This window comes from Corvus hawaiiensis, chromosome 3 (assembly GCF_020740725.1).
Source record: "Corvus hawaiiensis isolate bCorHaw1 chromosome 3, bCorHaw1.pri.cur, whole genome shotgun sequence".
NCBI lineage: Eukaryota > Metazoa > Chordata > Aves > Passeriformes > Corvidae > Corvus > Corvus hawaiiensis.
In genome coordinates, this window is record NC_063215.1 from 44051525 (window position 1) to 44123613 (window position 72089).

At 35.1% G+C, this 72089-nt stretch overlaps 1 protein-coding gene across 1 annotated transcript; it reads right to left on the bottom strand.

Moving 5' to 3' along the window:
- Positions 1-11615: 11615 nt before the first annotated feature.
- On the bottom strand, positions 11616-30506 carry LOC125322337. The gene is given in 5 exon segments (XM_048295975.1): positions 11616-11824; positions 11827-11910; positions 11913-12188; positions 12191-12233; positions 30342-30506. Coding segments are annotated over 5 exon segments (777 nt in total).
- Positions 30507-72089: the final 41583 nt, after the last annotated feature.

Genomic DNA, 72089 nt, shown 5'->3' on the forward strand with positions numbered 1-72089 from the left:
AGAAGGAGTTTAGAACACAATGGTGTCCTTCCTGAACCTCATGACTTGGTAGAAGGCTCTCCCTGGCAGTTTTGTCTGACTGTCCTTTATGCAGTAGGTGATCAAGTGTACCTTGCCATCAAATCTTGTTAATGCATTTCCTATTTTCCAAACTTTGTTAAATCACTGCTTTTTATCAATAGAAATATTGCTACTTCTCTCTTAAAAGTGTCACTCCATTTGCGATGTGACATATCTGTAGTCTCTTGAGTGGCTCTAACATTTTTATTACATCCAAATTCATCAGGCAAGATGATACCATCTGGAACTACAAATAAGAGTGGGTTCATCTGAATAAAGATTAATGCTACCTACATTCTTGACAGCACAGCAGGGATCAACCCTACTGATAAAGGACATGACCCATAACCTTTTTTCTCCTGCTACTGGAAATGTGAATGCAAAACTCAAATCAATGCTCTCTATAACCAGCAGTAGATTTTCTTAGCTGTTGGTGCAACAACTGGTTTTGTTATTTGGTTTGGTTTGTTTGTAATGGAAGGGAAAAAATTATATTCAAGAGTTTTAGGATCAAACACAAGGCTTCTGTAGCATTTAGTTTTCATTTTTTCTTTTTTAATTCCTTGGATGATGAAACAGGTAATAGTCATCGTATATTTAGCTTATATTGGAAGCTTATATTGGAACTTTCTAGTGGATATTGATATAAATTGTCAGTGAAAGGCTTGGGGTCAATCAGGCTGAATAGATACATTCATCTATCATCCCTCTGATGCAAGGGAGCAGCAAAATTACAAGTGTAAGATGAAAAGTTAATTTAAGAAACCAACAGCCATTTTTTTCCTTTCACTTGGCAGGAGGTCCTGTGACAGTCTTGAAAAATCAAAGATTTTTTTTCTCTTATGTTTTGTGGACTTACCCCAAAATCCCCACAATACTCATATCAGGTCCTCAGTGATGGTACATTAGTGACATTGAAGGGTGAGGGGCTGTTAGCCATATATTGTCACTTAAATTTTTAATATTTATGTTTGAAACACTGTCTTGTTTATTTTTTCTTGAGATAATATATTTTAGTACGTCCTAGGATCTCCAACATAAAGGATATAAATCTCAGCCTATGGCTAAAAATATACAGGGATAGCAAGAAAAATCTCTTTATCTTGTATATAATAGACCATGAGATAAATACTGGATACAACTAATGGAAGCAAAGAGACAAAGGGATAAATATCAATGAACAATTTCATGAAAAAATCTCTTGTTTTCTTTCCTTTTTTTTCTTCTCTTCCCATTAGGGAGAAAAATCAGCAATGATAATTATAGAAGATAGTTGATCAGCAAGAATTTCACAGAAAGTGAATTCTCATACCCCTCTGGCCCTAATTAAAATGGTAATCAGTTGTACTTAATAGACAGGACCAGTTTTATTCTTCTACTACTTGGTGGAAATCTGAAGTAAGTAGTCTGAACAACATTATTCTATACTTACGGTGATTTGAAAGAAACTACAATTTCTTCTTATCTGTTATAAAGAATAATTGAGATTTCTTCTATATATGTCCTGAAATTTATATTGCAATTTCTTCTTGCTCTGTCCAATTTTTTTCATTATCATTAAAGCTTCTAAAACTCCTTTAAATGTTCTGGGATTTCTTTCTCTCTTATGCAGTTCTCAGTCACACAGGGACTTAAACTTTTGGGTTGACCACATTGTTTTTGCTGCTCCTTTAACTTTATGCATTTATTTATGCTTACATGGCTTTTTTTCTTACTTTTTTTTTTTCCTTAATGTGACCTACCAAGAATAGATTCTCCCTTTTCCACTCTTGATTTTTCATGAATTATTGAATTTTGGCCACTTTTATTCAACTTGTTTCACATTTCCTTCAAGTCAGCATTTCTTACAGTGCAATATCTTTGTGTTTGCTGACCTCTCTACAGAACTCCATCAGCATTTCAAACTTAATGGTATTATAATAATGGTATCCTACGTGCTTTCCAACTTTAACCTTGTTTATCTTACAGCAGTAGCCTGATTTTCAATTATATGGCCCTTGTGACCTCATTTGCTGCTTGTTCAACTTATTGCGTAAGAAAGAAAAGTTTTCAAAACTCTTTCTGTAGCTTTCTTATTTCTATTTCTCTTGCTCTGATCTTCTTTCAGCACAGAAAATCACAAACAAGTACTGTATGGCTATTTTAGACAATAATCTTTTGCATATGAAATTTTATATGCCATCTCATTATACTGTTAAACCTATATATAGCAATACAAAATATGTTTTCCACAAGAAATCATGCTTACCAATGCAGTTATTTAACTAAGTCCTTATTATTTCATCATGTTAGTCAAAAACACTTTAAGCAGTTAGGAAGGTCTCTCCTACTGATAATTTTGATATCCTACTGATATTTCTAGCTCCACATATGGTAGTCTGGTAACGAAATTTAACAGTCTCCTTGAGAGCTGTCCCTTCAAGAACAGAGGCAGAAGACAGACTTCACAATCAACATCTCACAGGTATGACTATCAACAATTGATTATTTCATCTCTGGATGTCACGCCTGGTGACCTTGACAGCACTGAGAGTTGTGACCGTGCAAAATGCATGAAGTTCAACAAGGCCAAGTGCAAGATCCTGCACTGGGTCTGGTCAATCCCAAACACAAGTACAGGTTAGGTGGAGAATGGATTGAGAGCAGCCCTGAGGAGGACCAAGGGGTGTTGGTGGATGTGAAGCTTGACATGAGCTAGCAATGTGATTTGCCACCCAGAAAACCAACCTTATCCTGGGCTGCATCAAAAGAAGGGTGACTAGAAGGTCATTTTATGTTCCTGCCTTTGTTTCTAGAGCTGAAAGGTGTCTTGCCTTTTCTATGGCTGATAAGGTAATGTAGGCCACAGGTTGGACTCGATGATCTCAAAGGTCTTTTCCAGCCTAGTTTATTCTGTGATTTATTCTGTGACATTCTCTCCTCAGTTTGGTCCTATTCTTTGAATGTGTGTTTTTACCTTGCCAGAAAATCATCTGCTGAAATTTTTGACCTGAATGAATGCAGATTATTTCTCATTCTAATATCCTGCATCATCCTGTGAAGTATCTTACATGCTATGAAGTATCTAAAACTTTTTTTTATGTCTTGAGAACTCACTCTGATTTGTGTTTACACTGGTTTGTGTTCAATTATTCAGAAAAGCATTTGCAACCAAATGTGTCTTTTTATTATAATGATGATTTTCACAAAATATATCATACGATATGAAATGTTTTTCTTGTAACAGGCTGATTCACTTAAAAACTGTATTCAAGTGAGTTCTGGTCCAGATTTTTTAAAGATAGAAATATTGGGTGCAGTAGCAAATTGATTTTCTACATAAACAGATTCATAATGATAAATTTTTGTTGACTCATTCCATCATCAATATAGATTGCAAAGACAGAGAAATATTTTTTTCTATTGTAAGTCCAAAATGTAGACAGACTATGTGTGATTTTCCTTATAAATTAAAAATTACTAAATAACTTCTGATAGAAGCCTATACTGGTAGATATTGATGCACACTATACATGTACAGTCTTTCTCAGTTATTAGAGAAAGATAATAATAAAAAAGCTGCCAGTAAAGTAGTAAGTATAGGAAGACTGAGCATTAACACTTGAATGAAAGGGTCTCCTGCCAGGTCGGACTGCCAGTAAACATTGTGAAAAGTTTTATTTTAGGAATTAAAATAATTTTTACAAGCAGGAGAGGAGAATGCAGTCTGTGCTGGAGGGTATGTACAATACAGTGCAAAATCTGGTTTTAAAAGCATTGGACAAATATCTTCAGCTAGCAAACTTAGAGAGAATGACAGCCACAACAGGCACACAATCTAGGTTTGTAAACAACAGCTTTTGAAATGCACCTTCAGGAGGATATATTCCTCTGTGATACAGTATGTCAAGCTGTGTCAACTGAACAGTTTAATAGAAGGGGCTTCTTAAAATCACAGCCAATGAAACAATTATTAGCAGAGAAAAAAACAAAAACTTGTAAGATATACCACTGCATACAGAGAAAAATCTTGACACAAGTTTGTGAGGATAATTAATGCCATACACTATCTGTTTTCCCCTGCAGATATGGACATTTAAAATTTCCCCTTGTTCTGTCACTACTTGACTGGGAGGAGAGACCAACCCCCACCTTGCCATAACCTCCTTTCAGGTAGTTGTAGAGGGTGATAGAGTCTCCCCTCAGCCTCCTTTTCTCCAGACTGAATAACCCTCCTCATAGCCTTCATTCAAAGCTGTGACCTCTTTAAAGAAAGACCAGTATTTGTAGAAAAAAAAATAAATTTTTGCTGATTTCGTGTATTTGCATTGAGACTAGTTTCTCTTCGGGAAATCCCCTACAGGTATTCTAATTTTATTCATATTAAGAAACCTGTAACTGTATAAGTAGAGAGATTATATGTCAGACTCCATACATAGATTTGTATGATTTGTACTTGTATGTATGATTAGTAATGTGAATATGTACAAATATCTAGTAAACGCATGACTGACTGACAAAAGTTCATACACAATTTATACATCCCTATAAAACCATATAGGCGGGCAGATGGAATTAGAAAGGAAGAATTTTCCCTTCCCGTTTTTGCCAGTTTTGTGGAATATTCTGCAGATATTGCTATACCATGCAGGCTAAACAGAGAAAGAAAAAGGAGATAAAAGTTAATAACATTCCAATTTCAATTTTTAATAACTATTAAAATAGTGTAATTCTACCACAATAGACTAAATCTAATGCTAGAAAAATCTGACAGCCAAGATTTACTAATCAAATGTTTGGGACATTTGGGGCTCGGACTGAATGTAATATGTTTGTTTCCACAGACAATAATGCCTATAATAAAATTCTCAGGAAGACAGATTAGGGATCATGAAAATTCCAACTAATCTGTTTCATCAACTCAGATGATACTACTCCTTCATCACTTCTTATAAGCTTAATTAAAACAACTTCATTAAAAAAAAAGAACAAAACCAAGATTGGCTTAACAAATTGAAAAGAGAAACAAGTCTTAATTGCATGCATTTCTCAGATCTATACACTTTATTGTAAGCGAATAAGAGAACTTGACATCACAGTGTACAAATTTCTTAATTTACAGAATCACAGAATATGCTGAGTTGGAAGGGGCCCACAAGGATTATCAAGTCCAATGCCTGGCCCTGCACAGAACCATCCCCAAGAGTCACACCATGGGCCTGAGAGCATTGTCCAAATGCTTCTTAAACTCAGTCAGGCTTGGTGCTGTGACCACTTCCCTGGGGAGCCTGTTCCAGTGCCCAACCACCCTCTGTGGGAAAAACCTTTCATTAATATCTAACCTAAATGTCTCCTAACACAACTTCAGGCCCTTCCCTTGAGTCCTGTCACTGGTCACCAGAAAGAAGAGACCAGTGCCTGCCCCTCCTCTTCCCCTCATGAGGAAGTTGGAGACTACAATGAGGTCTCCACTCAGTCTCTTCTTCTCCAGGCTGAACAGACCAAGTGCCCTCAGCTGCTCCTCATATGGCTCTCCCTCAAGGTCCTTCACATCTTTGTAGCCTCCTTTGGACACTCTCTAATAGCTTTATATCCTTATTTTGTGGCCCCCAAAACTGCACACAGTACCTAAGGGGAGGCCACACCAGTGCAGAGCAGAGCGGGACAGTCCCCTCTGTCAACCAAGTGGTGATGCTGTGTCTGATGCACCGCAGGACACAGTTTACACCATAACTGGCTCATATTGCATACTTTTAATTGCAGGATCATACAGGACTTAGTCTACAGTACTTGCACACTTAAATCTATTAGATCTGATATAAACTGACAATTATTATTTGTATAAGGAAACCTCTGCTAAATGCAATTAGACATCAGAAACAATACTGAATCAATTAATGAAATAACATCTGAATTTAATTCAATGGTTCAGTGAAAGTTACAAAAAAGTTCTAACCCATTTGATTATAAGAAAATTTTATAAAAAATTAGTAGCATTCAATTTCAGAAATGGAACAAGAAGTGGTACATTCTGTGTTTCAACATGTATGCAGAGTGTGCAGCAGAGAAACTCTATCTAAAGAGTTAAAAAATTCCCAGATCAGTGTCATATTAAATGATCAGAGAATGTCAACACTGGTTTGTAAACAAGAACAAGTTGTGCAAATTAAATGGTAGTAGTTTCGAAGGGTCCGTGCACATGCATTGCAAAGATGAAGACATTTTGAGCCTTTAAGCAAAACTGGGTGAGGAAGAACCAACAAAACCCCCACTGACACCTAATGCACCTCAATTCCATAGACTGAATAATGCTAGAAGGCAAAACATGATTGCATATTTAAACTATGTATTGATAGTGTTTATATACAAGGGTGTTGAATCAATGCCTTAGAGACCTTTGAGTGCTTGACTTTAAAACCTTCATAATCGTCTTCTTACAAAGGTTTCAAATTTAAAACTAGAAACAAAGTTATGTACTTCCTGTCTGCATTCATCAAGATGGTCAGATGCATTGCAAAGGTCTGTACTACATGAGCTAATAAAAATCATAGTAATAGAAGCAGATATCAGCTGGCTGTAAGTTGGAAGGAAGACTAACTGCAAAAATCCTGCTAATGTTTTTACAACTTTTTCCAGAGAGCAGAATAGTGAATTTCAGGGTTCCTTTCTTACCACAGAGTGCAAGGTTTTACTGCTGGTAACAAATTTGCTTGTCTCCCATTCTTCCTTACCTTTACCTCCCGTTTTGTGGTTTTTCCCCTCTTCTGAACTATAATTGTCTCAGATTGATCTTAAAAATCAAAGATTACTTTAACCTTTTGTTTCCTATCCTATGCCAGTTTCCTCTCTCCAGGCTTCTAATTCTTGCCTTAGTCTACCTATTTCATGCAGATATATTTTTCCTCTCCAGGAGTCTAACTTATATAACTCCTTTTTTGCTTCTTCTAACCTTTTCCACACCAATTGTTTCAGGTTCTATGTCATGTTCCCAGTCAGCTGCGGCTACTACTGTAGTTTGCAGCTCAAGGTCTAGCATTTTGAGCTGAGCCCCTGTCCCCTTCCCTCCAGCTCAGTTCCAATATTTCAAAGTTGAAAAAAATTCTTACTGCTACTCCAGGCTTTTTTATAACACATGCAGTGCAGGCATGCTAAAAATATAGAAAAAAGTATAGGCACACGTTCATATATGAATGTGCCTGAGATTATGGAAACTATTTTGAGAAATAATGGAAAAAGAGGGGCGGAGAATGATGAAAAGGAACAGGTTTGTGCTAAAACACAGGCCTGTTTGTATTATACTCAAAATTTTGCTATGCTCAAAAGGGGGAACATATCTTATATATGAAGCCAGGAATTCATTGTCATTTTAACTGAAATTCTTTTCACTTTAATCAAAATACAATGAGTTCCTATTTTCCTTTCACTTACAATGGTAACAACTCTCAGCACACAAACATATAAATACATAAATATATAATAAAATTAATATGCCTGTATATTCATATATCTATTATTCTAAAAACATGAACTACAAATGCCTTGTCTGTGACCTTCCCTCCCTCTGCCCACATCCCACAAACTCCATTTAAATTAATTTCTGCTGTAAGTGTGTTTTTTGCTTATTTGGACACCATCACTGGGCTTCCTGAAGGGATCCTGGACTTGATTTGTTACTTTGCTTTGTTCAGTTTGTCACCAGATGGTGGAGAGAAGCTGCTATGATCACTATCCCTGTGTGGCTGGTGCAGTTACTGTGCCGTGATCACCTTGGCTGCTGCCTTCTCTTCCCTTGTGGAACAGCCTTATGGTATATTGGACAAGCGGGGTACAGGAAACCACATTCAAGAGCAAATTAAAATAAAATCAGTAACCACAGAAACACAGGATTTGCTGAATACTGCACACAATCTTCAAGGTGAGGCCGCCCCAGTGCAGAGCAGAGCAGGACAATCCCCTCCCTTGCCTGGCTGTCGATGCTGTGCCTGATGCCCCCAGGACATTGTTGGCCCTCCTGGCTGCCAGGGCACTGCTGACTCATGTTCAACTTGCCACTGATCAGGACCCCCAGGTCCCTTTCCACAGCACTGCTTTCCAGCCTCTCATTCCCCAGTCTGTCCATACATCCAGGGTTGCCCTGTCCCAGCTGCAGAATCCAGCACTTTCCCTTGTTGTATCTCATATGGCTGGTGACTGCCCAGTCCTCTAATATGTCGAGGCCTCCCTGCAGGGCCTCCCTTCCTTCCAGGGAGTCAACAGCTCCTCCCAGTTTTGTATCATCTACAAACTTGCTCAGTATTCCTTTCAGTTCTGCATCCAAGTCATTTATGAAGCTGCTAAAGAGCTCAGGGCTGAGGATGAAGCCCTGCAGAGCTCCACTAGTGACAGGTCACCAGTCTGATGTCACCCCATTCCCTATAACCCCTTCTGCTTGACCCATGAGCCAGTTGCTCACCCATCGCATTATGAATTTATCCAGCTGTGTGCTGGGCTTTTTATCCAGAAGGATGCTGTGAGAGACCATATCAAAAACTTTACCAAAATCCAAAAAGATTACATCAACTAGATTCCCTTGGTCAACTAGATGGGTTACCTTGTCATAAAGGGAAATAAGATTTGATAAGCAGGCCTTTCCACACATGAAGCTGTGCTGGCTGTGACTGATGACTTCATTGTCTTTAAGGGGTTTTTCAACACCCCCCAAAACAATCTTCTTCATAACTTTTCCAGGCACTGAAATGGGATTAACAGGCCTGTAAATTTCAGGGACTTTCTTCCCACCTTTCTTGAAAATTGTAAGGTTTGCCAGCTTCCAGTCATAGATTACTACTCATAAGGCAACTGCTGCTCTGGCTACAAAAGTTACAAGAAATGTCCACTCTCAAAACTGTGAAAAGCTGAGTAAAGCCTGTCAGCAGTTATGTCGGTATTCTATACACTGATACACTTATTAACCGGACTGATTTTGTCCCATTTTTTCTAATCCTACCACGTGCGTTTGGAGCTGTAGCTACTTTAAATTTCTGCTCTGTAGTATAAGTTGCAAATACTTTTCAATAGCTCTCTCTTTCCTTAGCTATGCACTCAGTGAAATTGCTTCTAGCCTGCGGGGTGCTGTCCAACTAAAGACATCAATATTTTGCATGAGTATGTATTGATAGAGGACTTAAGAGGAACGGTTCTTTTTCTAAAACTATAGAATCAGGGCACTGACATTATTGTGAAAGCTGATTGAATTATTCTCAGCTATAGTAGTAATATTTAGGACTTTTTCTGTCAATGTCTCATTTGAAAACAATTATTTGAAAATTACATTCATCCTTCTAATTTACTTAGTTATATTATGCATTGTAGTCTCAGCCTATAGACTGACAGAAAATTGTTCAGTACTGTCTCAAGTCCTGACTATTCTGAATTGGCTCATGTAAAGCCTCATTGGTCCTGATTCTTACATCTAGTGATATAAGCCATTCATTTGAAAGAAAGCAGAAATTGGCTTTATGATGACTTAGCATTTCCATAGAAGCCAAAAGATGATTCGTTTTTTTGACTTTACAAAACTCTCAGTTATGGTTTTCATCTACAGACAGTTCTTTTTGTCCAATGACTGCCATGATTCCTTCTGAAAACATAAAAGTTAATTGAATACACTGTATTTAATCCTGAACAGGACTTTTCATAACCCACATGTGATGTAATTCTATCTGCATGCCAAGAGATGGGGATGGGAGAAAATTCCTGTGTATTAGCTATCTTATACTCTCTCCCATATTTCCACACCATCCAGGCTACTGTAAAAATCTCACCTTCTTATCAAATAGCTACCTTTGACTGCTTTGATGAAAAAGGCTGTTCAGATACTATGGGACAGAATGGTTCAGTTTCTATTGCACATGTCAGCCAGCTGAGAACTTTAGTGTCAGGGATGCCAACCTGGACACTATATTTTGCTATACACTCATGTAAAACAAATGTAGATCACTCCTGAAAACAAGTAAGAAATAACTATCCTTCCATCTCTTCAAACACCATTATTTTTAGTTTGGTATACATCATACAAATGTCTTTCTTAGGCTCAGCTACTTTTTTGCTTCAGAATATCAACTACAAATACATACAGGAGTGTGGGGAAAAAAAATCTTGCATCTCTGAGTCTCCTGTAATGCAGAAAAGGAAAGAAAAATGTAAATAAGTGACTCCTCAGATCACTTTATACAATGATTACCCAGTGAAGGATTATAAGAGATTTAAAGTCCTTTGATTTATATGGATTTTATGAAATAGTGAAAAGGCCGCTTAAAACAGCAAAACATAAGTCACTGACAATCTGTCCTTGTTTTCAAAACTCATTCCTATTCCCTATGTTCCACAAATCTCTCTTTCTTTGAAAAGTCATAAGGGAAGTCAGTAGACAGAAGAGAGCCCTATGATTAAATCCTAAAGGACATTTTCTAACAACTATTGTTCAGTAAAGTCAATGAATTAACTGGTGGGGAGTCTTCCCCTGAAGTCTCCATGTCTTGGTAAAAGCAAATGAGTTTTTGTTCTGCAGATCTTCTTCTAATATTATTCAAAGTACAAGATGAACCCCAGTGATATTATCCTTTTTAATCAGCAAATAAGACAACAGAAAGATTTACAGAATTTACAAGAGTGCTTTACACTGGTTACTACTTACCATTTTGATAGTTTTGTTTCAAATAACAAATTCCGTTTTCTTGTATTTGTTTTGATATCTTTCTACTGTAAATACTGCACTAAGCAATGTTGTTGTTGCCCTAGATTTTTTCACAACCCTTCATTATTTTTTTTTATTTAAAAGGAAGAAGAATAAATTTAAATCAAATAAGTTAAAAATTTAACAAGAAGCTTTTTTTTAAGGTTAAAAAAAAATCGAAACCAAAAATAAAGCAGCCTCATCTAATAAAAATATTGGAGAATTTGTGGTTCATTAATTTCATTGGTAATTTGATTAAGTTGAGGAAAAACATTCTTACCCATTGTTTTACATTGCAATTTATGTTGAAGTAGGAAGCTGAAGTTAGAAAGGCACTTCTTGAATTTAAGAATTACACAGAAAATATGCAATGGATAGCTACAATTGTAACTTGGAGACTTCACTGGAGGGGTTTAAAGCTGAAGAACCCAAACATTTCTAAGTCAATTCAGTAATGAAAGTGAGAGGAAAATAGAAACCACTACAAAGTGGCCATGAAGAAGAAAACTGGGAAGAAAACAGTCCAGGAAACTGTGATCTATTTTTGGTCAGCTCACTAACTGAGGCATCTTTTGGTAGGATTAGAAGCAACCTGTGAGGATTTCGGGTGTAGACATCATCAAATTCTACTACACAACTTTAGTGAGGTATTAATAGCTATTATGAAGGCAGTAGAGACCTCTGCCCTCCGTTAGTACAGGAAAATATGATGTCCTACATAACTGAACTTTTAAATATTTTTATTTCAAGGCATGCATGTAACAGTTACAGCTGTAGCACAAAGCCAAAAGTATAACTACACCAGAAACACTCAAAATAATGAAGAAGAGGACATTTTGGTTGTGAAAGAGATTTAATAGAATCATAGAAACATAGAGACGTTGAGGTAAGAAAAGACACACAAATTCATCAAGTTCAACTGATAACCCAGCACTGCCAAGTTCACCAGTAAATTGTGTTCCCAAGTGTCACAGCTTCTTTGGTGTCTTCTAAATACCTCCAGAGATAGTGACTCCACTACTTCCCTGGGCAGCCTGTTCCAGCATTTGACAACCCTTTCCGGGAAGAAATTTTACTAATATCCAATCTAAACCTTCCCTGGGAAAAACTGAGGCCATTTTTTCTCATCCTGTTTCCTGTTACCTGGGAGAAGAGATTATTGTGCCACAACCTCCTTTCAGGTAGTTGTAGAGGTTGATAAAGTTCCCCCTGATCCTCTTTTCGTCCCAGCTAAACAACCCTAGTTCCTTCAGCTGCTCCTCATAACACTGGTGCTCCAGACCCTTCCCCAGCTTTATTGCCCTTCTCTGGACTCGCTCTATCACCTCAATGTCCTTCTTGTAGTGAGGGTCCAAAGCAGGACACAGCACTCGAGCTGTGGCCTTACCAGTGCCAAGTACAGGGGGGAAATCACTGTCCTGGTCCTGCTGACCACGCTATTGCTGATACAGGCCAGGATACCATTGGCCTTTTCAGCTACCTGGGCACACAATGGATCATGTCCAGTTGCTGTCGACTAGCACCCTCGGGTCCTTTTCTGCTGGGGAGCTTTATAACCGCTCTTCCCAAGTCTGCAGCATTGCATGGGTTTTTGGGAACTAAGTGCAGGACCCAACATTTTGCACTCTTGAATTTCATATCATAATGATAATAATGAAAATAATATTTAATAATATTCAGTTTCTGAATTTTTTTTTTGGTTTAAATAAAAATCTCTGTGCAAATTTATTATGGAAAAACTTGGTCTGAGATAAATGCTGGCCTTGCCTTTAAGTATCTTTTGATACTTAAATAAATTGCAAGTAGCACAGTGAGAAACATTATGGAGACTGAAAGGAATCTGACTCATCTGGCATTGTGTATTCAGTTGTATATACCTTTCAGGTTACCTCATAAACTTGTGCCCCTTCACCACCATCCTGCCCTTTCTATAGACAGAGAGAGACAGGTCTCTGAAAATCTTCCTCTGGAGTCTACACAAATACTTTGGCTTAGTGAAGAACATGTTTCCAGAGACTCTTCATTGACTTCGTATGAAAAGTGAGTAGTCTGAGAGAACCAAGTCTCTTGCACAAATGTTAGACATATCCACATTGGCAGATTGTTACCAGATATGCAATCCAAATTAAGAGATGATACACAAACAGAATTGTTTTATGAAGAACTATAGGAAAAATGATTTAAATATATAATATTCCCTGTTCTTGCTTTAATCTGCAAATCGAACTATATCATTTCCATAGATTTGCAGTAATGTTACAAGGCATAGGTATTTTAAAGTGAAAGGAAGCTGTGGGAAAAAATATGAAAAATTAAAAAAATACAATCAGTCAATGCAGGTGATTTCGATGCCTTACTCTTAACTATGATTGCAAAATAATAATATCTGTTTTGGCATTTTATTTTATGATAAAGTAAGATACATTAAGAAACCCGGTCATTACATATGTCTATCTTGCCAAAAAGAACTTATTCACTGTAAAATTCTTCTGTGTAGAAGCTCCAGAGAAAAGAGGAGGTAAGTAAGGAAACATCAAATAAAGGCTTATCCTTGTTTGTAAAGAGACTGTTCTAGTAGGAGTTATGAATGGGAACCTTGACATTAAAGTGACAGGGTAGATTCCTACGAAGTTAAAAGCAAATCATCTGGTACTAATATCTAGTAGAGATTTAAGTGAAGGACTTATCTGGGCTAAATATATAAGATTAACCATAAACAGAAACAAGTCACAATGCTTTTTGCTGGCCATACTTAACCAGCAATCATGTTTAAAAACTTTTCGTTAATAACGTTTTTTTGAACTCATATTCATCTTCTGTTCTACTACTCTACTCTGAAATAGGACAGTTTTGCAAAACAAGACCACTTCCTGTTGAATTCTTTACTTTTAAAAAACCCCTTTGCTGCACATTGCCAGTCATTCCACTCTTCATATGTGCAAGAGTGATGCTGTATCTTGGTTGTGTCGCAATTACTTGAAAAATACGGAGCATTTGTCTCTGAATCTCTTGATGAGCAAAAAGAAAGGGTCACACATCTTTTTGGAAACCAGCAATGACATATAATTTTATAAAATGTTTATTCACTTCTTAATGAGATTAAACTCCTAAAGAAACTGAGGAAATTACTCTCTTACTGTTTACACTGAAAAGGCTTAGACAATTTTTTTGTTGAATGGATCCACACTCTTCTTGAAAATAGTCCTTTAAGTAACATCATGGTATCCTACCTTCTCACTGCTCCTGCATATATTTTCACAATATTTTATTTTCTAAAGGTAATTTTTAATATTTCTCTGACTGTACATAGAAGTTCTCTACAAAGGAGTGAGATAATGGCTCAGAGGCGATTCAGAATAGGATATGACTGCAAAGACTAATGAGCTTACTAACACAGAGCTGATTCTATCTAGTAACTAAATAATTCTGTTCTGTAATATTTCAAGGTTATAAGCCAAAAATTTGCTCATCATGTAAGAATTTTAAAGAACAAATCTGTCACCTAAAACCTTACTGTCAATGTACCAACTTTTAAATCACAATTGGAAAAAAAAAAAAACAACCAACCAAAAAACCAAATTACTCTAAAACAACAGAAACCAAAGCAGATAGGTAGGCAGGTAGGCAGGTAGGCAGATTGACAGCATCCTGAAATCTGATCAGGGTGAAAAACTAAATGCCTAAACACTTCTGATAGACCATTCTTTACCTTATAAAGCTTCCTTTAGTATCATCAGCAATTAATATATTCAGGGAACACAGTGCAGTGCTCTTACATATAAAAGCAAAGAAACGTTTTATTCTGTGAATGCACTATGGATAATTAGACTTAAATGAAATACCTTTAAAAAAATTAATTTATAATATCTCTGCTGCTTTGCTCTTTTTCTTCCCCTGACTTCATGGGTTATTTGCTATTGTAATTTACAAGTCACTTTTACTTACTTTTGGTTGTTCCTTGTTTCAAATTCCACATATGACTTGGTTTGGCTTTAATACCTTAGTTCTAACACTTTTGTATTTAACTTTTTAAAGCTACAGAGATCTCTTTGCTACTCTGTCCTACATGTGATTGCAAGACTAATTTCTAGTCAAAATGAGGTGTTTCCATTTAATATACTACAATATATAGAAATTTTTATCCCTATGGCTAGAATAGCACTTACATATGTCATAGAGTATTTCTGAGATCTAGTCAAAGTACAGCCTTGGAATAGGTTATCTTTCATGTAGAAAATGCACCCACCTGTGATATCCCTAAGGCCTGGGGATGATGTATAGTCTTAAATAGACTGAAAATTAAACATAGAATAACACTATGAAACTAATAGCTGTGGCTGACATTTCTGGATCCATTTATTTGAAAATGTAATGTCTATTTGTAGAAAGTGGTGTTTTCAAACAAAAGGAGTATGAGAATTTTTTTGCAGTGACTTTTCCACAGGTCAAGATATGCTAGTTATGAGTTGACTAGTTTTGAGATTCAGGCAAGGCTCAGCTGGCTTTCGAGTTACTCTGTTCATCTTGGCTTTGTGCTGTTTGGAACAAGTAACTTTGAAAAGTTGCTAAGTAACTTTTAAGTCGCAATATTTTACTGGGATGACTACTGGCCTTAACTGTGTTTCCTGCTTCTGATACTTCATCCCAAAAACTCAATATGGAAGTAATTGAATCTTGACAAAGGTTAATATTTTTAATTATGTACAGAAGAAATCCATGTGCAAGTGAAAAATTTTGCTATTGTTGCCAATTTTCAATTTGGAATAGAAGAATTCTGTGGAACTGGCCTGTTTTTTCCTCAAGAGATGAGCAATCTTGAATTCCTATGTTCATTAAGACATATGTATGTGGAATCTTCTTTTCTTCCTCTTTTAGTCCTTTATTCCCACTTCCTCATGAAAAATTCCTACTCCATCCTGCAATATTTTCTCACAGTACCCTGTGAAAATTGATACAACACAGAAAATGCTGTCCTTATGTCCTGTCCTCAATCATGTTTAAAATGTTTCCCTAAGTTTTCTTAGTATCTTGATAATTCAAATTGCTAAGTGTAAATCCTCTGAGTCTCTGAACAGGTTGATAGTTGCATGTTAAATAGCTGAAACCAGGTTTTATAAGTAAATGCTCACTGTTGTTTTAAATTAATTTAAAATGTGGTATTAATTTTTATTCCTAACTGTAAAAGGATGTAAACAGGCTTTGAAACTTGTGAAGCTGCTGAGATGAATTGGTTACTAAACTGCTGCAGAAACTCCATTCAAGGAGTTGCTGGTTCTCTTCTATGATCTAAAAGTGCTTGTTTTCAAGCTACAAACTTACTACTTTAATTAATGAATGTTTTACATCTGCCCACTGCTCTGTATTCTAAGGAATGAAGTAAAGTGCAGGAAACAAAGAATGAAGAATATAGGAACAAGCAGTATTAAGTGAATTCCAGTTCTATGGCAATTTATATAACTAGTTACCTTTTTTCATAATATAAAGGTAAAAGTCAGTGTCTATATCCTGAGATTCTGAAACGAACACAATCCACTTCCAGGTGTATAATTTCTTGTCGTATTTAAACACCATCAGTAAAGACTTCACATGCCCTACTCCCCAGTCTGGCTGTGTTTCCTAACACAGCTCTCTAGAAGCCTTTTCCTCATGATGAGTAGCTTGCACAAAGCAGTAAATGCTACTTTGCTATGAATATGCAAATTTTAAGTGACAGTACCAGTACAGACTAAGAATCATCTTGGACTTCCAGATCTTGCAGATGTCCTAGATTTGCCAGGTGATTAAAAATGGTCCCTAACAACAGAAGCTAATTATCGATGGCCCATGCTGCTCCTTGCTGCATAAAGAGTTCCTTTAAAAGACAAGACTCGAAAATATCTGGCTGCAAATCTTACAAAATCATTCCTAAAATGTGTGTGCATATGTAAAACTTCTGACTATAAAATTAATTGGAGGTAGGAAGCTCCTAGTATCTGCAGGTTACAGACCTTATTTTCATAATATAAATCTGACCTCATACAGAGATTTACTGAATTTAGCAGCCTTAACTGTCACATAATCACATGGTTCCCACTTATTGTCCTGCCTTTACCTAGATGGTATTTCTTACCCTGCAAATTCTTTGAGTCAATTACAGCCTTTTGGTTTTTTTTCATTTTACATCATATAAAAGAATTGTTTGGGTTTTTTTTTCCATAAGTTAATTAGAATCAAGTTGTATAAATTAAAGAATAGCATTACTGGCAGTATGTCTGGGGCTGTGCCTGCATCTGTGAGTTATAAGGCATTTAATCCTATTCAGCATCTTAAGTTTTTCCAATGATGCTTTTTACAGAGTAGCCTTCAAGTAAAGGGACCAGACTTTATGTAAGGTAATAAAGTAATCTTGTGTACATATTCAGCATTTTCAATGAAAGTTTTTAAAGATCTTTAAAAGTTTGGGGTTTTTTTTTTTTGTTTGTTTGTTTGGGTTTTTTGGTTTCATTTGTTTTGGTTTTTTGTTTTTTAAATTAAAGGATATAATTATAACTTTCTTTGACATATCCTCAAAACATTTCAGAAGTGCTCATTGCCATAGTGTCCTGAATTTGTGTGTTATGCAATCCTACTACCATATCATAAAAAGCAACTTCTTGGTAATTCATCCAAACACATATTAGTGCAGAGCGTTTTGCAAACAAAATTCTGTAAACATTAAAATATCTCAAATCCACGACGATCAACTAAGACAGGTAAAATATTTTCAAATATCAAGATTGCTAGAAATTGAAAAACTATATTAACTCTCTCAACCTAGTCATTAGGTTTAAAAAAATTACCTTGAACATTTTATGCAGTTCAAAACCAAAAAAATTTACCCTTTATTTTAGATATATGCATATTCTAAACATATAAACATTCCAAAATTTTAACATTTATAATGAAATTTGTCATTATAAACTTTTATTTCTGCCCCAGGTTTAAAAACTTGGCATTCTTCACAGAGAATTTTTTTTGTTTTAATGAATCATTCTAAATATGTTTCAGGAGAAATAGAATATTAGAGGAAACATACTACTGTAATGCATATTACAGTCACAAAACACCCCTACGATATACTCCATTTTAGACTTGAGTATTTGTTCCTATTTCTTCATTCACCTGACTTTACAGACGGCTGATCTTTATTATTTTATTATGTATTATTATTATCTTATTATTTCTACTGTTATATATAATTCATTTAAATCTAATAATTACATACTACAAGTATAGAGAATTGTTTCTATTATTATAGATAATCATAGATAAATATAAATATATAAATAATAGAAATATCTGAAATCCTTGTTCTAGGCTGTTCTTTGCAAAGTGCACTGTTTTGTCTGTTGCTATAGTGATCAAATACAACAAACCCTGTTTCTACTAAATCTTAGAAATAGTACCATGTACTGTAATGTATAATGAAGTACCCAAAATTAAAACACAGTAGAATACTTGTAAGAAAATAATTCGTTACTACTTTCACAATATACAATGTGCCGTTTCGAATATCTTCTAAATTGGACATCTGCTACAATTCTATAAACTGTTTAGAAAGCCAAATGCATCTTCTTTTTTTATTATGATTTATATTTTTATTTTGTTTCCCTAATGAAGAAATTTTCAAAATATTTTGTTTTCTACAGTAATTCAGATAAACTACTTCTTTAATGCTTCTGCTTCTGTGGTTGTTTGTTCAGCAAATCAGCTTAATTTTAAATTTTTTTATTGCATTCCATGACCAAGTTCCACTTTTTTTTTTTTTTAATGAATTAACTAAACCTATCAAGATTAATAATTTTGTTATCCATATTTTTCTATGGAAAACTAAATTATGTGTTTGTTTTAAAGAGGTTACTACAATAAATCAAGCTACTATCAACAAAGAATTGCTATACCTGAGAGTCCAAGTTCTTTAATTGTAAAGAATGGCAAAATCTCAGAGGTTTATTTGGGCTTTTTATATTCCTAAAAGATGCCATTTACTACTTTTTGTATAAAATTCACCTACGCAGATACCCTTTTTTTTCTTTTTTTTTTTTTAATTTGTTTGTTTAGGAAACTCTTGGTTCTTATGGCTCTTTATATGCTGTATTCATGCTGGTGTTTTACAACTGATGTAAGACAATTCAAAGTAATTGGGAGTCGATGTCTGTTCCAGATCAGTCTGAAGATATGTAAACTCAGGTGCTGTAGGTGGGTACCGCAGGTTCCTGTGGAGATACTCAGTTCAGTTCAGCTACCTACAACTCACTTGCTAGATTAGACTCAAATGTCACTGTCATGTGAGATCTTCCAATATCCTCTGCCATATCTGCCATTCCTGTGCATACGCATAAAAATAAACCAAGGTATTTCAAATGGGATTAGGCACCTGTGACTATGGATCTGAATCCTTTCTCTCTGCTTAATGACACTCCAAATTTCCCTTAGACTCTACTGACTTCTTTGACTGCCATGGATTATAACAAAGTTCTGTGCCCACGAACATCAAAACGGAGGCTCAAAGTGTCAACTGAATCTTAGCTTTTCCTTTCAGTATGGTGAAAATGCTGGGTTCCTCGGCTCCACTGGCCTCCAGCATTGCTTTTCAAGATGGCATTATATTTAACCTTTTGCTTGCACTTGTTTCTTTGGAACTCCAGGTCACAGACCTCAACTAACCAATGTGATGAATCAATACCTGTACTTCCGTACTTTGGTCAATACAGAAGGGACTCTGTGCTCATGAGAATGACTATCCTAGGATTGCTTTGGTCTGCCAAATATGTAGAAAGTAGCTCTCATATACAAGGAAGTTGACTGTCAAATCGCTTTACTTATTTTTTCTAAGAACATTGCCCGCTTAATTGTCCAAGAACTCAGCATGAGAAGAATAATAAAATCTCCCCTTAAAATAATAACAGTAGTGATAACAGTACTGATATTTTTTACCAAAAAGCTCAAAGTCATTTTTTTCCCGTCTTCAAAAATGAAATTGTCTCATCAATAGTTGAGACAGCTACATCCTTGTAGAATATAATCTAACTCCAGCTGAAATAGCAACATCATTTTTTCCCAGTGCATGAGATACATCACCAATCTGTTTGGAAATCAATGGTTTGTGAGGAATACATGTACATTATTAGCAAAAAGGATGCTGTAAAAACCAGAATATAAAAACGATCTGATCCATTTCACCTGACTTGTATACCTGTCTGATTGTATATTTAGACAATGCATTGCTTTTTTCTATTACCATTTAAGATTTCTTCTAGTAAGAGTTGAATTCTAATTATAAAGGATAAGGATCCTCAGGATGCTAGTGAATTGGACCCTGTGTATCTCTGCAAGAAAATGGAAATTATTGACTGCACAGAAAATGTCTTCATCTGTACACTAAAAGAAAAATTGAGGACAGCACAGTGGTAGCCTTTAACAGAGAGAAGTGATTTCTTAAGAATTAAGTTTATTGCATATACAAAATTTTAGCTTGTCTGCTTGTGCTCTCAACCAGAGTGGATCATAATTGTTTTCTGTCCAGAGGGAGACTGAAACCTAAACTGAGAAGTAGATGCTGTGGCAAATATAACATGTATCAATGGATCAGGGTTTTACAAGCCAAATGGAATATTATTCCATAGTTAATCTCTCTTGGCAGTACTTTTAACACACTCATATACACAGACCCTTAAAAAAACACCCAAACCAACCAAACAAGACAACCAAAAAAGCCAGCTCCTGTATACTCATGAATAAAAAGAACCATTGACATGTTGTAAACACCAGTTGGTAATCAGATTCAAATACCATCAATAATACAAGATCAGAGGGGTGCCAACCCCCAGTAATATTGCAAACAGATCCATGCTAGAATTATTTGAGTTTCATCCTCAGAAATTCATCTACAAGTTTTTCTGAATGGTAGAAGAACTGTATAGCATTTAATGATTGTTTACTTATGCATAAATAAATAATCAGCTGTGCTTGGCATATTTCTGTTCTGAAGGACTATTTTGCCCATCTCAACCTGTATCAATCAAAGCTGTCCACCGAGAAAAATGTAGCTGTGGAAGAGGATTTTAGGAATGTCATTCCTAAACACAACCTCAAAATATCCTAACTTGATTTTTTGTTTTAAATTTCATTAGAGACAGGAAAATTCTATTAGGCTGCAAAAATTATTCCAATAATCAGTCACCAAATTAAATTAAATTATATTGGTATTAATTTGCAGGTGTCAAGCTCCAAACTTAATGAAATGTTATAAATTATACATGTACTGCAGTATCAAAGTATACACATATCAGTTACACATGGAATACTTAGTATGCTTTATATCTACAGCCTACATTGTCTTGTATTTATAAAGATTTCCATTGTTACCTGAAAATCTAACAATTTTACTCAGCACATACGCATTTTATATAGTGTTTAAATCATTTCCTAATCTTCTCTTGTCAAATTTAATAGATTGATTTTTCTTCAGAACATCAAAATTCTTTTTGTGATTCCATGTTGAACCCCTTCTAATAATCTAAGTATTTCAGCAGCTCTTTTTCTTTCAGTGAACACTGAAAATGAATACTGCATGACAGTAATGTGAAAAGTGGAATGCAACCAAAGGTTAATCACTGGAAATTAAGCAGTGTTACCAACATCAGCTACAGAGGTAATACAAAATCCATGTTTCTAGCAGGGTTTTTTTGTTCATTTAAGCTTTGTTTAGCCTTTTTGACTACAACACTGAAGCAAGGTCTTATCCCTAGTAAATAAATCATCATGATCACCAAGTTTTCAGGGCAAAGTAGTAAGTAAGTAATGAGAGCCCCATATTTTTTAATATACCTTTCTTTTTAGGATATGATTGACTTTTCAAAAAGACAGGCTCCTTCATATAACTGAGTTTATGAAGAATTCCAGTTATTCAGGGATTTTTCCCCCAGGTAATTGTTAACATGCTTTAGGACTAAAAAGTAGATTTGTTCAGTGGAAGTTTCTGAAAACAGAACTGCTTGAAGATAATTCCCCATTAAGAGTACAATATGGATTTTGATTTTGTAGTGTTTTAATTTCTTTAGCAAAGAAATTGATTTGAAAATAGGAATCAGTAATAGTAATGGCAACATAACTGATAAGTATTGCCTCTTTCTTTACAATATATTGACTAGTCATGTTTCATGTCATTAAGTTCCTTAGTGTTATGTGAAGCAGAGGCTCTGCGGGGTTTTCTGAAGTATCTTTTGAGTAGTTACAGAGATAATACTTCTGCAAGTAATGTCACTTTGAGAACTTTACCCCACCTTTATGTTTCAGAAAGTCCTGACATATCTTTTCTTCCTGGAAAGTTAAATTAAAAACAAAATAATATTTATTGTTTGTTGCTTCTATCAAAGAGGGATACTCTGAAAAGCTAACAAAACCATTTACTGAAGCAATTTATTCATAACCTAAAGCATAGCAGGTTCAAAATTTTTATCACTCACAGTTGTCAAAATTTTCATGTTGTTTCCTAAGGGAGTATATAAGTACTTGTACTGAAGTAGCTTGTAGAAAAGATCTGTAAATCTCATAGGAATAATTAACAGTAAGTTGCAGGTAGTCAGAAATTCCATAAACAGTGGAAAAATTGCTGATTGTCAAAGAAACTTGTCTTAGTGATTAGCAGAAAACATAAATCAAGTTAAATTTCCCAAAGTTTAAATAAAGAATCAAAAGTTCTTAAGTAAAAAAAAACCAAAAACAAATCAAAAATAAGTTCCCCCAAAACCACAGCAACACGAAAACCCAGGTGAACAAAGAAAAAACCAAAACCAAAGGCAGACCTATGGATAGACATTGTAGCTAGGATACGACCCAGAATAGTTATAATACTGCTCAGGAAAAATGGAGCAAAAGTAAAGCAGGTAACGAGAACAAATTTGAAAAAACAAAGCAAAAACCTCAGCCCCCACACAGAGTCTAAAAAACCCTTAGTGGCATCAGAACTGAAATCTGTCAGTTGAATGAACCACATTTTCTACTCAGAACATCAAATGAACTTTTGCTTGATGACATCAAGACAATGACAAAGGTTTTTAATGAAAAAATATCAGTTCATGTAAAATTAGCAAATATTGTACTTATGAGAAGAAGAGTAAGAATTCTTTACTAGACTTATCCAATAGATAGATATAATCCAATGTCAATTTTAAAGAAAACAGTAATTAAAGAGATAGGAACAGTAGAAATAAATTTAAATGTTTTTTTCAGGGCTTGTTTCTACCAGAATAATCAGATAGTTTTCTATAGTCAAGAGAATTGTGATACATCAGATCTATCCAGATTTTAGTAAAACATGTAGCGTAGCACCACATGGGAAATTATTAATGATGATGAAGAAGATGGGCCATAGAACTGTGTAAATGAATAAATGAATAAATGAGAGACAAGAAAATTCTTTTAAAAGAGGACTGTGAGACTTGACAGAATTTATTTATAAAGTTCCTTAAGCATTTGTCTTTGATCATTTTAAGGTGACTGATATTAGTGACTGGCTCAAAGATATATTCTAATTACATGGTGATGTGAGATGCTATTAATGCTGAAGTTTAAAATAGCAAATGGAAAGATATGGATGACCTTGAAAGGTTGAGCAATAATTTGACATTAAAAGGTTTATGTGCAAGTTGATATAAAAGGTTATTTTCTAGCTTTTCTGTGCCCACTGTACACATTATTCATCCCACTACTTTTGTGTTGATCTAGTCACCCAGTTATATTATGAATTATGAATAGAAGGTGGTTACAAAGATGCCATTTAAAGCTGTTTGTGGAAATGGAAGCCCACTGTAGCAAAAGTGACTGAAGGACTTGTTAAATGAGGTAACACCTTTGGAACACTTTTGTGTGCCCTATCAAAAACTAATTCAAAATAAAATAAAAAATCCCAAGTCAAAACTTTTAAAATACACAGGACAACATTTACATGAAATTAAAAAAAAGTTACATATAATCATGAAAACAGCACTTTCTGTGAAGAAATTAAATAGTTTAGTGTTACTGTAGGTTGACCTTGTAGGAAAAAAGGGCAAAAATGTTAGGTACTTTTGAGATGTTTCTTTCTCTCTTTCTGGAGGTCATACATAAAAGAAAGAGTTTATGAATTATTTCAGCAACACAGGGAGTCCCTTCCAGCATTTTGTTTCTTAAATGTATTTTTACATGAAATAGAATATTTACACACAGCTAAGAATTGACTCAGGGCTGTGATATATCAGTCATGTAATCTGATGAAAATTGAACTTCTGTTTTCAATGAATCAGTACTGATTTACATTTTCTGTGTTACCTATTTTAAATCCCTTAGTCTTGGAGTCCTCATGAAATGTTCCAGGGTATTCCTGGGATCAAAGCCAGTTTATGTACAATTAATTATATAGCTCATCCTGCTTGTCTTTTTGAAATATTGACCCATTAGATTTCTTCCAGTCCTCTGGAGCTTCCCTAGTTTTCCAAGACTTATTGAAAAATCAATGTCAATTGTCTAGGGAGCTCCCCAGCCAGTTCTTTTAAAATTATTGAATGCCAGACAAATTTTAAAATACCTAGTTTTAGTAGTTGCTGCTTAAAAATCTCCAGAGTTATAGTGGGAGTGGGAGATATTTCATCATCATCACCTGATATGAATCTACCAATTCAACTTTTTCTAACTATGAGGAGAGAGTAATGAGCAAATTTCTGCTTCTTATGCATTATTAATGCCATAGTTATATGGTTTTCTTATATGAATAGATAAATATAAATGCTAGGATTGCTTTACCACTTGCTGTTTTATTGGGGAGAATTCCCAGTTTCTGATTTATATTTGTTATCAAATTCAATTTTATCTGAATCTTAGTAATTAAAGTAGGTATTTGTGTATAAATTTTTATTAAATTACCGATTTCTTTGAAGCTAGATTGTTTGGCAAAAAATACCAAACCACAGAAACCCACAGAGCAATTTGTCTTAACAGCAGAGCCGTCTTGCCTTAGAATATTGTGGACAAAGCATTATCTTGCATTTGGTTTTGTTACGTGTTCAGGGTATAGTATCTTCACAACCTCAATCTGATGAAAATATTCCTTGTGTTTCCCTGAAGTATTTCTTTAGATACAGCATTTCTCAGTTCCCTTTCTGTACCTTAGGGAAGTTTCCTTTTCTTTCTCTCCAACAAATGTCCCGTATTGGGGAAGCTGCCCCTTTTCAGGAGCTCATGCAGGCCTTTTCATTCTTTAGGAAAATTATAATAATGCCAACTGCTTTCCTGAGACATCTGCTACACTGGAATTATTATTAATATTTAGAAGTATCTTACTCATGGACTCTTAAGGGATTGTTCCTGTATTCTTTTCACAGACACTATATGAAAGATTAATTTGAACAAGTATTCATTATTAATGTGCATTTAGAAGCTGATTCATCTCATCCTAAAGCAAACATTTAAAATAGGTCAGATGACTCATGCTTGGAGAATGTCCATTTCTTCTTACTGGCAAGTGGACACATATGTAGCTAAAACAGATGAAACTTACCCTATTTGCTGACCGCTTTCCACACTGAGAGTGCTGCCATTGTATACCTTTCCAAGAACAATTTTAAGTTCTGTGATAACATAGCCATATTCAAGCCAAAATTCTCTCATCATAATTTATTTTCCATTGTCAGTACATCTAGTGTGTTGTTAATAGTTTGGGTCTTGACTATCACAAATGCCTTATCCAAAGTTCTGCCAATATTTTGTCTGAAGCAGTTTGCACGAGCCACAGAGTCCTCTTGATTTGTTGGCATATCAAAAAACTAACTTGTTTCCCACTTTAAACATTTTGGGTTTAGCTTCCCTAGTGCTTTCTGAGATGAGGTTGTAATTTCCTTTTAACAAATCCTTCCAGGGAATTAGTTCAGTGAAAATTCATAAAGTTGTCTCTGACATGTACAATGATATTTAGATTAATTTCTGAATTTCCACTGACAAATACTTGGAAAACTATAGCTGATACTTTATGATCATGAAACCAAATACTCTTTAGCTATACTTGCAGCATTTTCAGAATATTGTGAATTAATTTTTCAAAGAAGCTGCTTCCAGTAAACCCTTTCTACTCCGTAGAGATTTCATCTTTCAGTTTTAGATCACTGATCAGTCAATAGACAGGCAAAACTTTCTCACTTTTCCCTCTTGTATAATTTGAAACTCTACTTTTTTCTTTCTTTACCTTAATCTTCTTGCTATTTAACCTTACTTTCAGACTATCTCCTTCTGTGATGGCTTTAAAGTACTGTGAGGCTGTGGCAGTAGCCTCATGTGCAGCCACAAAGTGAACATATCAAACTGTGCAATTGTGCAGACACTGACACTCAATGAATAGAAGCCCTCTCTCAAAATAAATATACTATCTCTCAGCTCATTGCCTTATTCCAAGGACCTGGAGAGAAAGAGGTGTCTTCAAAGAGTCATTTCACCTTTCCCAGGCAACTATTTTGAAAGAGATTAATTACTGCCCTGAAGAGTATAATTCATTCTGGTTAACTTAAGGAATGTCAGACAAAACTATCTACATGTAAATTAATTGCCTGCAACTACTTTCACACTCAGAGGAGAAATGCCTATTTCATGTTTCTCTTGACTATTTCAGATCATAGAATCATAAAATTATTTAGGTTTGAAAAGACCTTTAAAATCACTGCATTCAAACCTAGCACTATTAAGTCCACCACTAACAAATGTCCCTAGTGCCACATCTACATGACTTTTAAATACCTCCAAGGATGGTGACTCAACCATTTCCCTGGGCAGTCTGTTCCAATGCCTGACAATCCTATCTGTGAAGAATTTTTTCCTAACGTGTAATCTGAACCTCTCCTGGTACAAGCTGAGGCTGTTTCATCTCATCCTATGACTTGCTACTTGGGAGAAGAGACTGACACCCACCTGACTCCAACATCCTTTCAGGTAGTTCTAGAGAGCCATAAGGTCTCCCCTGAGCCTTGTTCTCTCCAAAATAAACAACCCAAGTTCACTCAAGTGCTCCTCATAAGACTTGTTCTCTAGAACCTTCTCCAGCTGATACGCATTTTGAGATGAAAGACATTGTAAGGGACTATTTCTTTTAGGAGACTATTGTTATAAACTACACTGAGCAGCAGTTTGAGCTGTGATACTGATGAACTTGTTGCAGACATTGGTCAAAGAAATCCTATCCAAGGAGATTCTTTTTGTCTTGAAGAACCAGGTGACTAGTTTAGGCTCAAAACGCAATAATTATGATATTTCATTAAACTGAGATGAACTCCACTGGGTGTGGGTATGTGCTTCTTACACTGCTACTAAAGAGGAACATAAAGACCCCACATTCTCCTCGTTAGTATCTGTGTAAACACTGAGGTGGAAATGTAGTTTAATTAATTCCTGTCTGGCATTGACATTCTGTTTACATTTTGCCTCTGATCCAATTTACCTCCACTTCTATAAAACTGTTCCTTTCGGAATACCAGCACAGCATTTTGTTATTCTGTTTGTATATAAAAATGTAGCCCAGTTGTATTCAGCCACACATAGCTGCAAACAGAGAAGTCAACCCATTTTCATTTGCCAGGGTTATGTCCTGTAAGAAATTCTTTTGAGTTGAATATGAGAATCTGAGTCAGGAAATCTTAAAATACTTTATACCAGGCACACTCGATTCCTGAGAGCTGAAAACTGCCACATGTGGGGCCAGTTTTGACACATAGGGGCCTTGATAATGCAGTTTCCCGAGGGTATTTTTTTCCAACTTGACTGTTTGTTGGTTTTTGTTGGGGTTTTAGTGCAGTTGGTTGTTTTTTGGGTTTTTTTTGGGGGGGGGAGAGGTGGTGAGGGTGCAGTGTGTTTCAAGCCAATTAAGAAATCTGATTTTTTTTTTAATTTCCTAAACTCCTGAGGATCTACAGGTTTTTTGAATTTGTTTAAAACATATATTTGCAAGTCAAAATAACTGGAAGAACTACTTCTCCTAAATAAACTGAGATAAACCAATGAGGTATTTACACTTACTCAAATTTATCACAGAATAAACTGCAAAGTTCAGAATATTTCTGAGTTCAGGAATGTCAAGAGTAAGAAAAGAACTTTGAATTAATTATTAATTTAGATTTATAAATTTTTTTTGTCCATGAATAGCCTGTGATCTCTTCTCTCATTGTTCATCAATCTCTGTTTTATTTTTTTCCCCTACAATACAAGAAATTTGTTTCAATAGTAAGATCATAATTGGCCTTGGTTCTCCAATTAACTTACAGAAATTGCTGTCTGATTTAAAATATTTTGGCCATTTTTAGTCCAGAGGGAAACAGTTTCTCCCTAAGTTTCAAAAGATTTGAGCAATTACTTTGTACTCTTTGCTCTGTATATTGCAGATAATAAGTAGAATCTAGTTTTTGTCTACTACATGCCACTCTATCATCATGTGAGACTTTGTGTTTTTCCCAGCAGTATCTGAAGGTCTAATGTAAACTTTACAAGTAATACCAGAGTCCAGTACATATAAAATTTCATTACATTGAACTATCCATTCAGTTATAACATTCATAAATATTTTCAGTACAAACAGGCAAAACAGTATTCATTCATATAAATTACATACGTTCTTTGAGGCTACCTTAATGTTCTCTACTACTGATGTCTTTGGGAGACAATCTCTATACCATTTTATGATTTGCGAAAACATCAATAACCATTGTTGATATTCAGATTAGAGTGATATTAGATTAACATTTCATAATATTGCAATGTTGTGGTTTTCTTTTTTTCACTAGACGATCATACTTAAATTATTAAAACTCATTGAGTTACTAAAGCAAAATCATTAAACAACACTAACATCTTTTATGACTAGAAAGAAAGAGGATCTTTTGTAGTATTCTAGCTAGCATTATCTCTTAATTATAATCCCAGTCTCTGTCCTGAGAAACTAAAAAACAGATGTTATAGAAAAAATTATGTTGGAAAATCTTCTAAACACATATTTGTCGGACATCTAATTTGTTTTTCAGAAGAATTTTAAAACATCCATCAGTGTAACTATCACTATTTCATTGGAATCATCAATAAATTTCACATTCAATAATTTCTATCTTCATCAAATTAAGTTAATTGTGTCTTTAAAACCATTATATAAAATTCCTCTATGGCAGAAAAACTTACAGTAATCTCTCCACAAACTGGCATAAACTCATTAACTTAAGTGTTTCCATCCCATAAATGATCACATTTCAAGGCTTCATATTGAGAATTAGAGAATTAATAAAATAAGAAATGCTTTCAACTTTCAAACTCTAGCACTATATTTTCTATACCAACCAAAAAAGTTCATAAATAAAAATGTGCAAGAATCTTTCTCATTTCTACCTAAAGTATCAAAACTGCTGAAAATACTTGGTCAATAGCAAAATTATGACTTGAAAGGTGTTTTAAGAAACAATAGAATAAATACTATTATTTTATACAAGTGCTATTGATGTTTTCCTGATTGAATACTGACTACTTTCCAAGACGGATCATAAAAATTATTTTAGAAGGATTTATCTTGCACCTGTCCATCAGGTTCTAACAATAATGTTATCATGAATTAACCTATGTGCTCCCTTCTACAGGTGTTGAAATTTTTTTCAGTACATATGCATTCTGAGGAAACAACATGACTCTTATCCACTATGACACCGACCAGACCAAAAAACCCTCAGTTTTAGACTATACTTTGGTTTTCTTCCTGCAGCAAAGCTTTCTGTTGTACATCCTTGGAGATAAAATTTAATAGATATTTTTGTCTGAAAACCCAAAATTAAAATCTTACTCCTGGTTTTACTCCAAGAACTGTAATTTATCATATTACAACAGCATTCTTTAAAACATCTGCACCCTTCATATTATAGCAGAACTATTGTTGCTCTGAGTGTGTTTCACCCTAAGTGAAAACCTTCCCTAAGTGAACACCAACGTGAATGAACTGGATGTCTAAACACAATAGACAGCTAATTATTTTTAATTTGAGGTTTTTGTAACAATTGCCAGTAATGATTTTGTTAGGAACATTGCCAGAGCAGCTTCTAAATGAAACACAGCTTTTATTAACAGTAGCCCTTGCTGTGTAGAGAAAATATATATATTTTTATTTTTGTTTCTTCTACTGAAATTGCTTGGAGTCCTTTCCTCTGGATCTCACATCAGTATAGGATTTTACTTTTTTTCATATAATCCTGAAGAATGTAGAGTTGGGAAGACAAAAGAATTAAATTTAGCAGAGATTTAAATCACAGATATTTTGTTCTAAGGCAAGAAAGTTTGAGATCACTGAAAAAAAAGCCCATGCAATTCCTTAAGAGATAATCTTTATCTGATCTCAATGCTCAGGATATTGGTGGCCATTCTTAGGCCAGAAACTATTATGGTCTTAATTTGTTCTTACTTTTTCTCCTCAGAAAGAAATGACACCTCCATTTTGTTCTATTGCCTCAAAGGGATTTTGTAAATTTGGCAAATTATTACCCTCTATAGAAAATAAGCTATTCTTATCAAGATGGTCATGTATTACTGTCTCTGACCCAGCTTTGTTGGGCATACGCGTGCCCCACAGAAGCACGGGTGGGTTCAGTGTTACAGTCGGTAGCAAAGAGTTGAGAAGGGCATTTGTGTGCGTTCCATCAGGAGCATTTACTGCTTCTACACTGTCAAAGTGTGCAGGGGCAAATACCAACATGATCCCAAAACTCACAGTTTTATCCAGGGATGGGGGAAAAGGCGGGGCTAGGGAACGGGGACCAATGGAGAAGCTCTGGTGGAGCGACAAGGGGTAGAGGCCAACAGCCAACCGGGGGAGCTAAACTGGGGTAGGTTACTGTAACAGAGCAATGCGTCCTGGGAGAAGCCTTCCTGGTCACCCTAACCCTGACCAGTAAGTCTCTGGCACCAGAGACTGTCTTACCAAGAGCTCTCTCTGTCCCTTTTGCCACAGGCCAATCAGCTACCACAGTCATGATTGAAATGTATTTGCTGTGTGCAAATAGACTGATTATGCTGCTAATTGTAAAGATCACACTGAATTTTATATTACAATGGGACTTTCAAAAACTATAATTCTTAATTTTGTGTAAACTCTACAAGTAGGTAAAAATAATGGTGATTAATTTCAATTCTCTTTTTTGTGAGCCACACAGAGCTGGTAAATCAGCATCAAACATTTAAAATGTTTCACTATGTCTTGCATTGCATTTTGCTCTTAATACCAGGCTTTTGTATGGGGTTTGGGGATTTTATTTTGTTTTCTTTCTCCTTTGCAAAGGGGGCAGAACTGCTGCTAATTTCAGACCCTTTCAATCAGTTTAGGAACTTGACGCTATTTTGTGATTTTAAATTATTGGTAACATTACTGTACATCATATCATCATTTGTGATATATTCATTGTGATCACTGTTTCAGTTAAAACATTATGAATTATTCCATTTTTGTGGTCACTACTTACATGCCTCCAACTGTCCTTTGTTGAGCATTGTTTTGACTCCTTTTAACGTGACTTCATCTAGAATGGTGTTTTATCTTATCTTAGCTTGTGTATCACAGTAAACTCAATTTATCATTTATTACCATTGCTGGCCAGTTCCTTACTGTCACTTGGACTGTTCAGCCTAGAGAAGAGAATGAACGGAGATCTCATTGCAGTCTTCAACACCATCATGAGGTAAAGTGGAGGAACAAGTACTCATCTCTTTGCTCTCTTTACCAGTGACAGGGCTCAAGGAAATGATATGAAGCTGAGTTAGAGGACATTTAGGTTCAATAACAGGAAAAGAGTTTTTCACCCAGAGGGTGGTTGGGCACTGGAACAGGCTCCCCAGGGAAATGGTCACAGCACCAGCCTGACAGAGTTTAAGAAGCATTTGGACAATGCTCTCAGGCACATGGTGTGACTCTTGGGGTGTCCTGTGCAGAGCCAGGAGTTGGACTCGATGATCCTGATGGGTCCCTTCCAACTGAGCATATTCTGTGATTCTGTGACCTCAATACTGATTAGCAGTCTTATACTGCACAGTATCAGATATAGCTTTCTAGATCCCTATTTTCATTAGGTAGAAGAATTCACTGGTTTTTATTTCATAAAAAAAAGATTGCCTAATTATGCTAATGAAATATTTTTTATCATGTTTGCTTCATGTCTCAGCTACTGCTTCCTTGCTGGTATGGTATATAGAGCTCTGTACGGAGAGAAAGTTTCTCATATTCAACTCAACCTGTTTTGTTTGGTCTTCCTGATCTAAAGCACAGAAGTTGCAGAGTTGTGTACACAACTGATGCATGCATTAAACTCTGAGCAAACAGAAAAGGATTAACCATTCACTAATATCAAACAGTAGAGTAGATCATAATCATAGAGTATTCACAAGTACCAAAATAAACAAGTCTCTCACTTCTGATCTCACCAGCTCAGCTAGGTGACCAGCAAGAGACAGAATGATCTGTGGCACTCAAGAACTGAACTGCTTCAGCTATGAGGTATATTGCAATTAATTCAAAATAATTTTGCCCACTTTTTGATGTTTTTATTGAAAATTATGATGCTTTATTTGCTATATTTACTAGTTTTATCTGAATTTTTATTTTTTATTTTATTATTATTCAAATAATAAACTTTTTCAAAGTTTATTATTTGAATAATAACTTGAATTGGCTAAAAAAAAGGAAACGTTTTCAGCCTTTTTGGGGGAGTTCAGGCACAGTGATGGTTTGGTTTTGTTGGATTTTTTCCTTCCCAAATAAATCAGGAGTATAAATGCATCACTTATACCCTACCCTATTTGATTTAAAATATCAAAGCTGAACTCACATATATTCCATATCCATTTTATGGATCATTAGGCTCTTTTTTGTTTCTCTCTGCTTCTAGTCTGCCCCAGACTCTGTCCTTGAAATAGTAAAAAACACACAAAATCCAATTAAGAAAAAAAAAACTCTATGGAAGTTTTATCTAAACATATACATTTCAAAAAATAGATTTTTTTTTTTTTTTTTTTTTGCAATGGACTGAGATTTTCTTTTTTGCTTAACTTACTTGAAAAATTTTTTTTAAAAAGCTGATGATGCCACCTATGATTAATATATTTTAGAGAAGTTATTTATCAGACTATGATTTGACAGTGGAGAAAATATGATTAGAAGTATTCTACCAAGAAGAGGAAAGACACTATTATTATTAACTATATATGCTCAAGACAATGCAAAATTTTGAAAAAACATTGACCCTCTGTTTTTAGTTATCAAGGTAACTTCTACAATCCCAAAATAATTTTTTTCCCTTTCTATGTTTCTTGAAAAAAAGCGTTTGATTAAAATGAAAATTTTAAAAAATAGGTTTGTATGCCACTATTTTGTTGGGGACATTTGCTATTTTTCCTAAAACTACAATTAAAATTTTAAAAAACCAAGAAACCAACATCTGAAAAAAAGTTCTCACTCTCTTTCTTCAAATAAGGTTGTGTAAACAGAACCCACCAAATTTGTTAATGATACGAAACAGAGGGGTGGCTGATACACCAGAAGGCTGTGCTGTTGTTCAGCAAGACCCAGACTGGCTGGAGAGCTGGGCAGAGAGGAACAGCAAAGGCAAGTGCGGATTCCTGCACCTGCGATGAAAGACCTGGGAGTGCTGGCAGACAACAAGCAGCCAGTTGTGTGCCCTTGTGGCCGAGAAAGCCAATAGCATCCTGGGGGCATTAGGAAGAGCAATGCCAACAGGTCATTGCCAGCCCCTCTATTCAGCCCTGGTGTGGCTGTATGTCGAGCACGGTGTCAGGTTCTGTGCTCCTCAGTTCAAAAAAGACAACTACTGGAGTGGGTCCGAAGTGCTACCAAGATGATCAGGGGACTGGAGCATCTCTGTTATGAGTAGTGGTTGAGGGAGCTGGCCCTGATTAGCCCTGAGAAGACTGAGAAGGGATCTGATCACTGCATTCAAGTATCATAAGGGCAGGTGTAAAGAAAATGGGGCCAGATTCTTTACAGTGATACCCAGTGACAAGACAAGTGGAAATGAGCACAACCTGAAAAACACAGAAAATAACATCTAAATGGGGAAAAGATTTTTTGCTTTGAGGTTAAAAGAGGACTAAAACAGATTGCCCAGAGAGGTTGTGGAGTTGTCTTCTAGGAGGAAGAGTGGAATGGTTGCAGTTATGGTGTTTGTCATTCCAAGCAATGGTTATATGTAGTGAGGCCCTGCTTTCCTGAAATCATGAAACATCTGCCCTGCTGATAGGAAGTAATAAATCCTTTTTGGTTGACTTGTGCACAGAGCCTTTGCTTTCCTTATTAAATTGCTATTACCTCTATCCACGAGCCTCTTTGCCTTCCATTTTTCTCCTCATGCTATGGGGCAGGGGTGTGAATGAGAGACTGGGTGGGTGTTTGACTGCTGGATGAAGTCACCACAGTGTCTAATAAGTAAAGCTCTTTTCTGCACAACAGGTAAGCTGGATACATGTATAAATAAACCAGCTTCTATACTGGGGCTGTTGTACAGACAAAATTTTCAAACCAACTTCATACATAGAAATCATGTTCAACCAAAATAAACATCAAGGTTAATACATTTTTTCTTATAGTATATCACTTCATGATGTTATCACTTTGTGATTTGTTATATTCTCATCGAAAAGTGCAAAACCCAAAAAGACAGTGTTTATAACTCCACATGAGAACAAACAAGAAGCAGATGCAAAGTTTAACATCTGGAATAGGGATTATGTGATGTTGTAAGGGTATATTTGCAAATTTATGACATTATCTTGGTCAGTCAAGTAGTTGGTATTTACTCAGGCAAAAGACATTTTCTCATCTTATCTAATGAAGATTACAATGTACCTCATGAGTCCATCAGGTTACAGAAGTTCGAAGTAATTAGTAACATTTTACCAAATCAGTTCCCTGAATAGGGGTTCCCAGGGAATTAATTTAGTCCTGTAGCCTCAATTAACCATTGCACTTAAGCACTTGTTTAATTTTAAGTCTCAGTAATTTGAATGATATTAGATGTTTAAGTATTCTGACTTACTAAAATATGACTAAGTATACATTTAAAGGATTTGGTAAACTGACGTGTCACCAAGACCGCACAGTAATTGCTGTTCCCTCCTGGTATACGTACTAGAAATATAGGTAAATGTTTCAGCCTCTTTTGATAAAGTTTTAAGACAGAATTTGTTAATGTATCCTAAGTAATTATCGGTGCTATTATTCAGTCTTGCTACTCTCGACTCTTCTTACAGAAAAAAAATCATCTTTCAAGTAGAAAATTCAGAATTTCTCTGAGAACTACACTACAAACCACACTAAGGAAAAAACAATCACAAACAAAGATGTGTCTATTTTTATAAGACAACACCCAGTGTCTTTGCTGTTGGGTTTTTATTTTGTTTTTTTTGGTAAAAATATATATTCCACTGTGCCTGAAACTTCATAACACACTAGAATGGCCAAATAAATTCTATTAATAAGACTTTAGTTGCTGCTATCTAGGCATGGACGTATCCATCATAAACAATTCCTTTTAAACATTCCTTCTTGCCATTTCACCTCCTCCTATTAGTTTCACAGCTCCAAGTATTTGTGTTAGGTTTCTGTGTGTATCTTTTCCTTTAATTTCTCTCCTCCTTTTTACTGTTCCATGGTTCAAGAAAAGTGTGCTTAATGTTTTGTTCTCCTGATGCACTTTCTCATGTATCACATCATTTTACTCACTGGACTGGTATTTACATGGTTTTTATCATCCTACTTATGTACACAAAGTCTTTCTCTCTGATTTAATTTTAGGTTGCTTTAGGTTTTAGCTTACTTTAAAAAAATAAAAAAAAACACCTAAACAGACAAACAAAAATAAAACTGAAACCCAAAAATTCATACAATTTCACTGATATGTGCTGCAGACTGTAATTTCATAAGTAAAGTAAACATTATGGAAGATAAACTGAGCTGGACATGAAAAACTTTGAGGTGTGGGATGAATGTTTTGCACATCCAATTTATTTCTAATATTTATAAACAGAGATCTTATTGTTTTGGCCATGGGCAAGGTGAATCACAGCCAGAAATTAAATAATTTATGTAAAATCAAAACTACAAAAAATCCCTGCTAACTCAGAGCTGTGTCTTTTGTTTACCAAGATTTTCTTAAGAGCTTAGCCTAATATATTGGTAGTATTCCAGAAGTCAAAAGCAATTTAGAATTGGCATGGTGGATCTGTGGGCATATATGAATAAGTGTATAACACATTGCATTATTAGGACAGATATTAGGTTTTGTCAGTTCCACTAAAATTGAATTATTATTTACTTCATCCAGAATTTCAATTACATTAAGACATCTGTTTGATTTTTAATAATATTTTTATCTTAAAATTAATTTTATTCTAATTGTTTAATGGAAAAAAACACTATTGATCAATATAGAATATTATAATTATATATTGTAGCCATTGGAACTAGGGTCAGCAGGCCATTGAGGGTCTCAGAATTTGGTAAGACTCTTCCGAGGGTGCAAAAAGTGACATGACTAAGTTTATAAATGTTATATAACAATTTGTGAATGTAATATTTCTAAAGGCATCTCAGCTCTGATGGAAATATTTTATACGTTGATAGGTTAAAATGCAGAAAACTATTGTTGTGTTGCAAAGCAAAACTCATTCAGGCCATGAAACACAAAATCAGAATACGTGTTCACTGGAAACAGTTCTGACTTCATGATAGATGAATCTACTGCTGAATGCATTCACCAAATGAAACAATGCAATATATCTGCTTAGTTCTTCTGTAGCAAGTGCTACCTGAAGAGCTCCAGACACCATTTAACTCACTATTTTTCCTTGAATTTAATTTAATACGTAATACTAGGGGCCAACTTGCTGAAATAGGTTATGCACTTGAAATACTATATTTAGAAACTAATAACTCCCTTATAATACATTCCATATATAAAAGCGACCTTCTTCTGTTCTGAGTTCAGTATGAATTTTGATTGAAACAAAAATGATTGACTGCAACTTATGAAAATATTGCAGAAGCTGCAAATCAAAAGTGTTCAGAAATGTAAAGTGAATATTTTTATTTCATGGTCATTTATGTGATCAATATGAGAAAAAAATGGAAAGATAAATAACTTATGTCTGCCTTTAAATATCTCAGGAATTTTATTTGTTTTTTTCTCAATATCTAGGAAACCTGTTTTGGGATTTGGAAAAAAAGGACAGGGAAGCAGAGGTAGTTGTAATGGATCATATAACAAGTCCAATTAGATGAATACTCTGCCAAAGATCATTGCTCTTTCCTTTGGAAGGAGCATAAAAAATAACAATTAAACAATAATGGGAACTCCTATGACCAGAAGTAAGGAAATAAGATGGCCTTCCAAGTCCAAACCATTAAGAAGCTGACATGCATTCTGAAGAATGAAAGTGCATACCCTCTTCAAAAATATTATTTAAAATAATTTTTATTAAAATGTTATAGAAATCTTACTCATTAGAAACATTGCAATAAAATTTACACCCCAATTTGTGCTTTGAGAAATTTCAAGCTTTACTTTTTCATCATCATCAGGTAGAATCTGTCTCTCCCCCCAACATTATCTTCTTCCTTGAACCAACTTTGTCCTCCACTGCACTACTTGGTGAGCTGCTTCTGGACTTGAATTTAGTGGAAATATTTCCACTCTTTTGTCTTCCTACACATTTTTGCCTACTCAAAGTGGCAAAACCAACTCTGAAATACATCAAGAAACAAGCAAGGGAAATCCAAAGCACGTTCAAAGAGAAGAGGAAAAAGAAACCAAAGGCAGTGACAAACCAGGATCGAGACTTACAGGAATTAGATTGGGTTAGAAGGATGTTTTGGAAGTACAGTCTGAAAGAAGACATTGAGGTCTTTAGACATATATTGTAATTTCAAAATTGGGCCTAATTTATTTCCCCATATGATAACAGAGAAATATCACAGCCTTATTTGGAGTAACAAGGTAAGTGCTGTAATGAGTTTTGATAATATGGGCACTATCTCTGTGAAACAGTATAGTTACGTACAAGAACACGAATTAAAACTGAGCAAAGGGATCTCCAGAGTAGGTGAAGGAAAGAAAAGGATGTGATTTCAGCCATGAAGCATATTGCCAAAATTCTTATTATTTCTCTAAGATAACTTTATAAATATCTTTAACTATTCTAAAACCATGCTGTGACACTTTCCAGGGAAACAATGCCATTACAGAATTTGACATAGTCTCCTATGTTCCCTTTCTGACAAGTCTTTGCTGTGTCGGTAAGGTAGGGTAAACCACAGGCAAAGCTTCGGTTGTGCAGCATCTCACTTGAGATAGAAAAGGATAAAGTTTTTCCTAGAGATTAGTGACTGGGATCTGACCTGTCTGATCTACTTCAGTGAGAGCTTGAAGTAGAAGTAAATGAACTTTAATGGACAAGTTTATTTTCCATGAAAAAAATTCCTTCTCCATACATCCCTGTCTCTTTTATTTTGCTTTGTCTTCTACTTCCATTTGTTTCATCTCCATTTTTCTTTTTATTTCTATTATTGCTCATCCCTTTAACAAAATGTTGATAACCCTTTCTCTGCATGTATTATAATTATGGTTTTTACTTTCATATTTTTTTCTCAATGGAGGAGCAAACTCATTATATGCAAGATGCCCTCTCAGCAGGATTGGTCTCACAACTGCAATATTCCAACTTAATACCCACCTTTCTTGTCTTGCTCAACACGAGGTATCAGCTGAGTGTTGAAGCCTATCCTAGACTAGACCATAGCATTAGGACTGACATCCTGTACCAGACTATGTGTCGTTGTGTGTTACAGATGTATGTGTGTGAGTGTATTATGTATACACACACATAAGAATTGCATTACATTTTTTCAGAATTGTACTGTACTAGCAGCTATTTTTTCTCACTCTTTTCTAAAACCATTTCTGAGTTATTAACTTTGACTCTTCCTTATTTATTACCAAGAAATTTTGAATGCCAGCCCTTCCTGTCCCAAATGTCTTCATTATTTTTCTTAAAATACTCTGTTAAGATTCCAGTCTATCTTAAAACATATCAGCATAGCAAATATGCTATTTTTGTAGTATTTTTTCTGTGCTCAGAGCACTTAATCAATTGTGGCTTCTTTGACCGTATGTAGTTTAGTTCTGTGTTGCTACCATCAAAATAGAACATGCTCGTTGTATGAATAAGATTCGAAATAATATTGTTATTTTTAAGTGGTTATTTACATGAGTAATTACCCACAAGATGCAGAAGATCAGAACAGCAGACTGTTTAAAGTTTTAGTGTAAGCCATGCATTTAGACAAAAACTGGCAGGGAACCATGGAAAAACTCAGGTAAAAGGCCGAATTTTTTTTTTGATGTCTTAATAGAGGTATCCACACAACAATGTAAATATTTGTGTTTAATTTTCAAACCAGATTAATTTATTTTGTGATGCTTACTTATATGATTCTTACTTATGTAATGCATATCATCAAGATCCTTAACACAAGGACATTAATGCAGAGTGCTGGCTGAGTTTAGTAAAATCCTTTAGAATACTCATGTAGTTTAGGGCTCTTAGAGTTACAGCCAGAGTGTACATGTCATGAAGTGGTTATATTTTTTTGTTTGTTTTTCTTCTCCTTACAGATGAAAAAGCTGATACTTTAACAATTTTTTTGTTTGTTATGGTTACAGAACTAACACAAAGCTGAAAATTAGAGTGTGAAATAATGACTAAAATTTACTTTTAGCATTAACAGTTTGTTGAAAGAACATATTTTTGTTTGTTTTTGAAGGGAAAAAAGAGGGGAGAGGGAGGGGAGGGGAGGGGAGGGGAGGGGAGGGGAGGGGAGGGGAGGGGAGGCGGGGCGGGGCGAGGGGAGGGGAGGGGAGGCGAATCAAACAAATGATGTGAGAGAAAAGCATAAAAGAAAGTATTTTGAAGAATTCTGTTTGGGAATGTTAGAACACCAAATATCAGGGACCCAACATTTTAGAGGGTGGTTTATATTAGGTAAACTACTTTGCTATTACTAAGAAGGAAATTATATTAACGTCATGATACTTAGAATAAAAGTTTCTAAAGTATATAAAAATGAAAAAATACCTAATGATCAAAATTCATCCAGGGTAACACTCTGATTTTGTCCCGTGACATGTGGAGAGTTGTTTTTATTTTGTTGTTGTCGATTTGATGTGGGCTTCTTTTGTGTGTTTGCATTTTGTTTCTTTTTTTTCCCTCAGAATTATTTTAATTTTTTACTGTCTTAGAGGAATTATTGTTCGGTATACATTCTTGGTTGTTCTTGAAATGCATTATGAATGGCATAGCAACTGATAAAAGGTTTATTTTCTTCAGAAATAAATGTTTTCAAAATTCTGGAGAGTATAATTCCACTGAAATTGAGTGGTTTTCTTTGTTTGGATTGTTGATATTTTTTCTTGATTTTTCTATTTATTTTTTTTTCTGCTTATTCTGTTTAATTTAGGACATAAAATTACAAGATTTTTTAGGGATGTTTCTGACCAGATCTCTGTTTTTCACTCTCAAGTGTCTTTTTCCTTTGATCATGTATGTGGTCGCTTCATTCAGCAGAGAGTAAAAATACGGTTGGGAAAAAATTAGATCAATATGAATACACTTTTTTTTGATGGTGTGCAGCTTCTGTTTTGATCTTTATTTCGTAAATATTGCAGTTCTGGTGGCAGAAATTTGTTGGCATTTAGTTACAGAAAGTAAAAAAAAGAAGTAGATATATATTCTATTCATCAGAAAATAGTTGGCACGAACCTCAAGAAACAGTTGGGATAAGATTTTGATTCTTTGGGAGATAAAGACCTTCAATTTGAAATAAATTTTTAAAGACTGATGAGAAATTAATTTATTAACTTGTTTTCACTACTTATAAAGGTAATCATTAGGCATAACCATTCACCTTTTTAAGAAATTTTTTTCTGGATTTAGTTTCTGCAGTACTTATTAGGTAAATCTGGGACATATTAAAGTGTAATGAGGAAGAAACTTCTTGTACAGAGACCTTTTATATTTTGGTTGGGAGTTGCCAGAGTGATTTATATACATTTTTATTAAAGTGTGTTATAAAGCCATCTGGCAAATGCTGTTTTTAGTTTTATAAGGCCACAAAGACCTTCCAAATTTTGCTCTCAGTTATCTCATTTACAAAGCTGTTAGGTAATTCTTCTGTAAGGGCAAGGCACACACTCTCTCTCTCTTTCTCTCTGCTCTTTCTCTCTTGGTTTTTAGTCGATGCTGAGATTTGAAGATTATTCTTACCAGGAATACATGTTGTTTAGTTGTGTTTTGGGGTTTTTCTTCACAATACTACAAGAAGGCATAGATTGTAATTTCATGTCTCTTGTTACCTGACCGTTTTGAAGTTTTAGTTAAAAGATGTATTTCATTCTGAAAGTATCTGAAACAAACATGAACATTATAAAATGGAAGAGGACCAGTGGCAGAATTCACAGATTCATATTTGATAGTTTGAAAAATGGTAAAAATGAACCCAGCTATGGTGTTTCAAATAGATTTAGTGGCAACAATGAAAATTTTAGGGACGACAAAGAGGAAGATAATACAATAAGCAGAGAAATATTAAAGATTTTGCTAAGAGCTTTTAATGTCTATAGGAATATAATCAACTTCACATTTCAAAACATAATAAATCTAAATGAGCTATAGAGATAGAATATGTATTTCCTTTACATGCTAAGCTTTCAATTTATTATTGTTCATTGAATTGCAATATTTCCATGGAATTGTATGATTATTCAGGTTGGAAGAGACACCATCTAGTCAATTCTCAAAGCACTGTTTAAATTGAATTCAGATGAGATCACCTAGGTTTTTGTATACCTGGATGTTGAAAACCTCCCAGGAAGATGATTCCACAGCCTTTCTGGATATCCTGTTTCAGCGTTTAATTATCCTTTAGTTATCTCATCTGTTTGTTGTTTTGTTGGGGTTTTTTTTGGTTTTTTGTTTTTTTTTAATTTCTCCTTATATCCAGTTGGAAATTCCCATTTCAATCCATGGTGTATCAATACTTGTGTCTTATTTGCCTGCTGTACAGCTTCTGTAAAAAGTCTGGCTATGCATTCGTGTGACAACCTCCTCCAAGGTGCTGGAATTTAGCTCTTAAGTCTTCCTCAAAAATTTTTCTTGTCTCCAGAAGAATAATGCCAGTTCCCTCAGTCTCTCTTCACACAGACTGTGTGCTCCATCCTCTTACCATCTTAGTGGTCCTCCGCTAAATTCATTCATTTTTATCAGCATCTTTCTGAAACTGAGAAGCACAGAGCTGGTCACACTATTCCAGATGTCAGCTAATGAGGGGACTAATAGCTTCTCTTAATCTGGCCATGGCAGTCAGTCCCTAGACAACACTCAGGCAGAGAGCAGTTAGTCTCTTCCTCATGTAGTACTTTGCACCTTTTGAATTACATAAGGATTCTGCTGGACCACTTCTGCACCATGTTTAGGAGCCTTTGAAATACCCTTTGCCCTTAAGCGTGTCCAACATGCTCATTCCCTGTCCAGTCTGACATCATCTGCAATCTTGGTGAGGGCATGTTCTGTCTCCTCCTCCAGGTCCCTGATAAATAGGATAAGTTACAGCGTAGATAGAGGAACTGCATTTGGAACAACTTTTCATGTGGAATATGAAAAATTAACCACTATTGTCTGAGCCAATTTTATTCCATTTAGTAGTCCATCTACTCCTTTTCCACCTAGTATTATCTTGATTATAACATCAAAAGTCAGATATAAGGATGCTGTGGGAGACTGTGACAAAAGTTCTCCTGTAATCAAGGTAGATGATATCTGCTGTTCTTACCCTTGGTAAATCCAAGCTGGCGACTCCCAGTCACTTTCTTCTTTTTCACAGGCCCAGAAATAGTTAGGAAAAGGCTTTGTGCCATGTGTTTCCCAGGAATTTAAGTGAAGCAGACTGGACTGTAACTCCTTGAATTGTCTTTCTTTCCCTTTTTCAAAATGGCTTCAAGATTTGCCACACATCTTCTAGTAGTGGTTATTACAGGCATGAATAAACAGCCAGGAGTTGCTAGTCATATAATAAGTAAAATGAAGTTGGTTTCACTTGTTAATATGCCTAATTTTATTTTAGGCAAATCAGTACAGCTGGAATTAACAGACAAGCTCCAGGTTTGTTTATTTAAAAGCTCGCCTGATTATATGAGTTTACTTCTTCCTGTAAAAGTCTCTTAAAAAAAGCCCCAAAATTTTAGAAACTTACAAAAAACCATTCTGTGCATGAGACATATTGCATTTTTATAAATACAATGGTACGTTTCAGTGACTAAATAGGTGAAATAAAGGTATGCAACTGAATTTAAGTGCATTTTAAAATATCTCTTCTTCTTTCACTTTTTAAAAGTTTATTTCAAGTTAAAGTGTTATTCCTACTATATTTCATACATACAGAAATTTGACATCACTTGAATACAAACTTTGTCTCATAAATGAGATGAATAACATGAAAATACAAAGCAGTTGGACTGCATTCCAAAACCAATTTAAACTTTTTACGTTTTTCAGTGGCAAAGCTATTTCCATTATCATCCCTGAAACTGAGAAATTTTATCCTCAGATATATCTGCCATTAAAAGAACAACAATGACCTTTTTCTAGGAACATCAGCAAATAAAATATTCAGAGTGCTTTTGGTATACTCACATGAAGAAGTGAAGCATACACATTTAACAAACAGTTCTGTATATCTCATACATTTGAGAGTAATGAGTAAGTCCTATTCAAGGATAAGTATCTGAATTCTATCCACCTCAATTTCATGTGATGTAATTGCAATTTAATTGACTCAGATCCTTTGCAAATTACTCAATCCCCAATGTATACAACTCTAACCAACTCTGTGCTTCAATGTTACTGCATCCTCCGGTGCTCCCAAAAATGGCTATCCCCTCCCCTTGTTCTAGCACCTTCCCTATCAATCACCCAACCCCCTCCCGGAGTTCTGGACTGTTCTGTGGTCTGTCACCCGAGCCCTCCCTAATTACCCTTATATGGTCCCCATCAATCCCCCGAGACCCTGCCCCCTCGGCTACCTCCGCTCTTGGAAATCCCCTAAACCTCAACGCCCCATTGGGGCATGTGACCCCTCTCCCTCCACCCACCAAAACCATTGGACCAGATGTGAGTCCTTCCATCCAGCATCCCTCCCTCCCAATCTGGCTATGGTCCCTAGTTGGGTTATTCCCCTTGTTCAACCCTCCCCCACTTTATAAGGTGTAGCAGCACTGCAGCTGTTGCTTGTTTGCCGTGGACTCCCTTCAATAAACTTGAATTACCTACCAGTGGCAAGCCTCCCTGCTACTTTTTATCTTTCCCTTCGTTGAGGGCTGCTGACTGCAGCAGTGCCTGGAGCCGATGCTCCCCTGGGTAGAGCAGAGGCTTCAGAGGAGCAGCTTTAAAGCTCCGTGCCTCCAGCTGCTCCCCACTCCTGCCGCACACCGCTTGGGCAGTGGACAGCAGCGGTCACTGCGACAAATGTTGACAAAACACTGATGTTTAATGGTTGCTAAGTAGTGCTTACTCTAAATCAAGGACTTTTCAGTGGCCTGTGCTCTGACAGCGAGCAGGTGCACAAAAAGCTGGGAGGGAGCATGGCCAGGACAGCTAACCTGAACTGGCCAAAAGAATATTCCATACTATAGAATGCCATGTCCAGTGTATAAACGGGGGGGGACTTGGCCAGAAGGGGTCAGTCATTGTTGGGAAAGGCTTGGAAATGTGTCAGTGGGTGGTGAGCAACCATATTGGCATCATTCATCTCTCTTGGTTTGTGATTCTCTCTCTGTCTTCCTTTTCATTATTATTATTAATATTAAATTCTCATTTTGTTTCAATTATTAAACTGTTCTTATCTCAACCCACAGGTCTTACCTTCTTGTGGTTTTTTTTTATTCTCCTCCCCATACCACTGTGGGTGAGGCAGGGTGAGTGAACAGCTGTGTGGTACACAGTTGTCAGCTGGGGTTAAACCACAATGCCTTCAAGCCGGCACATTTCCTCTTAACATAGAATTAGCAAGCATGGAAGTTATTCACAGGTTCTCTTCACCATGATTAACTTTATCTAATTCAGTTCATATTCTGTTTATTATGTAAAGAGAAGTAAAACTGGCATTTTTCACATAGCAGAAGGCATAGCATAGCCTAAACAGTTTGCTCTGAGAACAGAAAGCATTTTTCTTTGACTTGAAAAAGGAGTCAAACTTTTGTCAATGATATCTGCTTCCTGCATACTGTCATTTCAAAAAAGCATGAAAGCATTCTCACTTTGAAATATTGACACGAAGGCAGCAGGAAGCATTCTTACATGTCTGAAGATTGTAGTTTGCAGCCTGCATTTATGATAGGTACAGAATTTAAGATCTGTATTAAAATGTTTGCTGTCCATTTGAACATATTTAACAGCTTTTCTGATTGTATATACATAGAAAAAACATAAATAGCTTTCTGTCCTAACTCCCCTAAAAGTACATACTAGGTTTAAGTAATGATTCTTTCTGGAAGCTAATTTGACAGCAGTATCTGAGGAAAACTTTCATGATGCCACAATTTTTTTCATATGAAATCACTGTGATTGCACTTGATTGGAACTCTCAACTGGTTTTAGAGATATTTTGAAATGTATAATTTTTGCCCTCTTAGAGCTGTCAAGAAATGTGGTTTTTTCCATGTCTTAAAAAATTCTGTCAGGAAATATTTCTGCAGTAATAAAATTCCACCTTTTCCCCAGACCTTGTAAATGATGAGTACACAAGCATGACACCAGGTTTGAAGTCAGACACCATAGTATTTGATTCATCTCTTGTTCTGTTCCTTAGTTTGGAATGAAGCTGATGTTTTCTTCCTGTTCAGAACTCTGATATGGGCTGTCATATTCACTTGCAATTAATACATGTCTGTTACAGACCAATGACTTTAACAATTGCAAACCTTCAAATATCTCTTCAGCTTCTTCTAGCCAGATGTTGCCATGGTATCCAGTCTGTCAGGAAAAAATAACATAGTTTGGTCTTGACAACTTTGTTGATGAATATTACTGCTTTATCTTATAGCTTTAATAAATATATTCTTATTGCTAAAAACTCTGTGAGAAATTTAATAATTCTAATAAGGTTAAAAGACAGCGCAAAACTTGCTTGTAAACCTGTAAATAATTTTATAGCTGTATACCCCTTGTTCACATTTTAACACAGTGAGCAGGCATTTTATTATACACTAATTTAAAGTATCTGATATTGCTTTTAATTTTTAATGACAATAAATAGATATTAATAGTCATTAAAACAGCATGGTATCACCTCAGGGCTTAAATTCTAAATGGACATTAATGAAAGTAAACTTCCTCCTCCATTGGGCTAATACTAGGACTTTTGCAAGTAAAATGCTACAAGAAAGAAAATGTCAAGCCAGAGATTTTTCTGTTTAGTGACCAGAACTTCTAAAAATATGTATGGTTTTTCTAATGTTTTTTGAATTACATTTGAGTTAATTACACCCATATTCTTATGGTAGCTCACATATAAGGGAAAGCATCTAACTTTTATAACATTGAACAGTTTCTCAAATACGCTTCCTACTAATATCTGAAACAAGAAGTGAAATTCTTTTCAGTGGCAGATGCCAATAATTAGACTGAGACAATTGAGATTAGGTAGCTGCTTTTCCTGAAAATCATTAGATAGGTTATCTGGCAATGAAAAGCATAAGTGAATAAAAAAAACTTTACTAGGGTATTGAAAATTAAGTAATGGAAATATAGTATTGAGTCTACTTCTCTAATGTATAACAGAAATGTTCTTAGCATTTACTAATCACTATTATTTCAAAAATTATAGTAGAAAGATAACACTTACTGTACGGCCAAGAATAATTTTGCTATTAAAGCAAAAATTTTTGTCCCGAATGGAGAAAATCTTGTATCCAATTTTGCCAATAGATGAAACAAAAGAGCACATCATTATATTCTAAAGTCTAAATCACTTATAAAAGAGCGGACATTGGCTGAAACTATAAGGTGACTTCCTTTTACTAACAAAAAAAAAGAAAGAAACATAAGAGATCTAAATTTTAAATAAGATACTATTTTACCTTTCAAGAGAGCTCTAATCTACATTATCATACTATCAGGCAATTTTGATGCATGTACTAGAGGATTTAAATACAGGATGTCTAGCTGTTGGATTACAAATATTCTGCATGAAAAATACAGACATGGTTGTTAACACAAGGAAAATTTTCATCTGAAAAAAAATCTTCCACCTCTAGATCCTTATGTGATAAGCAAAAACTTTGACAATTGAATATGAAAAGAAAAAACCAGTAATTTTAATGTATTCAGAAGAGTGGCATATTTGAAAGATTTTTCTGAGTAAATATGAGATTTTTTTTCAAATTAATGTCATAAATTAGCTCAGTTAAATGAGTCAGGCTTACTGAGTCACTTAAATCTGCAATATTATCTACTTACCTTTAAACATTAACTTATCACCTGCTATAAACTCTACAATTAAATTTGTGTCAATGTATTAATTTTCAAAACTGTTTACTGATATTACTGAATTTTTACTTCTTTATTGGTCATCTGACAAAAAATTGACGATATTGTGATGTTTAGACACACTTATGTAAATTTTCACAATTTAATTTCATTTATCATTCAACATTTCTATTATTAGTGCAATTGTTACATCACTTGAGGTTTGTAATGGAAGCAGAAGCAAAAATTTTAGTCACCTCTCTAGAGGACAATATTTAAGAACAGACTGAATTTTCTGCATTGAATAAAATAGTGCTACAGATACATTTACAACTCAGCACTTCTAGGTTCACTGTTGAATCATCTTTTTGGAGAGCTGTACAGCTTTAAAGATCTATAGTTGGAGAGAAAATAAATGCCATATAATATGGAGAAATACTAAATGAAAACTGAACGTCCTTGAAAAGAACTCTTAGGTTTGAAATTCTGCATAACCTGAAAAATTGCAAATACTTACAAAGGGTCATTTTGAAAGAAAGATTAGATGCCTGATCTAAATTTTAAGTAGACATTAAAAGTCCAACTTCAATTTTGTAATTCTCCTTTCTCTACTTTTCTTACCCTTTAGAATGACCAAAGCTTTATTTTCACCTGAATTTTATTATAAATTTTGTGTCTTGCAGTGCTCACTATTCAGTCAGAACAATTGCTAATTCATTTCCTCCGCTGTTAAGATAGGGACTGATCAAGGTCAGGAAGAGTGGAAGAGAAGGAAGGTGGTGGGTAAGATTAAAAGTGGAAATATTTGGAAATGAATGCCTGAAGCCAGCCTGAATTTCATTTCAGTGTAAATTTTTAAATGCTCATGAGTTTCTGCATGTTGCTATAAGATTTTTCTTAGAAGACTGATCAGTTATTTTGATAATTATCTGTGAGTTTCAAGAATCCATATTGACTTCTTGTGCTATCTTTAAGAAATAAGATAGAAGAGTTCAAATGTAATTTAAAAAATATGAATAGTGAATTATATTCAATTGTGAAAGTCATAAACTTGTTCCCATGTATATAACTGGAGGAAAAATAATTTTAGAAAGGAAATATTAATTCAAGCAAATATTTAATTTTTAATGAAGAAAGTCTCTCTCTTTATGACCTCATTTTGATTTTCCTCATTTAAGTCTGTCAGATGAATGTTCAGAAAGGTTATATTGAAAACAAAGTCATAGAGTCATTGAATCTTAGAACTTTTTAAAATCATCTAGTTCTAACCCCTCTGCCATGGTCAGGGACACCTTCCACTACACCAGATTGCTCAATGCCCCATCCAACCTGGACTTGAACACTTCGAGGGATGGGACATCCACAGCTTCTCTGAACAACTCGTTCCTGTGCCTCACCACTCTCACAAGAAAGAATTTCTTCCTAACAGCTAATGTAAACCTACCCTTTTTCAGCTTAGGCCATCCCCCCTTGTCCTCCTTATACACATTTTTGTAGAAAGTCCTTATCCAGCTTTCTTATACACCCCCTTTAGATACTGGAAAGTGCTGTAAGGTCTCCCTGAAGCATTCTCTTCTCCAGGCTGAGCAACAACAGCTCTTTCAACCTGTCTTCATTGAGAGGTGCTCCAGCCCTTTGATCAATTTAGTGGCCTTATCTGGACTTTCTCCATCAGTTATATGACTTTTTATACTGAACCAGAGGGAGTCCTGGTTCATTAATCAATTAAATGGACAGGACTGACTTAATTGGATGGTTGGGAAACTCAAGGAATCTCATAATTATAAAAGTAAAATAATATCTCCAAAAATTTGTCTGTACTGGCTATCACTTAGTGGAAGATGAATGTGACAATGTCCTTTACTACAATGATCTCAATTCACATCAAGGGGTTGGCTGATTTTGAGTTGTTTGCTGTGTTTCACTGTCAATACTTTGTGAGAATACATCAGTACTTGTGAATGAGACATGCAGCAAAGAAGACAAGATGGGAATGAAAGCCTCTCAAACTAAGAGAGACTTCTTGAAGTATGGATTAGCTGACCCAGGAGTAATGGGGGATTGATAATGGCAGGGAGGGTTCCATTGAGTAGAAAAGGTAGCTGGTTACAGAACTGTACTAATGGTAACTTGTTTTACTGTGGGCAGGTCTTTGAAAAAGAGAGGATTGAATGGACTTATCTAATGAACATTAGTTCGTATCCTTCAGAACCTAAAGAAGTAATTACAATAGTATCATGGGGAGTACTGATATGACAAAGGGCATATCTTTTTAAGTTTTCACATACTTCATATCCTGGATTTGATAGTACAATATACTTCCTTTGTCTGGAGAAGAAGATGGGTGCTCTACCTGTCTTGCATTGTACATTTCTGGTTGCTGGAGTGACATGTAACCTCTGTGTCCTCCACAACATTTATGCTGAAGATGGGAGCAATAGAATATGGATTAAGCCATCAATGTTCAACTAGTGTATAACAAATATAAATTCTATTTCTGATTGACTATAGATTTAGAGTTCCACTTCAAGCACAAAATACTTTGTTTCCTTCTTGATATTTTTTTTTCTCAGCATTTTATTCAGTACTATTTTAGATGGTGAAATCTTTGACACAAGAATCTTTTTGCTTTGTTTTTTATTTTTTAATACAGAAGGCCATCAGAGGCCTGGAAGTGTCTTTATATAAACTATAAAGAATATTAGCCATTCTTCCATTAGGTTCCAGTCCAGCATGATATTCTATGCATGAAAAAGAGGGGACTACTCCTATCCATCCATATACAGCAGCAGAATAATGACAGTACACAATATTGTTCAGAAGAACATCCATACCCCTAGAATTTTCTTTCAATGAGAAAAAATTAAAGAAATGTAGAAATATGCAGCTGAAACCATACAACAGAAGGAAAATAAAATAGGAGAAAAAGCTTTACATTTTTGAATTATCATTTTAATGTGATAATCATCTGATTAATAATATAAATAACTAGAAGTGCAGAAGTATAGCAAAGGATATCCAATCTTTTTCCATCAGATAAATTAGATGAAGAGCCTGTGAAAATTAAGAGTTTTGCAAGATGTACATGAAGTGCTGTACCTAATCAGGCTGTAGAAGGATCATTTATCTCCCGCTTTTTTGTAACAAGATTAGAATTTTTAATGATTCTTTTTGGTGGAGATTCTAAATTGCAGCGCAAAAGAGAACTTTCTTCATTTTAGAAACATTCATAGTGCTATGAACTCTTTAGATTTATCCTTCAACTAAGGTGTGATTTCCACTGAACTAACAAATAACAGTTTTCATTAATTAAATGAGGAAATAGTTCAACTTCTTTTTAAAATGTACTAAACTGCAATAAGTTTTGAAAAGGACCTTATCCTTCATCCTCTGTTGTGAGTCAGAGAGAAGCACAATTTATTTTAAGTCTTAGGTTATGTCATTTGCAGGATTTCTTGGCTTAGAGGAATTTTTCAGTGAAGGTTTTGCTCTGCAAGTTTTAGTGCATCTTATATAAAGCTGTTCTTGAAACTTCACACAACAAGTGTAAAATCACTGAATTGTCTAATCTATTGATTCATGGTCTAATAAGATGAAGAGAGGCTGTAAATGGCCCAAGATTTTTTTTTTTTTCTCATAATGAGATATACAAAAAATTCGAAGTAGAAACACACAGCTGTTAATTTTTTTCTTCCATTTTAAGACTGGAATAAATGAATGCTTTATTCAATTTAAAAAGTATTCACTCTTGGCATTTTTCAGATCAATCAATACTCCTGATTCTTCCCATGCCTTTGATACCTCCTTGGGAGGAGTCTGAGTAGGGTATCCCTTTGTCTGAGTCCTCAGTTTGTGTTTTCTACCTTTGTTTTTGTTCCTATTCTTTCCTGGGTTTGTGGAGATGGACCTTAAATGAGTGTCTGTTATGAGCCTGAAAGTAGCCAGAGCTCCCTCATCTGTCATTGTCTCTCTGTGTTCTTTTGTGGCTGAGCTTTTGACACATAACCTAACATAAAATATTTTACTTGATTGAATTTTGAGGAATAGAGGTACACCATTTTTTCATAGAATTTCAAAAGTATTTCATTAGATACAAAAATTAATAGGGTGACTGCACACATCTAATTTTCAGAAAGACAGATGGCAGCTTGACTTTGAATCAAGAACAAAACAGAGTATTCCTGGAGAAATTTATACCACTGTTTAAATGCTATTGAATCTGAAAAGTTAACATGACTTTCATCTGCTGAGATAAATCAGCATTTCAAAGTATCTCGTCTGGAAATAATCATTACAGATACATAAAATACCAATGGAAAAACGAAAAGGAGAATGGCAGATCATGGGTAAAAAGATTACAAGCAAATTGAATAAAATAATTAGAAATAACTGAGAAGACAGAAAAACAGAAAGTAGATGTGACAGTGGAGGTGGAACAGGTGTCATGGCTATCCACACAAAGGAACAGGTCTCATGAAAATCTAGACAGCAGTATCACTGCTGGCTGTTGAGTCCATATGAACTCATTTCCCAAAGACAGAAACCTCCTCTTTGCTTTTCTTAGGAGAGGGCTTCAATCATAACCCACTTGGTATTGTACTGTCAGAATCCTTTCAAAAAACAAGACCGAAGTAAGTCCAGAGCAAGTTTATTAAAAGTGAGCTGTTTTTATTGATTCCTTCACTTCACAATATTGTTAGGGTTGATACAGAGATAAAACTTGAAAAAAAGTTGATTTGCTACATTCGGGCAGAGACATGAGGTTACTTGTTTGTGTATACAAGGATGCCTAAATATTTTGGGGAATGCTCATTCTGCATTGCAAAGATTAATTAATGTCTTCGACAAAATACAATCCTAAAGAGATTCTAGTTGTACAGCACCTTACCAAGTCTTCATATTTCTACAGGTAACCAAGATCAGTCGCACGTTTGTTGAGCCAAATAACCTACATTTTATGTAGTCTACTACTGGGGTTCATCTCAGTCTAACCTCAAATTCAGATTCCCTTTCCCTACATAATAATCTCTAGTCATTATTTCTAACAATTACAAGAAACAGGAGATGCCAGAATGTTCTTTCAATGGGAAACTTTGGTTGGTTTTAACTATTTACAGTTTTGTCTTAAAACAGGAAACAGAACTTGAGAGATCCCTTTAAAGTTTGTGCTTCATTTTCAGGAAAAGAGGACTGTGAATAGGTACTGCCATAATTTCTTGTAATTTTTCCATCACTAATTTGTGGCTGCTTCTTTTGGGGGGAGAAAAACAAAAATCAGATGAACAGCAAATTTCCACTAAGAAACAAAATAAAAAGGGAAGAGTAGTGCAAGTGCGTGGGAGACAGAGGAGTAGAAACTCCTGCAATTAAAGGAGGCTTTGATTTACAGCCCTGGAAGAGACTAGGTCTGGCTTAATTGACAGAGATTTGTGGACTTTAAGCAAAAGGATTACAAACTTGTGTTCCTATCATTATAAGTAAAATTGTACACTGGGTGTTTTGGTGAAGGGTTTTAAAATATAATAGTGTGGTTTTATATAGTTTAAGTTAAGAATCTAGATGGTATAAGAGAGACATCTGTGTGTACGTGACATGAGAAGTTATTGGTCAAGACACAGCTGCATTGCAGTGAGAAGTGCCGCAGGTGATAGGTCATTAATCTAAAACAAAGTGTCGTTTTAAGTGTCTATTGGATTAGAAAGTTATAAATTACGATGTAACCCTAAATCTTGTGACTAGTCGCCATTACTTGGAGATGTTGTAAAATCTCACGCCTCGACTGATGCATTTGTTATTTTAAACAATAAATTAGTGTAGTTGCATAGTCCCATCCCTTAAAGTTATTTTCCTCTGACACGTGAAGCGCGGGAAACGGACACAAGTGGTTAATCTATGAAAGCAGGCCAGGATTTCAGTTTATTAACAAGTTCAAATGTCACTTTCTGATTGGACCTGTGTATCAAAAGGGTTTTTGTGCCTAAAACATTAGTTATTACACTCATTGTCACATGAATAAAAAACATCTGATAAAAAAAAAATTCAAAAACACCAGTGGTATTAAAACAAGTTTTCATTTCAAAAATGATCGGATATTTTTTATCAACAACAGAAGTCTGTTCTAAATTTCACTGAAGACAATAAGAAACCTCCCAGTGATGTCAATGAGCTTTAAGATCATTATAATCTTCTTGTAAAGATTCTTAACAATAGTAGAAATTCATGTCAACTAAAAATTAACTCAGCTTTATAAAAATAAAAATACCTAATATGTCATCTGACAACAATAGATGAGTTGTATTGCATTCTGTGTTTCATTTGTTCTGTTCAGAGGCATTGCTATTTTTTGTATTTAGTTAAAATTTATCACCTTTTCAGATGATAACTGACAGGGTTTGTAGTGATAGGGAGAGAACTAATGGTTTTAAACTAAAAGAGGATGCATTTAAACTAGATACAAGGAAGAAATTTTTCACCATGAGGATGGTGAAACACAGGAACAGGTTTCCCAGAGGGGTGTTGAATGCCTCATCCCTGGAAACATTCAAGGGCATGTTGGATGGGGCTCTGAATAATCAGAGCTGGTTGAAGATGTCCCTGCTCATTGTGAGGGGAGTTGGACTAGATGGCTTTTAAAGATCCCTTCCAATCCAGAGTATTCTATGATTCTATAACTTCCTGGTTCAATTTGTTGTATTTTCTCTTAAGGATGGTATCTCATCTTCAAAGAAATGAGCTACAGTTCTTAAGGATGCATCTAGTTCCCAGGCTGGATTCTCAGTCGAGCAGCTCTCTGGCAGCTACCAGGCTGGCAGGCATCTTCTTCTGTCAGTGTTTTAGCAGACATTTTCTGCCAGTGATTTTTGCATTATAATCAAGTCACCTTTATGCCTGCTCCCATCAGGAAGATCCTTCAATTATGTTAAGGATAGAATTATGTCTAAGGTGATAACCATTAAGAAAAGTAGTTATAAATGGATGACTAGGGAAGACTCTGGTCTTTGAGATCTTTTAGCCCATACTTCAGCACTCAGAAGGCTAAGAATTCCCCAGGATATCCACCTGTAATGTGAAGCACTGGCTTTTTTTTTTTTTCTTTCATAAACCAAGTTCCTACCATCTTCACTTAATACTTTTTGTTCCTGTACTCTTAGAAAGAGCGAATATTTAATCCATATCTATTGTTTTCCTACCATGTTTGACTTTGTAGACCTCTGTCATAATCCTATTCTGTTGTCTTTTTCCCAGACTGAAGACAACTTTATGGTAAAAATATTACACATTTTTCTCTTAAATAGAAGATATTTTGTATGTCTGAATATCATAATTATGTTTATCTGAATTTCTTCCAATTGTCCTATACATTTTGTTAATATGCAGAGCCAGAAATAAAGGTTGTATTCAAGATATTAATAAACCAAGGATGTGCTAATCTACATCACAGTATTTTCCATTTTTAAAAGAATTTATTTCTTAATAATTTTGCAGTTTTTGACCGGTATTTTTATTAAGTTAACAGTTTCATACTACTAAGTTTTCAATTCTTAACAATAGAACTTAAAGTCCTTCATATTATTTTTTAAGTTAATATTTTTTTTGAAAGACTATTTTAGTCTAGACATAATTCTATCCCCCAGCTACTCAGTCTTTAATCCTTCTGAAGTTGTTCAGAATCAGCTCTCATCCCTGTATGTCATCAACAATCTTTTCACTTAAATTTTCTTGTCATTTACTTGTTGAATGATACATATTGCAGCCCAGTTTGCTGCAGAACTCAATGGGTAATCACCTTTCATAGCAAAAACTGACCGTTTATGAGATTCTGCTTTTCTAAATTGACTATTTGAGCAACGAATTGCAATTATTCTTATGCCTTGAATGCCTTCTTAAAAGCCTATGGTGAGGAACTTTACCAAAATCTGCTTGGAAACCAAGACTTTGTTAACCATATTATCCTTACTCACACACTTGATATGCATACTAGAAAGCTCAAGAGTTGTGAGAAAACACTTCTCTTTATAAAAAACATGGTTTTTTCCCCAACTACAGTTTATATATACAGTCATCTAGCAATTTTTTTTCTTTGTATCATAGTGGAAAATAAATTACCCTGAATCATAAATCACTGGTATATAGTTATCTCAGTTTTTCACAATAACAGACATTTTCACCAGATAGCTGACTCTGTGTTCTCAAAACAAATGCCCTCAAAACAATATTGTTAGGGTTGATATAGAGATAAAACTTGAAAAAAAGTTGATTTGCTACATTCAGACAGAGACATGAGGTTACTTGTTTGTGTATACAAGGATGCCTAAATATTTTGGGGAATGCTCATTCTTCATTGCAAAGATTAATGAATGTCTTCGACAGCTTTAAGTGCTATTATAATTACATCAGCTACCAGTTATTCAAGGAGAGGATGCTTACTTTCATGACAGCCTTTGTCTCAGCATATTCTACTCCTATCTTGGCTTTACATCAATGAACTTCTCAAAAAGGGATAGGGTGTGGCAAAACTGTACCTCTAATACAAATGAACATCTGAAGACCACATTGGTGTCATACATCATTTTGATTTTAAGTGTTTAGGTGCTATAATGCTGAAATTTAATATCCTATATGATAATAAACAAACAAAAAATCATCTTGCCTCATGAAGACTTACATTTACTTAGGCATATATATACACACAATGCTACTAAAATAAAATAAAACCCCAGTAATTAATGTGCTTTTTCTCACAACATTCCAATATGTTAAAAACTTCTATTATGAATTAAGAAGTAGAAAAATGACAGCTAAAGTACAATAAGTAGAAACTTAAGTCAAACTTATGTCAAATCCTTAAACCATGCAAACGGTTAGGAAAGGTTTTTTAATCCCAGATGCCAGCTACCTTGGTCAGCTTTACTGTTGGATTTATATTTACCATGGGATATACTCTGTGTGTACACACTTATTTACCATTTTTGTTATTGTTTTTTTCACAGGTGTGATTGGAAAGCAGACATCAAAGTATGAGCTTGTGCTCATCCTTGTGATAGATGACTGGATATGTTCATGCCAATTTCAGTTACATTGTCTAGGAGTCCCTCTAGGTTTCTTCCTTTGTAGAAACATCTCTGGACTGTGGTCAGTAGGAGTCTGTATGCAGCTTAAGCTCATCAGTCCTCATACAGAACACTGCACACCTCATGGATATTCTACAGATGTTATCACGGGTTTGTGAAGCTTAAGTCAGAGACCACAGTTAACTTTGCCATCTACTCTTTCAGCATCTTAAACACAGTATAGGCACTGCTTCAATTCCTTTACTTCAAATAATTTAGACAATGACAAAGGCAAAATCATAAGTCACATATGATTTTGCTATTATTATATCTCATTATATCAAGCAATCTTCTATCCTCCTCCCCAACCTCAAATCTCACTTACCTAGTTTATACTCCTAAGACACTGGTAAATGCAATTCATAGTTGAACAGCATTGCCTAAACAGAGAACCCTAGGAATCACAATTAAACGTTGGAGATGTCTGCATTTGACAATATTTTCTTTCATAATATAAAGCAATGAAGTTGTACTTGAATCATCTAATCTAAAATTTATCATCTATGACCACTCTCACAGATAGGAACCATCAAGCTTTGTCAAAATAATATTTAATCTTGCCTTTTTAGTGTTTAACAGTGGTATTTCTTTAACAAAAACAGGGCATCTTTAGAAAATGCAGTTCTAGACTAGGTAGTATTTTGCTATTTTGAGTGTTTCACAATTCACTTAATTAGTGCTCAGTTTTTACTCCATTCTGACTAAATTTGTCCCCTAGTGTTCTTGTGTTCAGTGACCTTACCTTCACCGTGCGTCGATGGGCTGCCTGTATTTTTCATGGTACACATAATATTTTGACAACCTGGTGATATTAATTGGTCTCTCAGGAGCTTTCTATAATAAATCTATCTCACTGGCAGTCAGAAGTACATGTGAACTCTCTGCCTTCCTTATCTTCATTGTTCAGCAGGGCCTTACAGAAGAGAAGGATTTGAGGTAACATGGCAAATGTGTTACCAATTTTAACTCCTTTACACTCTATTATTCTGAATGTAAGAAAGCAAAAGTCATGATCAGAGAGGATTGTATGATATCTGCAGGTCCTCTGTAACCTCTGAAAAAGAAACAAAGGTTTTATGACAACATGTACAGTTTTATCAAAGCACCAGAACCAAATGTCATCATATAGCATAGGTGCAGTACCAAAGCATGCTATGCAAATTGTGAAAGTCTATGCTTGAAGATGGAAATTATCACTTCTGAGATCATTAATTTCTCTGAAAACATTCAGAGAAAATATTTGTTAAAGGCAGGGAAAAATATTGGGATCTTGGCATAGGCTAACACATGCACAGGGATTTGAATCTCACATAAACTGTAGTCAGTATTCATTTGGTGGTAAAGGGAATCTATTACAAGAGTCTTTCCAGTGTCATTTTGATCTGGATCAGCAGAGACTTTTTGTCATTGTTTTGCTTGAATCACTATTTTTCTTTAGGTTTTGTAATCCAGCTATCCACCACACAAAACTGCATGTGAAATATCTCTTAAATATTTTAACTGTATGAAAAAGACTCATGTGTCCTTTGCTGCAGGAGCAGCTTTAATTGACCTTTTATAAATGACTTATATATGCATAAAATGATCACTTCTGAAGCAAAGACGCTGTGGGACACTGCCCAAGATGTTGACCAACACATTAAGAAATAGCAGCTGGTTTAGATATAGCAAGAGGAAATTTCTAGATGTAGTCCAGATTCCCACCTTTCATAAGCAGTCAGATACTTAATTGTGAAGGTCCAGTTAGTCACACATTTTCATTCTGGTCCATTGTCTCAAGCCAGTCCATTAGCTCATCTATGCAAAATATGGCTGAAAATTCCTGTGGAATGCAAAGAATTAATTAAAAACTTAATACACATTTCATAAGAGTAAACTTTCACAATTTTAAAAATACCAAAAAGTACTTGTATGTTATTAATTCATATTTAACCTCTTGTATAATATGTATAATATGTTTTTATGCAGATAAAATATTCATCGGTAGATTTGGGTTTATATTTATTTTCAATGCTTGGAGTGAGGTATGGGGTATTTTTATGGATAGTATGAAGAACTTATTGCGAATATTGTTATTGCTGGGCTGAAAGGGTTGTGCTTGTTGAAGCTATGATATATCTTACTTCTCTTTCTAGATTATATAAATTTGATGAAACACTGATGGAATTCTGGCTTTATTTTGACAGAGATACATTTCAAAGCATTCATTTTACAAGTGAAAATATTACAAGCGTAGAGTCTGACTTTCACTTTTGGCGAATAGCATTACTTCAGGCTTATGCTTCATTTTTGGCCAGAGTAGATTGTACTTTTTGAAGGACCACACAATTTTGTGCAAGGACACCACTTACACAGTGAAATCAATAACAATCTATTATAAAATGTGCAAAAGTAGAAAATAAATACTTGTCCTTTTCCCTTCAGAATCATAAGAAGTCATCTTTTTGATTAGGAAGAGCCAGAATAGGTTGTACTGGCTGTGAACTACTTGTCAATGTTAACCAAGTTCACAGAATATTATTTTGTGCTTACTTATATGGAAGGCTATTATTCATTACTAATTTAGTGTCATTACATATTATTAGTGTCTTTATATTATTATGTATAATAGGTGAATTTGTAATGCAGGACTTATTAAAAAGAGCCACTGAAAGAGAAAAGACTGTAACAGGGACTATGGAATTGTTATCCATCTTATCAAAGCTTACTTTAAACATTTATGCCTTTGTATCAATGATCAAACATGTAATAGTTATGAATTAATAATGCTCCATGTTTTATAAATTTGGGGCACAATGTGAGGGCTATGTATCTGCAGTAAGCCTTTTCAAACCATCCTGAGCATTTTCAAACTCTTCAGAAAGTCCCAATTATGCTGCAATTTATGCTTCAGTTTTCTCTTAAATTCAAAGAAAGAATCATAGGTAACTAATTGTGAATGTTAAAATGCAATGCAATAAGTCCCAGTGAGGGGAATAAGTTCTTGTGCACCTACAGCTCTACATGTGTTAATATATTTTCAAATTCAGAGTATATACCTGTTCTTCAAGAGATACTTTGAACTTGCAAGTTATAAACCTAAACAATTAAAAGTAAATTTTAAAAAATGTTATTCCATATTCAGATAATTTTCAAACTAATACCAACTGGAACACTTTATTCTAATAGGAGTTCCTGAGACCTTGCGCCAGAGGACTTCACATGATGCAAAAGGATGCAACAGAGTCAGTGTCTGATGCAAGAGACAGTGTCAAATTTGTGCCCCACCCAGAGGAGGTACCTGGGCATTCCCACCTGGCCCAAACATGTATTAATCCACTGAACTGTATGTTTTGCAGGACAGTCACCCCAAAGAAGACCAGAAGAAGAGGATCAACGGGACATTATAGGGATCCACAGAGTGGTGATATTTTCTCTCTGCCACTCTTTCTCTCTGCCCCCTCCCACTCCCCCCCTTCTTTTTCTATTTCTTTCTCTCTCTGTTTAGCTCACTGTTAAATAAAATCCATACTATTGACTTCAGCATATGGTCTCACTTGCACCTTAATTCAGGCAGAGGCATTTCTAAAAATTTTAATACAAGATCTTATCGGTTACCCAGAATGAAAGTTAACTTTTGTGAATAATCTTCTAATTTTTAATGGAACAGAATATGATAGAAAGTGGTGCTAATGTGTAAGTACTGATATCTAAGACCCATATCACTATGATATTTAAGACCCATGTCACTAGTGGGTAGTGTGATGCTGGAAATACTTTCCAGGATTATCCTTGTGTTTGTGAAAGGACGGGTACATGCTAGGAATACAATAAGAAAGTTAAAGTGATGAGCAACTATGTATCTCTCAATTTAAAATATTGGTGCTGGTTAGCTACATGAAGCTGTATTTTTATAATGGGTCCTCAGTATTTTCAGTGATTTACACAGTTGCAAGCATATAAAAGCAAGAAATGTTTTCTCCTGAAGTTTCATTTCCACATTTCTAAAGTGCATTGTCAAGAAAATCTGCTATATGAGAAACTTATGTCATATAAAATTCAATACTGTCTTTATCCTTTACTTCAATGACAGTTGAATTATACCATATAGAAAGGTATTTTCAAAGGAATGGCATTCTTATACCCTTTTTTTCCTTCTGTCGCATTGTGTGATATTGCTATGCATGCTTAAATGTTTGATGTATTCCACCAGATGGCTGGAATATATTGCAGTCAGGAATACAGGGTTTTGTTTTGTACCTATCTGTTTTTTAAACATTAAACATCTGCACTACAGATGAGGTAGAGAACATCTGAAAAAACTCTGTAAACTACATAGCTCAGATAGTCTGTTACTGTTGCATTAAACTCTGTTTTAATTTGGACATAGCTTGAATAATTTTTTAATGTAAAACAAGTGTGATCTTTCAAGAAGTTAAAGCCAAGGTAGTTGCTCGTTGGTAAGCTGTTATAACAGAAACAAAATTAGAAATTACCTGTTTCAAATTATCTTCTATACCCTTGTAACTCATAGATGCACTTAAAATATGTCTTTAAGAGGAAAAGTACAAAAGCCATCTTAAGAAAAACAGATACTGCATATGAATGGGGATATTATTCAACATAAAATCACAAAGCCTTTCAGCACATGATTTTAATGTGCACGTGCAGCAATCTTTCTGACACTATAAAGCTTTAGAGGATCCATTACTGTCTTTGAGTTTACAGTCTGTGCGCTAACAGGTTTCATGATAGAGCTATTACACGCTCTATTCTGCCAATGTTATTACTTCAGAGAAAGAAATTAAACAATATATGTGAAAGAGGAAAAAATGTATTAACATGCAACAAAGTTGTTTAAAATACTATATTTAATATAATATTTTATAATACAAGACAATGATTGTGTCATTTAAATGATGAATCAAATGAAAATAATAATTTAGATTCAGTTCTTTATCCCTAAGATTAAAACCATTGTTGCTGTAAATTCACTTGCGGGATATCATTGCTGAAGCACACTCTTGGAAAGTAAAGAAGTGACTTCACAAAAAAGATCCTTTAGGAGAACATTTCTAAGTAAGGTTTTTCATACCTTTTCCATAAATGTTTCTTCTGAGCTCTTTCTGAGCACTACTGGTGACAGAATTATGCTGTCAGGAAACATACATTTGGATTTTAGGAATGTTTTAGTGTGTTTTACTTAAGCAGGCAGCAAAATAAGTAAAGACAAGCTTAGTTATCATTCATTTACTTTAAGGTCTTCATGTTCAACTAATGTTGGTATCTCTGCCCACCTCATACAGGTGAAGTACAGTACCTACAACCTCGTCTTTTTATTAAGTAAGGCAGATCTGTGTTAAGCTGTTTCTAACAATCTGCCATGTTGAAGTTAAAGGACCAAATTCTGACTCCATGTAAAAAAAATCAGAGAATTTAATGTTGTAAAATAGGTGATTAGCTTAACCTGAGATTCCATCAAGAATCCTGCCTGGCTTCTGCCTGCCACAGCAATATTGGTTTCCTTTTGGTGTCCCATGCCATATCTTTTGGTACCATGCAGGGACTCTTCAAGCACCAGAGCCTAAAAAACAGCAGCAAACACCTATGCATAAACAGGAAAGGAAACATTCCTAATGACAACTGCAAGACAATTTTTTCCTGTATGGGTCTAGAAGTTAAGTTTCTGTATAAAGCAACAATCTTCCAGTTTATCAAGGCCAAGTTTACAATGCCAGGTAATTGACTCTGTGGACTAAATATATTTCAGCTTCTTCCCTATTCTCAGACTGTGGGGAGAATCAGTCCTTTCAATAGTCTCAATAGCTAGTTCAGTAGCTATCTAAAGAAAGCAGGATTCATTCCAAGACTGTAAATTAACTTGTGCAGTCTACCATGTTTGTCTGTCTTGTACAGAGCAATAATCTCCTATGATGAACTATTATGGCTCTCTGTAGCACAAAGTACACTTCAAGCGATCAATTTCAGCTCTTTCAGATCTGGATCAGTTTACCCGTTTCCGAACAGAGCTACACTTCCCATCCCTTTCGTGTATTTGAAAAGACACATATATTTACCAAAACAAAGTATTTTCCTATTTTTATCCTTTAATCACTCTCAAAAGCAAGAAGCTGGCAAAACATCAGGATTGGCATGATGTTATGAATTTTGCACAGATGTTCATAAAATTAATGCAATCTTTATAATTGCACTTATCATTTGGACATTCACAGAAAGGATATTGACTTTAATTATAAAACTCATCTGAATACTAATGAAGGCGGTTTTATTACCTTGTGAGTACAATCTATATTTTTTTAATATCAGCACATTTTACAGTATAATAAAATCCTATCATGCTATGCAGTGGATTTAGGGAAGCAATGAATATCAGTTTTAGGAAAAAAATAAGATTTTTATAGGAGCAGATTTAATTTCCTTGCATTTTGACAAAAAGACCTAATTCAGTCCACCTCCATAGTAATAGATTTTTTGGTTGGGTGCCAGATATATGACTTACAGGAAAAAGCCAAGCATAACATTTAAGGACATTTCTTTAAAATATGTCAGAATACTTAAAATCTTGTTCCAATTAATTGAAAATAGCATGTGTTTAATTGTTTTTTTATTTTAAGAAAGGAGCCCAAATTCTGATTATTTGGAACACTAAGGTGCCCAGTTATTATAGGTTTCCTTCCTGCCTTCCTTCCTTCCTTCCTTCCTTCCTTCCTTCCTTCCTTCCTTCCTTCCTTCCTTCCTTCTCTCTCCTTTCCTTTATCTTTCCTTTTCTTCCTCTCTTCCTTTTTCCCTTCCCTTTTTCCTTCCTCATGTACCTCTTCCCTCCATCCTTCCTATCCCTCCTTTCTCTCTAAATGCCTGCTAGTTGTCTTTCAGATTAAGTGGCTGTTATTGCTTTGTTTCTGGTCTAGTATTGAAAGGTGACAAATTAAGTTAAGAATAATTATGACCTGTGCATTATACATTGATTTCCTGACAATTTCTAATCACTCCCTGAAGAATAGCTTAAGCTTACAGTTGCAAAATTTATCCTGAGATCCTACCTATTCGGCCATGAAAGCAATTGTGAAGCTGTTGGATGGAGGATAAATAGTATTGTGCAACCAGGAGTCATTAAGACCTCCAGCAGTTAAGATACCCACATCCCCCAGTGACTGGTTGGAGCATATAACAGACACAGCTGGCTTTCATCCTGGTAGCCCAATGTGACAGATAAGGCAGCAGAAAAAGCAGAGAAGTTACAAAGTCCAATGGGGATGGTAATTACCACAATTATGCAAAATCTTTGTTTTTGGAAATGTGGACTTTGATCATATATTTTAGATCACATATAGTAATAGTTACAGATCATAAACCCTACATAGCATATAAGAAAAGTAATTTCTCTCTTTTACTCTCTGAGTTTTCTGTTGTATAATTCTCTCTTGTCTTTTGAGAACATTTAAAGAATTTTTCTTAGTGTTTTTAAGAATTTTCACATGTGGAATCTTCCCATGGTGCTTTGATTATATAAAAAGTGCTTTAGTTCCCATTGTAGTGAGTAGGAGTTATGTTTTAATACTTCAAGGAAGAATTTAACTGCTCCTTTTCCCTTTCTATGGCACATTTCTAATTCAAGCACACATTATAAAAGGAAATTTTCTTCCGTTTTCATCAGAACCTGAATGTTTTATTTTACCTTTGTATTAATGATGATGTCTCGTTGCTCGTTTGTTCACAGTAACAGTTTTGCACTTCATTGGCAAGGAATTCAGAAGCATTTAGTTTTGTGGGTTAAAAGAATGATTTCACACTTTTTAATTTATTTATTTTCTTCTTAATTTGAGTAAATATTTCATTAGTTGTCTTACTCTTATAACTGCAGAAGTAATCCATGCACAGTGATCAGCTTAAACTGCCAGTATAAACTGTTTCCTTTATGATCTATTTGAATAACCTACCATCTGTGACAATATTTTGCCCTTACTAAAGAATACAGTGCATACTGTGTGCCTTGATTTTGTCAACATAATTAAAATAGGAAATAGCAGGAAAATAATGCTTTTCATTTTTCCTTTTCTTCAAAATCATATTACCATCAGGAAATATAAAACTTCTTTTGATTGAGTGATCCAGAATGCTCAAGAATGAATGTATGAACAATGCCAACCAGAATTTTATTTCCAAAGCCATGTCATTAAGTATGGTGACATAGGGTATTTCCTTGTGTCTATGTGAGTTTTGTATACCTAAGTTGAAACTAAATGCTAGATTTCCAGTTGCACTTTTATAAGTTTCAAACCAACACCTTGTTTTCTGGGCTCAGCAGACCAAAACATCATGAATTACTGTTAGAAGATCCTGAAATTCAGTTATGTTATTTATAAGTACGTGTAAAAAAACAATTATTAAAAAATAAAAGATGTCCTACAGTGTTTTTTTTCAGAATTCTGTCATATAGTTATCCTGCTAGCTATGCATACTAGTAAAGTCACGTGACATTATTAGGGGTGAAACCTGTTTTGAAGGAAAAGCTGTGACCACAGAGGAAATGAAAGCTTGTGAAGTAAATAAAAGGTTAGTAGTGTATTTTATTTTTCCATTGGATTGTTTGCTGAAATGTTTGAAATTGTAAGGCAAATCCAGACAAGGACCATTAGTTTCTTCACTGTAAAATTCAGTGTGGACTAGGACTAAATATTGCAGGTGACTGTGGCACACTTGTCTTAATATCATTCTGCATAGTTTCTTAGGACAGTAGGTTTTGGGGTTTTTTTTGTATTTGGCTCTTTTTCCCTGCCTATCATTCTTTTGAAGAGCAGAGCAGAGGATTTTGGTTTTGTTTTGTTTGGGTTTTTTTCCTGACTGCAGAGAGATTTACAGCCTAGCATCCGTGAAAGTTATGTTTAACTACAAAACCATTAGTTTATTGATATAGAAAGTCTTTCACATATGCAAAAAAAAAAAAAAAAAGTTAGAAATTTTGGAAAAACTCAACCTATTATAGGTATTGTTTCACAGGGAAAATGGCTAGCACTGTAGGAACCTACAGAGTATTGATGAAGAAATTGAGTTCTCTGCAAAGACTAGAACAAAGGATGGCCAAATACTGTCTTTTCATTTGTGATTTGATAGTCATAACAGTATCAGTCACCTTGTGTAAGTAAGGAGAAGCCTACCTTTTCAGGATACTATTATCTGATATCTTAGATGACTATATGAAGCTCTCGGATTTTTTTTTTTTTCAAAGTATTCAGTAAAATTTATAGATAATCAATTTAATGATAAGAAAAGTTTCTGAGATCATACTAATTAGGTCATTATTAGCAATGCAGCGCGAAAAGTAAGACATGATCACTAAAATGGTCTGGACATCAAAATGCTGTGATTGGCTCTTGCCAATTTTCTTCTTTCACTTTCAATGACTTAATTCCTAAGTGTTTCCATCCAATTTGTTTTAATTTCTCACAATAAAACTCTGCAAAATGTCAGGCTCATGTCTCTTTGTGTCTCCCATGAGCCATAGAATCACCAAATTATTCTGGAAGGATGGGAACATAGGAGATCACCTCATCAACTTCCTGCTTCACCTTTCTGAAAGAAAGTCAGTATTCCTATGTCCATGTATCTTACATCCATCAGTGGCCTCACAAATCTGTTAGTTCTTAGGAAACTTATTCTGAATGTCCTTTTTTTACTAATAATTCAGGGTAAGTTAGAACAGCTTTCCCATTTAGAAGTGCAGTTTCCAAATCTTACATTGCTTACAATTTGCTGACTTTTCCTGGGTAAATACAGCTTTTTATACTACAACGTAGTGTATTCTAAATTCGTAATGTAGTGTATGTACCATAGGCACTCACTATATATTGTATGCAAATGGAAACAGATTCAGCAAAGTTTAACAGATCTTCTGAAATTTACTAGCATGGATCTCAGTGATACAAGGATATTCAGATATTTTTAAAATATTTATTTCCCTTGTTTCTTTTTCTTGTTTTCTTCTGTCCAGCTCTTTCTTTGCCATTAGAACTTCTTGTAAGTTACATGAAGTTAAAACATTGATGCCTTTGCGGATAAACAAAAAAGACACTCTAATTAGTAATGTCATTTCTAAATCCATTTAAATGAATAGTGAGATCTCCATTGTTATTTATTAATGTTCCTGTGACAAAAAATGTATTTTGGTCAGTGTTTTTAAATAGCTTTGGAGTCCGTGTGTGCAAATTTACCCCGTCATCGTTCTGTTGTAGAGGAAAAAAAAAAAGGTGATTGGACAATTTGCAGAGAAAGCAAGAAAAGACAATTATTGTATGTTCCAGTCAGTTACTTTCAAGTGACGGTCCTAATGGAAGCAGGGAATGTATTTGATGCAAGTTTGACTAACAGTGTTGAGCTGGCTCCAAAGTCACTGTTTTACTTACTTAAAGATAGAACTAAGTCAGCATTTTGTTGTGCTCAAGGTAAGGAGGATTCACATAGGTCAATCATTTGAGTGTAATAAACAGCAGATACAGTAATTCTGCTTGGCAGTTACACTGCAGGCATTGAGAGCTGCAACCACAAATCAGCAGTGCTTACTCAAATGTTCCATGACTCTTCCTATCACTTTTTCGAAAAGATGTCATCATTCAATGAAATGAACGTGCTGTCACTATTAAAAATATAGAACTAAGCTGTAGCTCTAAAAAGTTGAAAGCCACTTGAACCTATATCATTCTCTACTCTACTAAGCCAAACCACTTCCATCTTTTCAATATTTTGATGCAAAATCTTACTAGCTTTACTTACTGGTCACCTTATTTGTAGTGGAATATACCTTATTTTTAGTGGAAAAAGACATAAAAGCCACATTGATCTTAAATAATATGAATAGAAACAGAGAAAAATAGTACCATTTATTGGAAAAAAAAAAAAGGAGTATTTCAGAGTTTGCAAAAGCTAAAACATGCCACATCTGATTCTTACTTAAATTTCTGTATTTTTTTCAGCTCTTTAGCCTGAGTTTTATGGAGGTTTAAGGATATATATGTTGTCAGTAAACTGTATAGGAAGTCTTGTAAGTGAGGATCAAGCACTATAAATCTTTGTATCAGTTTCTAAATTAAGGAAAGAAAACTCAAACTCCATGAAAGAAAGGCTGATTTGTATGTGAAAGTTTGCTGTGTCACTTCAGGTAGACTGTCTGTAGATATATATAAAATACTTTGTCTTCCCAGACCCTGAGATTATCTCAGGTGGTTAGAGCATGGTGCTAACACCAAGATTGTGGATTCAATACACGCATGGGACATTCAGTTAAGAATTAAATGGGATAATCCTTGTGGGTCCCTTCCAACTCAGAATATTCTGTGAATATGTGGTCTTTTCAATTTCAGTTTTAACTCTGAATCTAACACAGCAGTAATAGTCCTAATAATTGAGGGGTATTCAACAGAGAACATCCTGTATTCAACATCCCAGTCTACAAATTTGCTCCTGTAATAACAGAGGAGTTGGTGAAGAGAAAGCATCAGTGTTATATGAGATAGGAGAAACTTGGCTTGTCCAATAAAATCATCAGGCTGTGATGAGGTCTGTCGTCTCATGATGTGAACAGAGTTATTAGCCAGAAGAAGCGGGACGTTATAAAGAGTTGTAGCTCAAGCCGATGGGGGGAAAGGGGAATCCTTAAAACCCTCTTATTCAGAATAAAACTTGTCCTTCTTCAAAGATATTGTTATGGGAAAAAAGAGCTGGAGAAAGGCATACTGAATTGAGAAAGGTATCCTACCACTATGCTCTCTGATAGCCACCCTTTAGGTATTGGATATGAAAGTGTTCTATTATATGCCTTTCAGATCATTTACTCAACACTGCCACAGAGTCAAACATCTGAATACCTCCCAACAAATGCAGCTAGGAATTAGAGAATATAAACTGGTTATAATTAATTTTTTTTCACTTCATAAAAGGTAATTTGCTGTGAATCTTACCAGCTCTACCTACACAGAAATATTAAACTTGACTTTTAGGCACAGCTTACTGTCGAGTAGAAGCTTTCTACCTTCCCTTTCCCCTTTCCCCTTTCCCCTTTCCCCTTCCCCCTTCCCCCTTCCCCCTTCCCCCTTCCCCCTTCCCCCTTCCCCCTTCCCTTCCCTTCCCTTCCCTTCCCTTCCCTTCCCTTCCCTTCCCTTCCCTTCCCTTCCCTTCCCTTCCCTTCCCTTCCCTTCCCTTCCCTTCCCTTCCCTTCCCTTTCTCTCTTTCTTCTTGAATATGTGTGTACATATCTCATGCATTGCTTACATATCACAGGCACTGAAGAGGTCATATAATCTTGTCATACAGTTATCTAAAATCATTTTTTTTTTTTTTTCAGATGTATGTTACAGGCTTTTATCAAGACTACATTTGAGTCTTAATCAAAAGAAAAACAAGTTGATTATAAAGTTTCACTTGTTATTCAGACTGATTTCAAAGTTTAAGACTGAGTATTTTGGTTCCACTTCACAAAGACCTAGTATAGAAAAAAGAAAATTGTGAAAGTGATGTCCTCATTGAATTCAACATTTGTGTTGAATCCGCATTTATTTTATTTATTTATTGTAACCAAACCAAAGTACAGTAGAGACCTAAGAGTAAGAATGGTCTTCGTCTTATATCTTCTTAGCAGATATTATATCCTGAATGTAGAAGGTCTGCACTAAGTTAGTTGGAAGTGATAGAGAACATAAATAATGACAGTAAGTAGATTTGGAAGGCAGTTGTTGAACTCAGATCTTCCTAGCAATAAGGCACCATTAGGGATGGTGTTGTTATTGCTGCCTATATTTTTTTTTTGGTTTTTAGTATGTGCCATTAGGATGAAGAACTGCATGACTCTAGGGTATTCATATACTCAAGTAGAGTCAGTTATGTCAAAGAAGGTGTGCATTTCATGACATATAAAAAGATTCACTTAGTGTGGAGAAAATTCATATTGCTTGATCTAAAATTCAACCAAAATTGTGGGGAATTTGACCTCAATAATATAAGGTTTCCTGAGTGTTGATAACCATTGTCTTCTGGAGGGCTTTGTTTGTTTGCTTTTCTTTCATTTTCTATTGTTTTTCCATTCATGATAATTACCAGACCAAGTAGGAATTTGCTATCAAAAAAGCACAACAGAGAAATCCTTTATGTTTCTTGTAAAATATAGGTTCTGCTATTCATCTTAAACAACATTTCATTCTTCTTACTAGGATTATACAAGACAAAAGTCTTTAGCTAAATACCTAGGAAAGCTTTAGCAAATTCAAAAACATAGACCAAATACAAAACCAGTATTGTAATTATTATAATAAAACCCAAATATGTTAGCATCTTGTATAACAACATAATTTTTTCAAACTAGATACCAGCACTTCATTGATTTGTATCATCCAAGTATAAGTATTTCAGCATTTAATTATGGAAGACTTTAGCTCAACAGAGATGCAATAGGGATGCTTGATATTGAACACGTTCCAACTATGCAAATGATTCAGGTTTAAATGATAAAATATGAGTAGTATTTGGTTTTAAGCAGCCTAGTTTAATGCTGTTAAATCTGTTATCGTATTTCATTTCCGTAGCATCTTCAAGTCTAGTTCAGCCGAACAACTGATTTGATGTGATATAATGTGATGTGATGAATTACTTCTGGACAAACCCCAAAAAATGTGGTTTTCATGCCTTACTTAAGTGGCTTTTTTTAGTAGCTGTTACTTAGGCTACTCAGGGCACTCCAGTCTGGTCAGCCTTCAGTCTCTGGGAAGGTGATGGAGCAAATAATCTTAAAAACCATTTTGACCAGGAAATTTATTAAGGTCAAGGAGTTAATAGGCAATAGCCAACATGGATTTCTGAAGCAGAACTAAAACCTGACAAATTTGATGACATTCTCTAAAGAAATGGCTGGTTTTGGGGATGAAGGAAGAGCAGTGAATAATATTTATTCTGTCTTTAGTAAGGTTTTCAGCACTATCTCCTGTAACATCTTCATAGAAAAAAATGATTAAAAATGGACCACAAATTGGGCAACTAAGTAGACTGAAAACTGCCTTAATTGTAGTAATTGGTGGCATGAAGTCCAGCTGGTGGACAGACAGTAGTGGTGCTCTGAGAGGCTGATAAGGGGTCCAGTACTGCTTAAGACAGTCAGGAATGACCTGGGCAATGTGACAGATGAGCACTCTTAGTCTGCAGACAATATGAAACTTAGAGGACTGCTTCAGAGACCGTATGGTGGAGCTACCATTCAGAAAGACATCAACAAACTGCAGAAATAGACCAAAAGGAGCATCAACTTTTTCAGCACAAAATGCAAAGTATTCTTCCTAGGGATGAATAATCCCATATGCCAGTACATGCTGGGGACCCACTGAAACAGAGTTGCTTCACTGTTCTAGTGGACAGGAAGTTGAACATGAGCCAGCGACCTGCCTCTTGTGACAATGTAAACTAACATCACTTGTGGCTATGCTGCGAAGGGCACAGTCAGCAGGTTGAGGGAGGTGATCCCTCCTGCTCAACCCTGGTGAGACACATCTGGAGTGCTGGGTCCTGTTTTGGCCTCCCCAGTACTAGACAGATGGATGAATACTGGAGAAAATTCAACAAAGAGTCGCAAAGATGATAAAGGGACTGGATCACCTGGCATACAAGGAAGTGTTGAGAGCTGCAATTTTTCAGCCTGGAGACAAGCAGGGTCAGGGACATCTGAACAACACATAAAAATGTCTGATGGTCCAAGGCAGAAGGAATAAACTCTTCTCAACGATGCCCAGTGAGAGGACGAGAGAAAGGGCACAAACCGAAACACAAGAAACTAGATTTAAATGTGAGAAAAGAGTTTCTACTGGAAGGGTGGTTAGAGACAGGAAGAGGTTACACAAAGACATTGTGAAGTCTCCACCACTGGAGATACCAAAAATTCAACAGGATGTGGGCCTGAGCAGTTAGACCCATGTGACCTTGCTTTGATCAGAGGGAGCTGGACTGGAAATATGTTTCTATTGTTTGGGGTTTTTCACTGAATGAAGTTTAGCTTATGCGAGGAGACTAAAACAAGAAGACCAAGATTAGTGAGATTAAACTGTCACTGGTTTCCAAGGAATGAAAAAACCTTCTGAATCCATAAAGATGAGAATCTGGCATAAAGGCTCTGTGAAATGATAAAGCAACCAGTATTGAAATATAGAGTGTTTAGAGACCAAAATATACCTGCAATTGTTATCCAAATGAACTGGGTTTAGTGACTTAATCTGCAACAGGTTTAAATATTTCAAAAAAGGAAAGTAGATCTAATGTGAATCAAGATTATATACCAGCAACTACAAGAGACCTGATAATCCTGGGAACCACAGCAGTCTGACCTGAAATGGCTCTGTAATCACCCTGGCCAATTACAGCTTAGGGGATATCTTTAAAGTGGCCCTACTTAGCATGTTTATTAGAGTCACAACCTCTGCTCACAGAGCTATGTGGACTGTTAGGCCACACACTGAAGTATATTTTCCCAAAAATATCTGTGTATAAACCAACAAGTAAAAACCAAAAGAGGATGTTTTTGTCTGTCTGGTGAAGCATAGATATGAAAAGGTATGAGGGGGATA